Genomic DNA, 72089 nt, shown 5'->3' with positions numbered 1-72089 from the left:
AATGGTGCTCAGCCCTCTGTTCTTAGCTGCTTGGCCCTGTGTTCTAATGGTGCTCAGCCCTCTGTTCGTATGGTGCCCGGCCCTGTGTTCTAATGGTGCTCGGCCCTCTGTTCTAATGATGCTAGGCCCTCTGTTCTTATGGTGCTAGGCCCTCTCTTCTTATGGTCTTAGGCCCTCGGTTCTAATGGTGCTCGGCCCTGTGTTCTTATGGTGCTTGACCCTCTGTTCTTATGGTGCTAGGCCCTCTGTTCTAATTTTGCTAGGCCCTGTGTTCGTATGGTGCTCGGCCCTCGTTTCTTATGGTGCGAGGCCCTTTCTTGTAATGGTGGTAGTCCCTGTGTTCTTATGCTGCTAGGCCCTCTGTTCTTATGGTGCTAGACCCAGTATTCTTATGGTCCTAGGCCCTCTGTTCTTATGGTGCTCGGCCCTCTGTTCTTATGGGGCTAGGCCCTGTGTTCTTATGGTGGTAGGCCCTCTGTTCTTATGGTGCTTGGCCCTCTGTTCTAATGGGGCTAGGCCCTGTGTTCTTATGGTGCTCGGCCCTCTGTTCTTATGGTGCTAGGCCCTGTGTTCTTATGGTGGTCGGCCCTGTGTTCTTATGGTGCTCCGCCCTCTGGTCTGATGGTCCTAGGACCTCTGTTCTAATGGTGCTTGGCCCTCTGTTCTTATGATGCTAGGCCCTCTGTTCTTATGGTGCTAGGCCCTCTGTTCTTATGGTGCTCAGCGCTGTGTTCTTATGGTGCTCGGCCCTCTGTTCTTATGGTGCTAGGCACTTTCTTGTAATGGTGGTAGGCCCTGTGTTCTTATGCTGCCAGGCCCTCTGTTCTTATGGTGCTCAGCCCTGTGTTCTTATGGTGCTAGGCCCTCTGTTCTTATGGTGCTAGGCCCTGTGTTCTTATGGTGCTCTGCCCTCTGTTCTTATGGTGCTAGGCCGTGTGTTCTAATGGTGCTCGGCCTGCTGTTCTTATGGTGCTACGCCCTATGTTCTAATGGTGCTCAGCCTCTGTTCTTATGGTGCTAGCCCCTGTGTTCTTATGGTGCTCGACCTCTGTTCTTATGGTGCTCGGCCTTGTGTTCTAATGGTGCTCGGCCCTCTGTTCTAGTTGTGCTCGGCCCTCTGTTCTTAAGGTGCTCGGCCCTGTGTTCTAATGGTGCTCAGCCCTCTGTTCTTATGGTGCTTGGCCCTCTGTTCTAATGGGGCTAGGCCCTGTGTTCTTATGGTGCTCGGCCCTCTGTTCTAATGGTGCTCGACCCTCTCTTCTTATGGTTCTCGGCCCTCGGTTCTAATGGTGTTAGGCCCTCTGTTCCTATGGTGCTAGGCCCTGTTCTAATGGTGCTCGGCCCTATGTTCTTATGTTGCTCGACCCTCTGTTGTTCTGGTGCTCGGCCCTCTGTTCTAATGGTGCTCGGCCCTATGTTCTTATGGTGCTTATCCTCTGTTCTTAAGGTGCTAGGCCCTGTGCTCTAATGGTGCTAGCCCCTCTGTTCTTATGGTGCTCGGCCCTCTCTTCTAATGGTGCTTGGCCCTCTTTTCTTATGGTGATAGGCAGTGTGTTCTTACGGTGGTAGGCCCTATGTTCTTGTGGTGCTAGGCCCTCTGCTCTTATGGTGCTCTGCCCTCTGTTCTTATGGTGCTAGGCCTTGTGATCTTATGGTGCTAGGCCCTCTGTTCTTATGATGCTCGTACCTCTGTTCTCATGTTGTTTGGCCCTCTGTTCTTATGGTGCTCTGCCCTCTGTTCTTATGGTGCTAGGCCGTGTGTTCTAATGGTGCTCGGGCTGCTGTTCTTATGGTGCTACGCCCTATGTTCTAATGGTGCTCAGCCTCTGTTCTTATGGTGCTAGGCCCTGTGTTCTAATGGTGCTAGGCCCTCTGTTCTTATGGTGATAGACCGTCTGTTCTAATGGTGCTCGGCCCTATGTTTTTATGCTGCAAGGTCCTCTGATCTTATGATGGTAGGCCCTGTGTTCTAATGGTCCTCAGCCCTCTGTTCGTATGGTGCTAGGCCCTGTGTTATAATGGTGCTCGGCCCTCTGTTCTTATGGTGCTAGGCACTATCTTGTAATGGTGGTGGGCCCTGTGTTCTTATGCTGCTTGGCCCTCTGTTCTTATGGTGCTCGGCCCTGTGTACTTATGGTGCTAGGCTCTCTGTTCTAATGTTGCTAGGCCCTGTGTTCTTATGGTGCTCGGCCCTCTGTTCTTATGGTGCTAGGCACTTTCTTGTAATGGTGGTAGGCCCTGTGTTCCTATGCTGCCAGGCCCTCTGTTCTTATGGTGCTCAGCCCTGTGTTCTTATGGTGCTAGGCCCTCTGTTCTTATGGTGCTAGGCCCTGTGTTCTTATGGTGCTCGGCCCTCTGTTCTGATGGTGGTCGGCCCTCTGGTCTGATGGTGCTAGGACCTCTTTTCTAATGGTGCTTAGCCCTGTGTTCTTTTGGTGCTAGGCCCTCTGTTCTTATGGTGCCAGGCCCTCTGTTCTTATGGTGCTAGGCCCTCTGTTCTTATGGTGCTCGGACCTCTGTTCTCATGTTGTTCGGCCCTCTGTTCTTATGGTGCTCTGCCCTCTGTTCTTATGGTGCTAGGCCGTGTGTTCTAATGGTGCTCGGCCTGCTGTTCTTATGGTGCTACGCCCTATGTTCTAATGGTGCTCAGCCTCTGTTCTTATGGTGCTAGGCCCTGTGTTCTAATGGTGCTATGCCCTCTCTTCTAATGGTGCTAGCCCCTCTGTTCTTATGGTGCTCGGCCTTGTGTTCTTATGGTGCTCGACCTCTGTTCTTATGGTGCTCGGCCCTGGGTTCTTATGGTGCTCGGCCCTCTGTTCTTATGGTGCTCGGCACTGTGTTCTAATGGTGCTCGGCCCTCTGTTCTAGTGGTGCTCGGCCCTCTCTTCTTAAGGTGCTGGGCCCTGTGTTCTAATGGTGCTCAGCCCTCTGTTCTTATGGTGCTAGGCCCTGTGTTCTAATGGTGCTCGGCCCTCTGTTCTTATGGTTCTCGGTCCTGTGTTATAATGGTGCTCGGCCCTCTGTTCTTGTGGTGCTAGGACCTCTGTTCTAATAGTGCTCAGCCCTATGTTCTTATGGTGCTCGGCCCTCTGTTCTAATGGCGCTAGGCCCACTGTTCTTACGGTGCTAGGGCCTATGTTCTTGTGTTGCTAGGCCCTCTGTTCTTATGTTGCTCTCCCCCCTCTTCTTATGGTGCTAGGCCGTGTGTTCTAATGGTGCTCGGCCCTCTGTTCTTATGGTGCTAGGCCCTGTGTTCTAATGGTGCTCGGCCCTGTGTTCTTATGGTGCGAGGCCCTCTGTTCTAATGGTGCTTGGCCCTCTGTTCTTATGGTGCTAGGCCCTCTGTTCAATGGTGCTCGGCCCTCTCCTCTTATGGTGCTCGACCCTCTGTTCTTATGGTCTTAGGCCCTCGGTTCTAATGGGCTCGGCCCTGTGTTCTTATGGTGCTCGACCCTCTGTTCTTATGGTGCTGGGCCCTCTGTTCCAATGTTGCTAGGCCCTGTGTTCTTATGGTGTTCGGCCCTCTGTTCTTATGGTGCTAGGCCCTTTCTTGTAATGGTGGTAGGCCCTGTGTTCTTATGCTGCTAGGCCATCTCTTCTTATTGTGCTCGGCCCTGTGTTCTTATGGTTCTAGGCCCTCTGTTCTTATGGTGCTAGGCCCTTTCTTGTAATGGTGGTAGGCCCTGTGTTCTTATGCTGCTAGGCCCTCTGTTCTTATGGTGCTAGGCCCTTTATTCTTATGGTGCTAGGCCCTCTGTTCTTATGGTGCTTGGCCCTCTGTTCTTATGGTGCTAGGCCCTGTGTTCTTATGGTGCTAGGCCCTTTATTCTTATGGTGCTAGGCCCTCTGTTCTTATGGTGCTTGGCCCTCTGTTCTTATGGTGCTAGGCCCTCTGTTCTTTTCGTGCTCGGCCCTCTGTTCTTATCGTGCTAGGCCCTGTGTTCTTATGGTTCTAGGCCCTCTGTTCTTATGGTGCTAGGCCCTCTGTTCTAATGGTGCTCGGCCTTATGTTCTTATGGTGCTCGACCCTCTGTTTTTATGGTGCTCGGCCCTATGTTCTTATGGTGCTCGACCCTCTGTTGTTATGGTCCTCGGCCCTATGTTCTTATGGTCCTCGACCCTCTGTTCTTATGGTGCTAGGCCCTCTGTTCTAATGGTGCTCGGCCCTATGTTCTTATGGTGCTCGACCCTCTGTTCTTAAGGTGCTAGGCCCTTGTTCTAATGGTGCTAGCCCCTCTGTTCTTATGGCGCTCGGCCGACTCTTCCAATGTTGCTCTGCCCTGTGTTCTTATGGTGCTCGGCCGTCTCTTCTAATGGTGCTCGGCCCTATGTTCTTATGGTGCTCGACCATCTGTTGTTATGGTGTTCGGCCCTATGTTCTTATGGTGCTCGACCCTCTGTTCTTATGGTGCTAGACCCTCTGTTCTAATGGTGTTCGGCCCTATGTTCTTATGGTGCTCGACCCTCTGTTCTTAAGGTGCTAGGCCCTTGTTCTAATGGTGCTAGCCCCTCTGTTCCTATGGCGTTCGGCCGACTCTTCCAATGTTGCTCGGCCCTCTGTTCTTATGGTGCTCGGCCGTCTCTTCTAATTGTGCTCGGCCCTCTGTTCTTATGGTGCTCGGCCCTCACTTCTAATGGTGCTCGGCCCTGTGTTCTTATGGTGCTAGGCAGTGTGTTCTTATTGTGCTCGGCCCTCTGTTCTTATGGTGCTAGGTCCTCTGTTCCTATGGTGCTCGGCCCTCTGTTCTTATGCTGCCAGGCCCTGTGTTCTAATGGTGCTTGGTCCTCTGTTGTTATTGTGCTATGCCCTCTGTTCTAATGTTGCTCAGCCCTATGTTCTTATGGTGCTCGACCCCCTGTTCTTAAGGTGCTAGGCACTTTGTTCTATGGTGCTCAGCCCTTTGTTCTTATGGTGCTAGGCCCTGTGTTCTAATGGTGCTTGGCCCTCTGTTCTTATGGTGCTAGGCCCTCTCTTCTAATGGTGCTAGGCCCTATGTTCTTACGGTGCTCGGCCCTCTGTTCTTTTGTTGCTCGACCCTCTGTTCTTATGGTGCTCGGCCCTATGTTCTTTGGTGCTAGGCCCTATGTTCTTACGGTGCTAGGCTCTATGTTCTTTCCAGATGTCAACCTGCCTGAATATCTCAGGATTCTGCTGATTTATCATATTTAGAGTCTTCCTTTAAAACCAACATTCCTCTGGAAATGATTGCAGGAAAGAGAAATTTCGTTGTTTTAGCAGAATGAACATAACCTGAAGAAGATGGTTTTAATGAAATTAATGTATTCTGTGTCTACATCACACATTCATAAAAAGTTTAAAAAAATTGCAAGAGGGTTATACTTCCACTGGGAGTAAAATTTAGTACAGTCACTTTGGAAAACTGCTTGTCAGTATTGACTTAAGGTGAGCAAATGCACACTCTGTGGCCAAGAAGTTCTATTTCTAGTCATACACCACCAAAGGTGCACTCACATGTTCACCAAGTGACAGGAACAAGAATGTCCAGGGCAGCGTGATCTGAAAAACCTTGAGTTAATTGTCCACTGTGGCAAGGGGTCTCTGTCCTTCTGTTAGCTCCTCCACCTTAGGCCAATGTGGGTTTTATTCAAATAAATTTATTTTCATCTATTTTCTGGAATAATTAAGACATAAATTTTCCCTAGAAGAAATATAAGAATCTCTAAAGTAGAATTTTGTATTCTTATTTTCTGTTTTTCAGAAAAGTTTACATAGCTGGTAATAAGTCTCAATAGGCATGATAATATTCATAGGAAATCTGGCAAATGCTGAGGATAAACTTAAAAGTTCCACTTAAGCATCAAGCATAGTAATGAAACATTAACATGGAACAACAGTTTAAAACTTAATTGGGTTTAACTGGTATTTTCTTTTATGTTTACGTGTATTCTGGCTCTAAACATAATCAGTAGTTACCTTAGTTACTGAACCAGGGGAAGGAAGAACTCCAAGCATGCCCTTCCAAGGCCTAATCTGGCCTCGAGGACACAGGGGCCATCTGCCTGGCATGCAAAGGATTTACTTATCTATATACCACCTTCCAGATAGAGGAAGGGCAGGCGGTGTGTCTGAATATTGATACCAACACTGATATCACTTTCCCCACACTAAACCCAGCATATATGGGGTTAAAACCAAAACACTCATTCCCTGCTTACTCACTGGCTTCCTGGCTCCAGAATCCCCTATCCTCTATGAAGACAGACACCGTCAAGCACCTGGACTATCTCCTCCCACAAAGAGATACTGGCTGGTGGGAAAGCTGCTGACCAGCAAGGTCATGAGCTCCCTCCTCTCTGCAAGTGTCTCAAGGCCAAAGACAGGCTGGTGGGAAAGCTCTGACCAGCAAGGCCATATGCTCCCCCTCCCCTACCTAAAACCCCAAATAAAAACCCTTCCTTTTAGCTTTTTGGGGAGTTTGGGATTTGGGCGTTAGCTGCCCTCTCTCCTTGCTCAGCGCTGTGCAAAAAATAAAATTCCTACTTTCTTCCACCACACCTGGTGTCAGAGATTGGCTTGCTGCGCAACGGGTGAGCGAACTCACTTCAGGTTCGGTAACAATATCAGCCTCCCCTGCAAGGCTGCAAGGCTCCCGCTGTCCTCTCCTCCCTCCCCGCTGCCCCATCTTGCCTGCTATTCTCCTTCCCACAGGAGAATTTTCAGTCTTCCCCAGACCCTACCCCCCTGAGAAGCTTCTCCTGAAATTCTGGACTCAAAAATCCAGCAACCCTGCTTCCTTCCCAGTTTCCAGATTTGTTAAACCACACTCAAATATACTCCAACCACTACGGACATTAGTCTATCGTGCTAAATAACTTCTACCCATCCATACATTACTTGATATTGTGTAACAATAGCTGAACAGGGACAAGGAGTCAGTAATAGCTCTTGATGATAGAAAATGATGCAGAAATTTCTTATCATTTATGCACACTTGATACTGACCTGAGAGTTTCTGAATAGATGCCAGTTAGAAAAGAGGTTGGGGTAGAGAATAAGCCCTATTCTGATCAAAAACTGCTGACTACCTCTTGCCAAGCCTAGTTTATCTATACTTCTTTGTTTTTCCAGTTTCTTCATACAGATTATAGTTGCCTAATACAGTCTGTAAAATTGGGACAAGTCAAAATTATGACAGGAGTGCAATGTCTTGGCAGCTGCTGGAAGTCTGCTCAAGCAGAGCAGGATTGATTTTAAGGTATTTTGTTTCCATTAAAAAAAATCATTTTGAAAGTTAAGGCAAAAAGCAGGAACTTCTGCTCTGGCCTTAATTCTAGGAGGAAAGAATTTTTGGCAGCATGGGAGTGATGGGCACTCGTGAGAAATTCCTTGCCGTGTCAGAGTGAATTATAGGCAAGGAAAAAGAGGCTGGCATCATCTGGCGTGTGCCTTAAATCTTAAAAAGACGTACGTCATAATTTCCAGAGAAAATATCATCACGAATTCATGATGGAACTTTATAAAACAAAGAAGACTCAAAGACATGAATTTCTGGGAATGCGTTGTTAATTGAGGTCACAGTGGTGGTGGCACTTGGGGGTTGGCTCAGATTGTCTCCAACCTCACAGGATGTCGTGTAGACTCTGGTTTTCACTCTGAGTGAGCTGGGGTGCTACTGGAGAGTTTTAAGCAGAGAACTGACGTGACATGACTTATGTTTGAAAATGTTCACACTGGCTGCTATGTTAACCTAGTATAGGTTCTTATATCACCTCAATAATAATGCAAGAAACTCATAACAATATATTTCCATTCTCCACCTCACCTTTTATGCTGTTATGTCCTAGATTTTGTCCTGAAAAAAATTCATTTTGCCTTTATTTTTGAAAACTAACATTTTTTTTTTGGAAGATTAGCCCTGAGCTAACATCTGCCACCAATCCTCCTCTTTCTTTTGCTGCAGAAGACTGGCCCTGAGCTATCATCCATGCCCATCTTCCTCTACTTTATATGTGGGATGCCTACCACAGCATGGCTTGCCAAGCAGCACCATCTCCACCCTCGGGCCGCCAAAGTGGAACATGTACGCTTAACCGCTGTACCACTGGGCCAAGCCTGAAAACTACTTTTGAGGAGCACAGAATTCTAAATCGAAAGGTACTTTCTGTCAGCAGTTTAAAGCTGTCCTTCCATTGTTCTAGCTTGCATAGTTTCTGATAAGATGTCTGTGATTATTCTTATCTTTGTTCCCCTTTAGGTAATACGTCTTTTTGTCTTCTGATTGCTCTTAAGATTTTCTCTTTATTACTGTTTTCAGGAATTTGATGAGTCTTAATGTGGTCTTCTTGGTGTTTATACTTCTTATGGCTCATTAAGCTTGTTAGACTTGTGGGTATATAATGTAAATAAAATTTGGGAACTTTGGGGTCATTATTCTTTCAAATATATATTTCTGTCCTCCCATTTCTCCTTCTGGTACTCTTATTAGGTGGATGCAAGATCACTTGACATTGTCTCATAGGTCACTGAGGCTCTCTTCTTTTATTTTCAGTCTTTTGTCTCTCCATGTTTCATTTTGGATAATCTCTATTGCTATCTATTGCCACATCTTCAAATTCACTAATCTTTTCTTCCACAGGATCTAATCTGCAGATTTTTTCCTAGTCAGTCAAGTTTTAAATTTTCAGAGTTGTTTTTAATCTCTAGAAATTCCATTTGGTTCTTTTATATATCTTCCACTTCTCTCCTCACTATATTAATATTTTCCTTTAAACAAACATAATTATAATTGTTTTAATGTCCTTTTCTGCCAATCCCATCATTTCTATCATTTCTAGATCTGTTGCTATTATCTGATTTTTCTACTACTTATGGCTCACATTTGTATGCTTCTCGGCATATCTAGTAATTTCTAACTGGATGCTGAAAATTATGGATTTTATTTTGATGAGCATATTTTGTTTGCTTGTTTTTTAAATGTCTAGGGCAGTTTTCTGGTAGCAGGAAAGTTGTTTGCAGTTCCTGTTGAGGCTTCTTTTCGACTTTGTTTGGTGGACACAGAGTTGTCTTTATTTTAGGGGTAGAGTAGCCCCACTTCTAAGATGTGGCTCTTTTTGGGGTTTCTATTGAATGCCCTGAAGGGTTAAGGAGGATTCTTTACTCTGGCTAGAAGTAAACTTGCATAATTTCTATGAGCTTTCTGTGTGAGCTCTGGGAGCCATTTGGTTCATTACTCTCTGATCTCTCTTTGTCCTACCTCAAGGAGTTTCATCCTATACGTGCACATCTTATCGTTCAGGAAAGACTAAAGGGGGTCCCCATGCAAATTTCTGTAGCTCATTCTCTCTTTTCTTCTGTTGCATTTCCACTCCTGTACTCTGCCTCATAACTTTCAGTTGCCTTTACTCTAATCTCTGTCTCCTAATCTCAATAAGAATCCTCTTCTCTGTTTGGGATTCCCTCCCTGTTCCATGGTCCAGAATGTCCCTCCAGCCAGAAAGGATAGTGGGAGTGGAGAGTTGGAGTATCATGGGGATAAATATATATAATTTTTGAATGCATGGAATGATTGAGAATAAACTATCCCACATACACAATATTCACTACTGAAATAAAATCAATCCCGCCCCTGTCTTAGGATCAGCTTAAACTTCATATGGGTAATAAGTGAAGTAAACGTATAGAAGAAATCTACTAAAGCAAGTAGCTTTTCTCTCCCCAGGCATTTCATAAGAAAGGAAACTGGGCTTTAAGTTTCCCCTCAGGATCTTCACTCAGCAAAACTAACTTAATACTATTCCAGTGCACTGCAGTGAATGCTAAGAGCAGTGGACAATCCATGCAACATGATGGAAAGATGACTGACCTGAGTATAAAGAAATATAGATTCCAGTCTCGATTGTAACTGTTTCTGTGTAATTTGGGGCTTAATTTCCTCAGCCATAAATGAGGCAATGACCAGTGTTCTACTCAACCTCTAGAGTTATTTTTAAGATATAATTGGGGGCCAGCCCGGTGGCGCAGCGATTGGGTTTGCACGTTCCGCTTCGGCTGCCGGTTTGGATCCTGAGTGTGGACACGGCACTGCTCGTCAGGCCATGCTGTGGCAGGCATCCCAAGTATGGGGTGGAGGAGGGTGAGCACAGATGTTGGTTCAAGGCTGATCTTCCGCAAACAAAAAAAAGAAAAAGATCAAATGAGGTAGTGTACATGCAAGTGCTATATAAAGTGAAAGGGCCAGACAGGAGGGTTATCATTAATAGAGTGACTGTAGGGCCTTGGCCTTGCTTGCTCAGCAGAAACCCCCAGGCCCATTGCAACCATGTGTCCTTCTGGCTCCCTTCTGGGCAGGCAGCCCAGCTACCGGGATTTGTAACAATCTGGGCCTGGCCAGCCTGGATCCCTCCTTATCTCACATGAATAACATTGCATCTTACAGGGACACAGAGCCCCTCCATGTGAGCTACTGTTCCTGGGAATGCTGGTCGTACCAAGGACAGCCCTTTGGCGAGCATGCAGCCTTTGCTCCTCTGCCTATTTAAGAAACTTCTCTTAGGGGGCAGTCGCGGGTGTACACTTCCGTCCAGCCAGCTGCCACTTGACACTCTCCCTGTAAGGAGGACCCAATAAACCTGTATGTCTCATTCACAGTCTCCGGGTCGTTTCTTTGGTCTCTTGGCATGATACCCTGCCACCCTAACCTAGTTGGGCTTGTGGCCTTACAGTGACCAAGATTAGATCATGTTTGGGAGTAATTTAAGGCACGCAGAGTACATGCTTCCAATTAGGAGAGGTCAGTCAGATTACACATCGTGAACATAGCAGGGGTCAGAGGGCTTGACGCCTCCACACACAGAGACTGGGCAGAGCTGTGGGTGAGCACCCCAGAGCCACATTGCAGGAGTCCCTATTTGTTCTGATGGTGCCACTCAGGAACCCACCTCCAGGGGTCACTCTATTGAGTGCTATCACCTCTGCACTTGTTTTGGGGTCACATGGTGTAGATTAATTATTGTTGAGGCTCAGCAGGAACTCAGCTGAAGCTCTGTCCTTCCTGGTTAGGGCTCCTGGTCAGTCCCAGCTCCCTCCCAGAGCATCCTGGGCTGGCTGAGCTTCAGGTGTCTCCCTGTTGTCTCTCCCCCACGGAGATCTGCAATTCACTGGGCTGTCCACCCACCCAGGTGGCTTTCTTCTTCTGGACTGTAATAGTCAGAAATCCATTCTAATTAACTGCTGCCTATTTATCACCCTAATTAAGGGCCCCTGCTGTGGAGATCGGTTCCTCTGATCCAGGTTGCTGCTGTACCTGTCACAGTTAATTTGTTCCTGGATAATCAAGGGTTGACTGTGGTCAACCATGATGTTTGGTTATCTGCAAGTTGGCTTCCACTTGGTCACCTGGATAATTGGGGGTAGCCTGTGATGTGGGATGGGTCAGGGCATGGCTCCCCAGATCTTGCTGCTCCAAGGGTGGTCTGCCAACTAGAGGCACTGGCCTCACTTGGAACTGGCTGGAAATGAAATATCTCAGGCCCTGCCTCAGAACTGTTGAACTGGAATATACGTCAACCAGAACTGCAAGTGATTCGAGGTCGAGAAGCAGTGCTCTAAACTAGCCATACCGCTCAGAAAGCAGTGGGGATTTGCCAGAGGCACCTGTGAACATCCAGGGACAGCATCTCCTCTGGTGTGAAAAGGAGACCAAATGAGCAACGACCAAATTGGAGGAATGAAGGGGGATATAGTCACCACCTGCATGGAGGGGAAGGCATAGGATTACTCTCGAGGTTAGATGGTTCTGACTCTCTGCTGGGCAAGACCCTCTTATCAGCAGTGGGGCAGCCCACCTAACTCAGCTAAAGTCATATTAAATAGGCATAAACTCTGTTCTCTGGATAATTCTAATTTCAAAACAGCAACATTCTTCTGAGCACACCTAACAAGGTCAAATGAACAAGAATGTACAGAGTGAACCAAGGATTTATACTCAAAAAAACCCCACAACATCCCAGGCAAAACCTGGGGACAATAGCAAACTAAAATAAATAACACATATAACTTATATAGCTATATAAATAATTATATGGTTACCTGTCCTCTTGGTACCAGGGATAATGGACAAGAGGATGCTATCACAGGGGAATCATGAAGAGGTTAAGACAAGAAATTACAAGACCCAAATTTGAATGCTGGTTCCACCTTAAAACTTAAAACAGTTTCAAACCTTTCACTTTGTTGACAATCTTTGATAAAATGAGGCTCATACTATGTGTCTCAAGGGACTTGTGAGAATCAGCCAGGATGGCTGGAAAATGTCTATTTTCTCTGGCACCTGAGTCAGTGCACAGTGTATTACTCATTCCTTCATTCCTCAGCCCAAGATGACGTTGTTCTTAGCAGGGCCTGGAGTTGGCTGCATCTGGGACTAAGGGGCTGCACTCCTGGGCTCGGGTAGGCTGCAGGACAAACTTTCCCCTCTGGCGGAACCAAACATTCTCTTTTGGAGAGAACTCATTTTCAGGTCTTTGGGTGGAATTCTGGTGCACGGGCCCAGGACTAAGAACCCATCCTGGTCCTTGGACTGGCCAGAAAGATCCAAGACAAAAGTGAGAATCATCTCTCCCAGCCAGTTTTGAAATCCATGAAACTCCCTCAGTCTTCTCCAAGTATTTATACGTTTTCTGCAATTTTGCATAATATGCAGACCTTGCCTTCCCCCAGCCCAAAGAGGCCTAGATATCCTCCTCTCAATTATATTTTACAGCTAGCCTGACTATATGAAAGGAAGTCAGGATATCCTGATATATACCAAGCCCCAGCAGAAAACAGAGAGGAAAAGAAAAAAATCAGGTATATGCGGTGGATGGAGAAATTATATTTATTATTTTCAGTCTTGAGGGAATTGGAAAGGAGAAAGGATCAACTAGGAAAAATGAGGTGAATAAAATAACTGAGAGAAGTTTTGATTATAAAATAAGACTTTTAGATAGCAGCTTTTATAAACCTACAGGCTGAGCCAAATGAATATTCAGTCATGCAGCACATAATGCAACAGCGGTGAGAGTAAGGAACGTACAAGGCACACAGGAATGGGGCGTTAATAAAACATGAAAAGCCTCTTCTCACTGGATAGTCAGTACAAGATGTGCGGGAGCACAAAGATGTGCAATTTAATAAATACTATGTCTAAACAAATGGGTGGCAAAAGCATTCAAATTCATAGAAATCATGAAACGATCTTATGAAATGCCTTCGGAAAACATATGCTCATCTACTCCCAGATGCTGGTGGGCAATTTTGTACTCCTTCATAGTTTTAAATTAGTTTTCCTTGTCTAAAGCTTTCATTTTATTGTTCAGAAATGGTTGGGGGAGAAATGCTCAGTAAAAACAGTAACAAGCATTGGAGAACACAGTGAAGGACAGCACACAAAAAAGGGAGGAAGAGGAGGAGGAGGAAGACAAACTGCAAATTCCGACTAGGAATTTCCTTGTATTTGAGATAAACAGAGAAAAGGATACAAGGGTCATAGTGAACCACAAACAAAACTCAAGGCAGCATTGTGGTGTACTTAGATAAAAGGTAAGTATATTTGTTGCTATGGCTAAGAGAAGGAGTAGAGTGTGTTCTAGAAAGAATATTAGACTGGGATTAGAAGCTTCCAGAAGTAACTGCCATGCACATTGTGTTCACAAGAATTCTGTGGCTCTGTTCAGGCTCCATAGGAAATAATGTAAAATTGATTTTTGCCAGAGGCTACTGGTGTATATTAGGTTAGCCAGTAAGTTAGTTCATATTGCTATGAAAAGACTCTGGGACTTTGGAGATTTTTCCTAATTTATTTAGACCTAAATTTCCTCATCTCTAAAACAAGGAGGATAGACAAAATGATCTCTAATGGTTGAATTCTCTTCCATGAGGCTCAGAGGGAAGTTGGAAGGGTAGCTGGACCAGGATAGGATGGCCATTGTCACTGTTGGGTGCCATGGGTAATTGAAGTATCCAGAACAAGGAGAAAATCAAATCTATCTACTTGGAAAGGCCACATTCAGACTCTGGAAAGGCCAATATAAACACCATATCTGAAGAACTATAGTTAGGATGAAGGTTTGAATCTCAGAGTCCAGAACTCCAACTGAAGACTAAGTTCAGGAATAATGTGGTTAGAAGAAAAAATATAAGGAAGGATTTCTAGTTGGGGCAAAATCATGGTGGCATCATAATTTTTTAACTCTCCTTTAAATCCCCTCCTAAAAATGGACAGAAAAATCAAGGCAGAAAAAGAAAAACCCATGGACCACATCTTCAATAAGACTAAGTGACCAGATATCCCGCAAGACTCAACATACGTACAAGTAGGCAAAACCATCTGCCAACAATAGGACCTTCACAGGTGCCACATGAGATATGCAGCTGTATGGAGGGGAGAGAAAAGCCCAACAATGGGCCCCAACTTTTGCAGAAACCTCTGCAATGAATTTGAAAACAACTGGCAAAATAGGAGAAGTCTGTACAGGTTCCTATCTGGGTTTGAGTGAAGAAAGACCACAGGAACCACTGCGTGCAGTGGGAAGATCAGAGAGTGGCCTACACCTTTAACAAAATCTCCCTTCTAGAAGGACAATGATGCAACTGCTAGTAGCAAATCCAGATTGAGCTGGGTAAGAACTGGGGCACCACTACTGAAAAATGGAGGGCCGGAAGAGCGAGATTTCAAAGGGAGGCCATTTTTCATTACTTCCTGGTAGCAACAGAGGAGGAAGCCTTTAAGCCATGAAGCTAGGAAAACTATGTGGTCCATCCCCACCCTGTCCACTGGAATCTGTTCTTAAAAGCACAGGAAAATGCTCCTTATTTAAATATCATCAACAACAAAAAGAATTGTAATTTAATTCTATATGAACACTTATGAACAAAAACAGAACATAAAATAATATGACAACTGAAATAAAAAAGGGCTTGTGTAGTTTAAAATATATGTCTAATTAAAATATATGATAACAATAAGAAAAAAGGAGAGAAGGTAGTAAATAAACTAAAATATTGTAATGCTGTTCCATTGTAAGGGAAGCAATAAAAGATGTAACTGAAAATATACTATCTCCTTGCAGTCCAGACAAGATGGTGTAGACTCATCTCTCCCCACTCCCACCCGCTAAGCACAACTATGAACCCTGAAAATAACACAAGAGGCAACCAAAGAAGATATCTCAAATGTGGTAAGAAGAAAACAAACCAGTTTGGGAAGCCAGGGCTGGAGAAACAGCTCTGTAGCAGGGTGTCTTAGATCCCCCTACCCAACAGAAGAAGGTGACCTGGACCTCATATTTTTTGACCCCTGACCTAGCAACAGAAGGCAGCTCAGGAAGGCTAATTCTTCCCCACATTTAATGGGGGTCCATCTGACAACATCAGGTGAGCCCAACACCACCAGCAAGGGGATTGATCAGAAGCCCAGCCAATAAACAACCAAGGGGAATGCGCTACTTTCCTGCTAGGCTTGAGACTCCCCTCCCCCACCAGAGAGACAGAAGGAGGGTGGGCTGGAGAACTCCTTGCGCCCCCTTAGGCAGCAGCAGCACCAACTCAGGTTCAGAAAATTACATCAAAAAGTTCTGAAAATTAAATTGTCATTGGAACAACAGCCCACAAAAGTAAACAGGGTGAATTCCTAATAAAATAAAATGTTTAATAGGACCCAGGATCTCCCAACATAACAGACAAAATGCTGAGGATACAATAAAAAAATCACCTGTCACAGAAAGAACAAAGAAAATCTCAACTTGAATCTCAATTGACTGACACCAACACTGAGATGATTTATAAGGTGGAATTATCTGACAAGGATTTTCAAGCAGACTTCATAAAAGGCCTCCAACAATTAATTACAAATTGTCTTGAAACAAATTTTAAAAATGAGAAATTTCATCCATGGAATAGAAGTTATTGAAAAGAACCAAATGGACACTAGAGAAATGAAAAATACAACAGAAATTTTTAAAACTTCCTAGATGGGCTCAATAGTGTAGATGACAGAGGATAGAATCAGTGAATTTGAGGATAGATCAATAGAATTCTCTCAATCCAAACAACAGAGAGAAAAGAGATTTTAAAAAATGGACAGAGCCTCATAGAATTGTGATAAGTAATAAAAGATGCAACATTTGTATCATTGCAGCCCCAAAAAAGAGACAAGAAAGAAAGTGGGACTGAAAAAGTATTCAAATAAATAATGGCTGAAAACTCACACATTTGGTGAAAGACATAACCTACAGATTTAAGAAGCAGAATGAATCCCAAACAAAATAAACCCAAAGAAAATGACACCAAGAAACAGTGCATTAGTTTTCTATAGCTGTCATAACAGATTACCACAAACTTAAAACAATACAAATTTATTATCTTATAGTTCTGTAAGTCAGAAGTCCAATATAGGTCTCACCAAGCTCATGTCAGGTGTCAGCAGGAGTGCATTCCTTTCTTGAGGCTCTGGGGGAGAATTGTTGCCTTGCCTTTTCCAGATTCTAGAGGCTGTTCATGTTTCTTGGCTCATGGTCCCTTCCTCCATCTTCAAAGCCAGCAATGTCCCATTTCTCTGACCCTTCTTCAGTTGTCACATCTCTCTCTCACCACAGCTGAGAAAATTTGGTTGTGCCCACCCAGGTAAACCAGGATAATCTTCCAATCACGGAGACTTTAACCTAATCACATCTACAAAGTCCCTTTGCCATGTATGGTAATATATTCACAGGTACTGGGGATTAGAGCCTGGACATCTTTGGGGGCCATTATTCTGCCTACGATACACATCATAATTAAACTTCTGAACACTAAAAGCAAAGGAAAAAATCTTGAAAGCAGCCAGAGATAAATTAATCATATCTATAGGGAAACACCAATTAAAATGACAGTAGATCTCATCAGACGCCATGGTGACCAGAAGGAAGTGGCACATTTTTCAAGTGCTGAAAGACAAATAAAAGTTCATTTCAAATTCAATATCTACTGAGACTATCCTTGAGGAATAAAGGGGAAATAAAGACCTTCTCAAATGAAGGAAAACTGAAAGAATCTGTCATTAGCAGACCTACTATTAAAGATTGGCTAAATAAAGTTCTTCAAACAGAAAGGACAGCTAAAAGAAGGAATCGTGGAGCATCAGGAAAGAAGATGAAACAACAAAAAGAGAAGAAATATGGGCATATAAAATAGACTATCCTTTTCCTAGTGAATTTTTAGAATCATAAATTTTAATTATTGAAATCATATTTGATAGTTGAAACAAAATTATAACATTGTCTGAAACTCAAGACAATCACATTTACAAGTCAGAAAGGTGACGAGAACTAAATGGAAGTGAGGTTTTCATATTTCACTTGAAGTGATAAAATGTTGATACCAGATGGTCAAAAGTAGATAGACAGATAGATAGATAATAGATAGATGTATCTATACATACGTATATATATCTATAGTTTATATATATATATACTCTTTATATCTATACATATATAAACATAGATATGTATAGTTTTTGTAGTAATTGCTTTGGGTATGATTCTCTATGTACAGAAAACATATATTCTCTCTCTCTCTCTCTCTCTCTCTCTCTCTCTATATATATATATGTGTATACATATAACTCTCTCTACATAAATTAATACCCAGGGCAACCACCATAAACACTATACAAACAGAAACACTCAAAAACACTATAAATAAATCAAAATGGAGTTCTAACAATGTTCAGATAATCCATAGGAGACAAGAAAAGAGAAAACGAGTAAGAAACATAGGAAACAAAGAAAAAACAAATAATAATTGGCAGACTTAAGCACAAATATATCAATAATTACCTTAAAAGTAAATGGCCTAAATAAATCAATCAAAAGACAGAGACTGACAGAATGTATGAAAAAAAAGACCAACTATATGCTGTTTAAAAGAAATTTACTTCAAATTCAATAACATTAGTCAGGTTGAAAGTAAAAAGATGGAAGATATATCATGTGAACATTAATTTAAAAATTAAAAATTTAATGATTAAAATTATTAAAAATTATTTATAGTGATAGCTCCTATTTCATTCCTAATATTAAATTAAAATTATTTGAATTTATTTGATTTTTTAATTTAAAATTTTAATTTTTTAGAAAGCAGACTTTATTAATAAGTGATAAAGTAGACTTAGAGCAAAGAAAATTACTAGATAAAAAGAGTGGCATTACATAATGAAAAAGGATCAATTCACCAAAAAGAGATATTATCCTAAATGCGTATCAGCCAAACAACAGAGCCTTAAAATACATGAAGCAAAAACTTATTGAGCTACAAGGAGAAAGTGACAAATCCACCCTTATAGTTGAGGATTTCAACATCTCCCCTCAACAATCGATAGATTTATTAGACTTAAAATTAGCAAGCATATAGAAGATCTGAACAAGACAATCAACCAATGAATCTAATAGACATATTGAATACTCCACCCAATACCAGCAGAATACATACTTTTTTCTCAACAATCATGAACATTCACAAAGATAGACCATAACTTGAATCATAAAACAAACTTCAACAAATTAAAATAAATTGAGTCATACAGAGTATGTTCTTCAACCATAATGGAATCAAACTACAAACTAGTAATAGAAAGGCAACAGAAAAAATTCTAAACACGTGCAAATTAAACAATACACTTCTAAATAATCAATATGTCAAAGAGGAGGTCTCAAAGAAAATTTAAAATACATACACAGAACTGAAAATTTAAAATACATACATAGAACAGAACATAAATTAAAATACATATCAAAATATGTAGGATGCCATGAAAGCAGTGCTGAGAGGAAATTTTATAGTACTAAATGCTTACATTAGAAAAATGGAAAGGTCTCAAATCAGTTATCTAAATTCTTATCTCAAGAAAAGAAAATAACTCTGAAGAAAAAGAAAAGCAAAATAACTCCAAAGAAAGCAGAAAGAAGGCAAAAACAAAGATCAGAGCAGAATGCAATGAAATTGAAAACAGGAAAACAATAGAGAAAAATCAATGAAACAAAAGCTGTGTCTTTGAAAAAAATAATTTACTCTAGCTGATAAAGCTCTAGCAAAACCGACAACAGTAAGGGGCTGGTCCCATGGCTGAGTGGTTAAGTTCGCACGCTCTGCTGCAGGTGGCCCAGTGTTTCATTGGTTCGAATCCTGGGTGTGGACATAGCACTGCTCGTCAAACCACGCTGAGGCAGCGTCCCACATGCCACAACTAGAAGGACCCACAACACAGAATATACAACTATGTACCAGAGGGCTTTGGGGAGAAAAAGGAAAAAAATAAAATCTTAAAAAAAAAAAAATGACAACAATAAAAAAAGAGATGACACAAACCGTCAATATCAGGAATTAAATAGGGACTGCCATTACAGATTCTACAGCCATTAAACAGATAACAAGAGGGTGATGTTGGAGAAAATATCACAGTAAGAACCCTCAGAAATTATCTCCTCCAAAAAAGCAATGAGAAAATTGGCAAAAATGGTGAGAATCAAATTTTTTAGAATTCTGGGAATACCAAGGTTTTGCAGCAATCCAGGGTGCATTTATCAAGAAAAATGTTGGGATCTCTGAAAGAACAATCCTTTCGGGGCGTTTTAACTTGCTCTATTTCCATTTCCTCCTTGCCAGTTCCACAAGAACCTTGAAAACCAAGAGCCCACGTCATGGTGAAACCCAGGGCCTGGCAGCCATTGGTGAAGGCAGAATGGGGCTGACGCTCCTTCAAAGCCTTATTCCCAGAGAATTGTCATTATTTTATAGGTCTAGTGGTTCTCTAGAAGACGCCAGTTGCAAGTCTGTCTTTATTTGACCTGACTTGTAGCTCACCCAGTGCAGAAAACCCTGTCCTCTGGGAGTAGTCGTGGAAAAAATTTAGAAGCAATTGTTCAGCTTCACAGCTGCCTGAGGAGATGGGCAACAGCTGGAGCAAACAACAGACTAACCATAAAGCTTAAAAGGAAAAGATGGTGAATGAGATGTCCACAAGGGCTCTAAAAACCTCCTGTATATTCCTGGAAATCAAAAAGTCTACACACATGCACAGGGCTGTGCACGTAGTCAGTGTCTTAGTCTCTTCAGGCTGCTATAACAAAATACTACTGACTGAGTAGCTTATAAACAACAAAAATTTATTGGCCATAGTTCTGCAGGTTGGGAAGTTCAAGATGAAGGAGCCAAAATGGTGGCCTTCTGGTGAGGGCGCTCTTCCTGGTTTGTAGCTGGCACCTTCTAGCTGTGTTCTCATAGGGTTGAAGGGCAAGGGATCTCTCTGGAGTCTCTTTTACAAGGCACTAGTCCCATTCATGATGGTTCTACCCTCATGACTTAAGCACCTCCCAAAGGCTCTACCTACTAATACCATTACATTGGACATTAGGATTTCAACACATCGGTTTTGGGTGGACACAAACATTCAGACCATAGCACTCAGCAAAGACCTGAGAAAACCCTAAGCTCTCACTGTTGGCTGACCTTGAGGCTCTGTGAAAATAGGAAGGGGAAGCTAAGGTAGAATTGTGAATTGCCTATCTGTGTGTTGAAGGCATGCACCAACATACACACAGAGCACCTTGGAAAAGATTAAAAGACTGGTTCTAGGCATTTAAGGAAATCTCTATCTAACTGATCATTAAGCTAGCTAAGTAGAGAGTTCAGTGGCTACACATGACAAAAAGTGCAGTCTTTACAGAATTATTTCAGAAAAGTCACTAAACAAACAAACAAAAATAACAGGAAAAATCCTAGGGAGGGAGGAATCCAATTTCCAGAATTGCAACATTATATTATCTAAAATGTCCAATTGTCAAGAAAAAATTATGAGACATGCAAAGAAATAAGAAAGTTAGGCCCATACACAAGGGAAAAAAGTGATCAATAGAAAATGTCCTTGAGCTGGCTGGGTAGCGCAGCAGTTAAGTGTGCACATTCCGCTCTGGCAGCCCAGGGTTCGCCAGTTTGGATCCTGAGTGTGGACATGGCACTGCTTGGCACACCATGCTGTGGTAGGCATCCCACATATAAAGTAGAGGAAGATTGGCATGGATGTTAGCTCAGAGCCAGTCTTCCTCAGCAAAAAGAGGAGGATTGGCAGCAGATGTTAGCTCAGGGCTAATCTTCCTCAAAAAAAAAAAAAAGAAAATGTCCTTGAGGAATCCCAGATTTTGGATTTACTAGACAAAGATCAGCTATGTTAAATATGTTAAAAAAAAACAAAAAAAAACTAAAGGAAAACATGTCTAAAAAATGAAAGGAAAATATGAGACCAATGTTTCACCAAACAATATCAGTCATGAGATAGAAAGTATAAAAAAAGAACTAAACTGAAATTCTGGAACAGAAAAGTATACTAAGTTAAATGAAAAATTTACTAGAAGGTCTCACCAGTGTATTTGAGCAGGCAGAAGAAAAGAGTCAGCAAACTTGAAGATAGGTCAAAGGGATTATATAGTCTGAGGAATAGAAAGAAAAAAGAATGAAGAAAATGGACACAACCTCAGAGACCTCTGGGATACCATCAAGCATACCAACATATGTATAACGGGAGGCCCAAAAGGAGAGGAGAGAGAGAAAGGAGAAGAAAGAAATATTTGAAAAAATTATGGCCCAAAACTTCCCAAATTTTATGAAAAATATTAATTTAGATATCCAAGAACCTTTAAAAAATCCAAGTAGGATAAACTCAAAGAGACCTACACTTAGACGATTCATAATTAAACCGTCTTAAGACAAAGGCAGAGAGAGAGTTTTGAAAGCATTAAGAGAGAAGTGACTCATCACATACAAGGAATCCTCAACAGATTAACAGCTGATTCCCCATCAGAAACCCTGGAGACTAGAAAGCAGTGGTACGAAATGTTCAAAGTGCTAAAAGAAAAGAGACTTTCAACTAAGAATTCTGTATCCAGCAAATGGTCCTTCAAAATTAGTAGAGTAATTGACATTCCAAGATACTCCAAAACGGAGAGACTGTTGTTATCAAGCTTACCCTACAATAAATAATAAAGGAAGTCCTTCAGAGTGAAATGAAAGGGCACTAGACAATAATTCAAATTCACATGAATAAATAAAGAGTATTAGTAAAGTCAGTTATATAGGTAAACAAAGACAATGTAAACATAAAAGACAATGCAAATTGTTTGCAACTTTTTTCTCCTATATGAATTAAAAGATAACTGTACAAAGCAAAAAATTATAAATCTGTGTTGATGGGCACAAAATGCACAGCCTTGAATGCATATGTTAAAAGAGAAGAGGGGCTGGAAAATCAATGATTTAAGATGTCTTCTCAAGAAGCTACAAAAAATGGAGGACATAGTAAGGACTAAAGAAGTCAATGAAATAGAAACTAGTTATACAATAAAGCAAAATCAATAAAGCTAAAAATTGTTTCCTTGTAAAGAATAATAAAATTGATAAGCTCCTAGAGCAAGATCAATTAAAAAAAAAGAAAATCTAAATCGCTAGTAGTAAGAATAAAAACAGGGGCATTGCTATAGATCCTTAAGTCAAAGAAAAGAATATAAGAAGATAGTATGAACAATTTTGTACCAGTAAGTTAGGCAACTTGAATGAAATGAACAAATTCCTTGGAAAATGCAACTTATCAAAAATTACAGAGGAGAAAATAGAAAAATATTAAAAGTTTATACTTATTATATAATTTAAAGTCATTTATGAAACCTTTCCCACAAAGTAAACCCCAAGCCAAGGGGACTTCACCAATGAATTCTTCCAAATATTTAAGGCAGAAATAATACAAATATTATATAAACTCTTAGAAAAATATAACAGAAGTGAATACTTTCCAATTTTTCTATAAAGCTAGCATAATTTCTACACCTGAACCTGAAGAAGACTTCACAAGAAAGAAAATATTGATTTAATATTAATATTTAATACTAATTTCAATCTCTTTGATGAATATATACATAAAAATCCTAATGAAAATATTAGCAAATTAAATCCAGTGAAGTGTATTTGTAGGTATGAGTATGTGATTAGGAATATACTTTGTCTGATAATGCACCAACACTAAATGGGGTTTTACTCCAGAATTGCAAGGCTGGTTCAACATTCAAAAATTAATCAGGGGTTCCACTTCCTGAATGACAGCATAGGGAGTTCCATGAACCTGCTCTCCAGCAAAACTAGTAAAAAGCATGGAAAGAAAACAATAGAATTTTAAGTCTCTGAAATGGCCCTATGGACATGCAGCAAATGAAGAAATATTTATTTTTAAAAATGTACTAAATCTCAGTAAGAAGTGCAAGAGTCTCTGGTATAGAAATCAATACCTTCACGCTCTCTCCTCCCAGCTTAGTGAGATGGAACTCCACTCCAGACTGGCACAGCCAAGAATTCAGGGCAACTTCTTTGCCCTTCCCCCAGCTCCTACTCAGGGGACTATCTTCCCTTTCAGGGCAAGGCATCAGATTTCCCATTCTGCTACTAGCTACCTGTTGCTGAGGCCAAGTTCCAGGCTAGTGCAGTAGAGAGGTGAGGAGTCCCTTAACTCCACCCAGTCTACAATCATGGGATGGAGGCTCTTCCTTATGCAGAGCAATAATGAGAATACTGGGGCACCAAGTGCCTTTGCCCTGGCTTTTGTGTCAGGGAATCAATGCCAAGAGAGGCAAGCTGAGGAGACCTGGGACTGCTGCCCCCAATCCACTGAGTGCTCAGTTCCCAAAGCAGGGATGTCACTCAGAGGGAAGCGTGCCATTGTCCTCACCCCCAGTACCAGAGCAGTGGCTCAGAGATTTTGCTTGAGGGGATAAGCAAGCCATATAGCAGAGAGCTCCAAATTCCTCTGGAAGGGAACTGACTTCATCCACAATAGAGTGTGGAGAAGTTCAAGCTTAAGGGCTTTCTCAAAAACAGTGCAAGTTGCAGTACAAAGCAATTGGGAGGAGACTGATAGATTCATTGGAGATATCAGCGAAACTGTAGGCCAGCTATTTTCATGAGAGAAATAGGGAAAGAAAAACCTGGAAAGAACCTTCTTTGAGTCAGAACAAATTTCAAACAGTGGCCTAGGGTACTATTCTTTCAAAGCAGCCCAAAGTTGACTAGATTAGTCTATGAAACAATTCACATCCCAGGCATTGTTGAAAATAATAGGGCAAGCAACCAGAAATTGGTGGAATTTAACAGCTGAGCGTAGTCAAAGAAATAGACAAAGAGAGCCCAGTCAAAGCCACTGTTATCCCAAGGTGACTGTTGGCATACCCAAGGCTGTGCTGTCTGAAGAGCAACATCAGAGGCTTCATATTTGGAGTGGGAGTTTGGGGCAGAAGTAGACTTCACAAAAATCACCCAGCCAGTCACTAAACAAATAAACAAGCAAATAACAATAACAAGCCCTGGGGGGGGGGGGTGACCAGTACCCAGAGTTGCTATAATATATTGTATAAAACGACCAGTTTCCAACAACAAAATCTTGTGATACATTCAAAGAAACAGGACAGTAGGATCCATACACCAAAAAGTTCTAAAAGAGCAGGCAACAAAATTTGGCTATGAAAACAATTAGAGATGGAATTAAAAGAGAAAAACTTCAAAGCAGCCATTACAAACATGTTTAAAGAACTAAAGGGACTCATGATTAAAGAAGTAAAGGAAGGTATAATGACAATGTCACATGAAATATATGATACTGATAAAGAGATGGAAATTAAATTATATATACATATAAAATTTAATTTCTATCTAATATATATATTAAGAACCCACATACTGAATAGTGTATATTCATATATATATATATATGAAAATTCTGGAGTTGAAAAGTACAATAAATGAAATAAAAAATTCACAAGAGGGTCTCAACAGTAGATTTCATCTGGCAGAAGAAAGAATTAGTGAATTTAAGGATAACTCAATAGAGATTATGCAATCCAAAGAATGAAGGAAAAAAGAGTGAAGGAAAATGAAGAGAGTCTCGGAGAAAGCTGGGACATCACTAAGTGTAACAACATATGTGTAACAGAAATACTAGAAGGAGATAAGAGAGTAAAGGGAACAGAAAAAATATTTGAAGAAATAATGGCTGAAAACTTCCCCAATTTGATGAAAAACATTAATCTACACACCCAAGAAGCTCAATGAATCCCAAGTAGGATAAACTCAAAGATATCCACAAATGGACACATGGCAGTAAAAATGCTGAAAGCCAAATACAATGAGAAAATCTTGAAAGCAAGCAGAGTAAAACAAGTGTCACTTATGAGGGAACCCCAGTGAGATTAACAGCTGACTTTTCAGCACAAACAGTGGAGGCCAGAGGGCAGTAGGATAGCATTGTCAAAGTGCTCAGGGGAAAAAACTGTCAACCAAGAGTTCTATGTTAGCAAAGTGATCTTTCAAAAATTCAGGCAAAATAAAGATATTCACAGATAAACAAAAACTGAAAGAATTTGTTGCTAGTACAGCTGCCTTTCAAAAAATACTAAACAAAGTTCTTCAGGCTGAAAGCAAGTGACGTCAGACAGTAACCTGAACCCACACAATAAAACAAAGAGCACCAGGAACTATAATCATGTACTTATAAAACACAATATAAATGCATATTTCTTCTCCTTTATTCTAACTGGCTTAAAAAACAACTGTATACAATATGTATAGGATGTATTACTGCATCTATAACATATAGAAATGTAACATATTTGGCAATAAGAGCACAAAGGAAGTGGCTGAGAGAAAAGCTGTGTTGAGCTGGGAAAATTACTCTAGATAACTGAAATTCACAGAGAAAAAAAAAAAAAACGAAGAGAACCAGAAACAATAAATAAGAAGACTAATATAACAAAAGCTATAAATGTATACCTGCTCTCCTTTCTTTCCTTAGCTTCTCTATTAGTTTTCTAGAGCTGCCAAACTAAATCACAAAGTAGGTGGCTTAGAACAACAGAAATTTACATATATTTACATATATGATATTACACATCATATACAATCATATACACATCATATAGTTGTGGAGGCTACAAGCCTGAAATCAAGGTGCCAGTAAAGTTAGTTCCTTTTAGGGGTCTCTGAGGGAGGCTCAGTCCCATGATTCTCTTAGTTTCTGGTGGTTGCTGGCAATCCTTGGTCCTCCCTGCCTTGTAGATGAGTCCTTCCAATCTATGTCTCCATTGTCACGTGGCTCTCTTCTCCATGTGCATCGTTGTATCTTCACGTGGCATTCTCCTCTCTCTCCTCTTCTTATAAGGACATCAGTTATATCAGGTTAAGGGCGCACTCTACTCCAAAATGATTTTCTCTTAACTAATTATATCTGCAATCACACTATTTCCAAAAAAGACCATATTCTGAGGTATTGGGGCTTAGAACACAGTTTTTTGGAGGACACAACAACATAGCTTCTTTAAGACACAAAATTATTAAAATAATAATTCTAATGATATAGTGTTGTGTTTCTAACATTAATAGATGTAATAAATCACAAAAAGTGGGAAAGTGAAGAGAGCTATATAGAAGTAATATTTTTGTTTTTTTGAAGGTACGCTTTTTGGTGAAGAAGATTGGCCCTGAGCTAACATCTGTTGCCAACGTTCCTCTATTTTTTTTTCTGCCCAAAGCCCCAGTACATAGTTGTATATCCTAGTTGTAAGTCCTTCTAGTTTGTGTATGTGAGATGCTGCCCCAGTACGGCTTGATAATGTAGGTCTGCACCAAGGATCTGAACTGGTCAACCCTGGGCTGCTGAAGCAGAGCATGCAAACTTAACCACTATGCTGCCAGGCCAGCCCTAGAAGTAATATTTCTATATCTCACTGGAATTAAGTTAGTATGAATAAAATTGACAAAGCTTTAGCTGGATTGAGGGAAAAAAAAGGAAAAACACAAATTAATAGAAATGAAATAGGGGACATCACAGGAATAAAAACGACTGTAAATGAATATAAGCAATTGTATGCCAATAAATTAAGTAACTTATGTGAAATAGACAAATTCCCATAAACTTAAAAATTACCAAAACTCACTCAAAAACAAATAGATAATCTACATAGACCTATAGCAAGAAAAGAGATTGAGTTAGTAATTAAAAACTATCCACAAAGGTAAACACAGGCCTAGATGGGTTCACTGATGAATTCTACCAAACATTTAAAGAAGAATTAATACAAATTTTTAACAAACTCTTCCAAAAAATAGAAAAGGAGCAAACACTTCGCAACTCATACTACTCACGTTATTATTACCCTGATACCAAAACCAGACAAGGAAAAGAATGGACCACTATCTCTTATGAATATAGAATGCAAAAATCTTCAACAAAATACTAAGAAATGGAATCCGGCAACATATAAAAAGGATTATGTACCATGACCAACTAGGGTTTTCCCCAGGAATACAAAATTGGTTTAACATCTGAAAATCAGTTAATGTAATATGCCATATCAATAGAACAAAGGAAAAACTATATGATCATCTCAATTGATGCAAAGAAATCATTTGATAAAATCCAACACCTTTTCATGATAAAACGAAAAGAACACTCAACAAACTAGAAATACAAGAGAACTTCCTCAACCTGATAAAGAGCATCTGTGAAAAGTCTGTAATTAACATCATGCTTAATGGTGAAAGACTGGATGTTTTTCCCCTAAAATCAGGAACAAGACAAGAATGCTGGTTCTTACCACTTCTATTCAACATTATAAGTGGGGGATCTAGCCAGGGCAATTAGGCAAGCTAATTAAATAAAATACATTCAGATTGGAAAGAAAGAAGTAAAACTATATCTATTTGGAGATAGCATAATCTTGTATAAAGAAAATTCTAAAGAGTCCACTAAAAAACCAACAAATGAGTTCAGGAAAGTTGCAGGATTTAAGATTAATGTACAAATCTGTTGCAATTGTATATACTCGTGATGAGTTACCCAAAAATAAATTTAAGAAAACAATTCCATTGACAATAACATAAAAAAATATTTAGGAAGAAATGTAACACAAAATGCAAAATTATACTCAAAATTATAAAATATTTTTCAAACTAAAGAAGATCTGAACAAATGGAAAAACATCCCATGTTCTTGGATCAGAAAACGTAATATTGTTAAGATGACTATACTCCCTGGCAATACTCTCAATTATCTACAGATTCAATGCAGTCCCTATGAGAAACCCAGCTGGTTTCTTTGTAGAAATTGGCAGACTAATCCTAAAATTAAAATGGATTTGCAAAGGACTTAGAATAGCCAAAACAATCTTGAAAAAGAAGAAAAAAGTCAGAGAACATAATTTTGTTTTCAAAGTGTACTATAAAACAACAGTAATCAAGAGTGTGGTACTGGCACAAAGACAGAGGTATAGACCAACAGGATACAATCGAGATTTCAGACGTGAATCATGTCTCTATGGTGAATTGATTTTTGACAAGGAGGCCATGACGATTCAAGGAGGAAAGAATTGTCTTTTCAAGCAGTGGTGCTGGTACAACTGGATAGCCACATGTGAAAGACTGAAATTGAACCCTTACCTCACATCATATACAAAAATTAACTCAAAATGAATCAAAGATCTAAATATAAGAGGTAAAACGATACAACTCTTAGTAGAAAACACATGGGTAAACCTGCATGACCTCAGATTTGGCAACGAATTCTTAGATACGACACCAAAAGTACAAGCATCAAAAGAAAAACAAAGATAAATTGGACCTCATAAAAAATTTAAAATTCTGTGCTACAAAGAACATTATCAAGAAAGTAAAACTACAACCCACAGAATGGGAGAAGATATTTGCAAATCATATATCTGAAAAGGTGCTTTTATATAAAATATATAAAGAACACTTACTATTCAATAATAAAAGACAAATAACCCAATTAAAAATTAGGGCAAAGGATCTGACCAGACATTTCTCCAAAGATATATAAATGGCCAATGAGAACACAATTGACATCATTAGTCATCAGGGAAATGAAAATCAAAACCATAATGAGATACCACTTCACATCTACTAGGATAGCTAGAATCAGAAAGTCAGATAATTACAAACATTGACAAGAACGTGGAGAAATTTGAACCTTCATACCCTGCTTATGGGAATATAAAATGATGCAACCAATTTGAAAACGGTCTGGCTGTTCCTCAAAAGGCTAAGCATAGAATTACCTTTTGACTCAGCATCTCCTCACCTAGATACCCAAAAGAAATGCAAACATATGTCCACACAGAGACTTGTACACAAATGTTCATAGCAGCATTATTCACAATAGCCATAAGGTGAAAACAACACAAATGCCCATCAACTAATGAATGGACAAACCAAATGTGATATATCCATATAATGGACTATTATTCAGTCATACAAAGGAACAAAGTATTGACACATGCTACAGCACAGATGAACCTTGAAAAATTATACTTAGTGTAAAAAGCTAATCACAAAAGACTACATAGTGTATAATTTCACTTATATTAAACGTCCAGAATAAGCAAATCCACAGAGACAGAAAGTAGACAAGTGGTTGCTTAGGGCTGGGGGGATGGAGGAATAGCAGTGACAGCTAAAGGGTATGGTGATGCCTTTTAACATGATAAAAATATTCTAAAATTGATTATGGGATGGTTGCGCATATCTGTGAATAACTAAAAACCATTGAATTAGATACTTTAAATGGGTGAATTTTATGGTATGTGAAATATATGCTAATAAACTGGTAACAAAAATAATTCTTTTCACAAAACAAACACATACTTTTCAAAGTTGCTTATAAGCCCCACATCACTCTATGCTCAAGTGAGACAAAGGATGAGAAAATTATCTTTCTTGCTTTCAAACATTGATTTCAAAATATCTTGTTATGATGTTGTCATCTTCTGTTTGCTCTCTTCATTCTGTTTCCTCCTGTGCAGCTTTCTCCCTTGGTGGGGCTTGTGCTTCTGCTCCATTGTGCTGTTTTTTCCCCAAGTGTCTGGTGCTTCTTGATTTTGTGCTGACTCACTGGTAGCTTTGAGGTTCCAGGCTCCCACATCATTAGCTGTTGTCCTTATTTGGGATACCATGCCTCCAGTGTTTGAGGGGAAGGAGGCGGTAGACAGCAGCTCATTTCCTAGGTGTGAAGCTCCCTGTTCCTCCTGGGTGTCTCCAGGCCCAAGAGTTGAGTAGAATCCCCAGCCCAAGGGCACACCCACTCATGGCTCCAAGCTGGGAGCCAACACCTCTGTTGTAGCTGCTAGATACAAGCTAGGCAAAGGATCAACCCTAGCAGGCTGCTCCTAATGTAGTTCCCCAACCAGCGACTTTTCAGGTTGCCCAGGTCCCCTTGCTGCACCTTGTGTCTGCTGCCCCTAAGCCTAGAGCAGCTCCAGGATAGCAGCCGCCCTTTTGCCACAGCCCTCTCTTTGTGTGCTTTGGGGCTATTATTTTCTCCATTAATCTTATTCCATCTGTTTTCTGTTTTTCAGAGATAACCCAAAATTTATGTTCAAGTTATGATATTCTTTGTTTTTCTGGCATTGCTGTTGATTTGTCCTTCTATAAATATATTTTTTATGTTATTGCTATGGAATTTTGTTCCTGCTTCATTGTGCTGTTTTCCCCCCAAGTGTTTGATGCTTCTTGATGGTGTGCTCATTCGTCATTAGCTTCCCTGTTCACATGTCGGTGGCTGCTCTTCCTGTTTACTGTAACCTGCCTCCAGTATGTTAGACGAAGGAGGAAAACTTGCTCCCTGGGGAGGTGGGCAAGAAAGAAGTTGGAAAGCAATAAAGACAGAAGTGGGAAGGAGAGGTGACTGTTTGTGCTTAGCCCTCTTAAACTGTCTTTATATTTAGTCTAACTTCAACTACCTTGACCTCATCCCGCCAGGGGTCTACGGTGCTTTACTAATGAACTATATGTCCTGGCATTCAAAGTCACCCCGAGCTTACTTCCTACAAGAGGTTCAAGTTCTCCAAAAATATATTTGTTTAAATTTCTATGTTTCTCATTTACCCAAGGACATACTAAATTATTAGTTGATTTTAGAGTGCACATTCTCTGGAGACAGAGAGCCCTATCGCTAGATTATAAGCTCTTTGTGCGTCATATCTGAGCACTCCAAAGTGGTTGTCATTTGATGGTGATGATGACGAGGATGATGGCGATGCTCTCTATTCAATGCATCCTTTTGTTTCTGACAGGATCACTGAGCGATGGTATTTTGGAAAGGCTGACGGTGTCCATTGATCAACCTCAAAGTGAAGAATAAAACCAAAATATTCTACTTTCATTATTGAATTCTGTAGCATTATTATTTACTAAAGCTTGTAAAATCCTGATCTTAAGTACATTTTTTAGCCTGTATCACATCTTAAACCTCAAAATTTGAGGAATATCATTAGGTTTTGTAGCACAACATCTCAACGTGGTAGCTGGTATTACCATTCCTACTGAGAAAGACTAAGGAACACATGGGGTGAAGTAATTAATCATATGCCAAGACAGGAAAACAACCAAAATGAGACATTTTAAAAATTTTTTTAAATAAACAGTTTTTTGTTGCAGTAACATTGGATTATAACATTATATAACTTTCAGGCGTATATTGTAATATATTTCGAATTCTGTGTAGATTACATCATGTTCACCATAATGAGATGTTTTATATGTGGAAAGCCTACACTATCCAATAAACTCTGATGCCAGCCCTTGATGGGCCTGAGTATGTTTGTTCCTTATTTTCACAATTATACTTACACTACAATTATATTGAGAAAACATGCTGATGCCCAAATGACTAGGACTCTCTAAGGATGAAAGCTGAATGATGGATGAGGATTTCCTACAGGATGGTGAGGTGAAAGCCACTCAGCACAGTTAACCGCACCGACCACTGCATTTTTATACTGGCCCTTGGCAGACGGTTTTTTTACATCAGGCACAGACTTACAGGATTCATAGAGTATAAAAATAAACTATGGGAAACATTCCAACCATCTGTGAGACAGATGCACAGGGAACAGGAAATGGTATGGATTTCCATAGAAAGTGACCCTCAGTCATTCTTCAAGCTCGGAACTTGCTGCCAAAAGTAGAAACAAGCCATCATTAGAGTTAGTGGAGTTACTGGCTGAGTGGTAATGAGGCTATTGATCAGACAAAAGCTATGTGGCCCTTTTTCCCCCTTGGAACTCCCTGAACCTGCGTATGTATAGGATCACAATGGAAATTTCTCTTGACAAATCCTTTCCACAATGTGCTGGTGAATCTTCTTCACAAAGTAGTCCTTAAATGTATAACTTGGTTTCTTGTACTGCCTAACGATTGGTTTACATTCTCCGGAATCATCTGGTAAGCAAGTAGGCTAAAAAAAAAAATTAAAGACATAAAAGCATCCTACCTATTCTGCATTGTCTTCATTCACAGCTCTTTCTGGGCTAGCACCCCTTCCTCAGACTCCCTCACTGTCCACATTGCTGCTCTTTACTCCCGGCACTAAAGGACTACACCCACCGAGGCCTCCCAGGTGACTGCATTCACACGTGGGTTCCCACCTACAGCTCTTGAGCCATCTTCCATTAATAACGCGAAGGCAGAATCAACAGGATACTGTGGTTTCCCTACACAGGGGACAACCACCTCAGTGATACAGGTTGTCAGAGAAGTGTGCACATGACAACAGGGCAAGCAGACACCAGGCAATGTATACAGCATAAAACTTTTAAAGAAGGAAAACTACAGTGAGTCACATAAAAATTAAGCGAACATTTTATATCTATTTGCCAAGAATGGAAGCTGTGGGCTTACTGAAATCAACCTAAATTATATACAGATGTACAGATATGTGTGTATGTGTACAGATAGACACACATGCACAGAGACACACAAAGCTTTTTCTGCATATTTTGATTTTACTATATTTGCAGGGCTCTTATTAAACAGGAAAACCTTTCTGTAGAATAATTAATCTGCAAGTTTGAGTGGTTGTTGAACAGAAAAATTGCTCATGAATGCTCCATGCCTAAGCTTTGTTTGGTTTTAGTTAGCTGGGTTTTGTTGATGCTGATGGGTGTGCAATTCTTGACAGGCCTGGGGAAAGATTTCTTTTTCTGAAACTTCCGCCAAAGCCCTGGGAGTGTCTGTTCAGGCCGAGCAGGCCGAGCCCTCGTGCGACACGTGCTTTCTTCACTGCAGGGGAAGACCGCCCTTCACAAACAGAAGAGCTGCTCTGGGCCCACAGGAGGTCTCCACTCCTTTCAGAACCAGATGTAGAGAGTTAGCTTGATTTGCTCCAACGATCACTGGGACAAGTTCCAGTAGGAGTAAAATAACGGTGGAATCATACAGGGACCAAAGCAAGGGGTTCCAGATTTAACACTAACGACCACCACCACCGACAAAAAGCCTGCAGGCTTTAGCAGCCCCTTGCTAAGAATTACCTCCTGCGAAGGGACGCTTTCGACAGTTTAGTTAGCACTTGTGATTCAGTAAATTAGACAACATTTCTATATCCATGGCTCAGAGATTTTTGGCAATCCTTCTGTAGACTTAGTCTGATTTCCTGTTCTCTACCTGCTCTTCAGCAGAGAAAATCTGACCATGTGTGTCCTGGGCCTAATCTCAGTACAGTAGTGTTTTGTACTGCCATCACTGGAGCTTCCCGGAATATCTTACTGAGCTCACCTGCTCACATAAAGGGAACCTGGGCTTAGCGGGTGCTAGAATAGGAGACAGCGCTCCCTGGAGGAATGTGGTGAAACAAAGCTGGTGGAGAAACTGCCACCGCAGGACAGCCAGTAAGGGGTGGCCTGGGACCCCCTTAACTTGTGCAGTTCCTGTACTTTGATACCCCAACTGTAAAATGGGCTTTCTCACTTCTTCCCTCCTATTCATCTTCTTATCCTTGGAAGTGTATATAATACTCTGCAAGTCAGAGGTCCTTGACATTTTCCTCCTAAAGAACCACTTTTGATTTATCCAAAATTTTAGGCGTTTCCATATTTGGCTATTTTTTTTTTTTTTAAAGATTTTATTTTTTCCTTTTTCTCCCCAAAGCCCCCCGGTACATAGTTGTGTATTCTTCGTTGTGGGTCCTTCTAGTTGTGGCATGTGGGACGCTGCCTCAGCGTGGTCTGATGAGCAGTGCCATGTCCGCGCCCAGGATTCGAACCAACGAAACACTGGGCCGCCTGCAGCGGAGCGCGCGAACTTAACCACTCGGCCACGGGGCCAGCCCCATATTTGGCTATTTTTAAGATCACTGAGAGATGCCATCGATGGGAATGCCGAAACCGTGAAACATCAGGAAGTTAATTAAAATTAACCATGAGGTTTCAATCAGGTATTCTGGGGGAGAAGGAAATGGGTTGTCACTTCTTTCTACTTTCCAGATCAGATGTCCCCGGGTTTCCCGCCCTCCTGGCCTGGGAAGGGGGACTACGCCCTTCTATGGGGTGGTCCCTGGTCCAGAAGTTGGCTGCTTTTGGTCATATTTATCTAAGATCCACCAACAATCTGAAGACTAGGGAATACATCACTGCTATTTTTACTATTATCCATCTAGTTTCCAGACAATTTCTTGGTGCAATTTGCTCATAGCTAATTCCTTAGTTTTATTCTCCATGTAACATGGACATTGGTTCTATTTTGTCTTGCCCTTTAGTAACTTCCTTCTAGCCATAGCACTGGTTTTTCTTTTAAGAATAATTTTTCTATGACCCAGCAATTCCATGCTTAGGTATCTACCCAAGAGAAATGAAAACATACATCTACCCAAACTTTTGTATGCAGATGTTCATATCAGCATGATTAATAAGAGCCAAACACTGGAAACCATCCAAATATCCATCAAATGGTGAATCAACACAATGTGTTATTTCCACAGGATGGAATACCACTCAGCAGAAAAAGGAAGTAAATATTGATACATGTGACAATGTGGATGAACCTCAAAGACTATATACTAAAGGAAAGAAGCCATACTCGAGAGTTTACCCGTTGTACAATTCCATTTATGTGAAGTTTCTGGTAAAGGCAAAACTATAGAGATGGAAAGAGGATTGGTGGTAGCCTATGGCTGAATGTGGGCACTGGGATTGACCTCAAAGGGGCACGCAGGGATGTTTTTGGGTGATGGACGTGTTCTAAACCTAGATTGTGATAATAGTTGCACAACTATATCCATTTGCTAAAAATCACCGAACTATAGACTTAAAATAGGTAATGTTTATGGCTTGTAAATTATCTCAATCAAAATGAAAAAAAACATAAAATTTTCAAAGTGTATCACCTTCAGCTTCATGAAGTTCGTATACTTAAAAAAACGTTATTTTGATAATTGAACTTCATGGTTATTGAGTTGACTTATTGACTTTAGAAATGTATTAGATTTATTTATTTTTGAGGAAGATTAGTCCTGAGCTAGCGTCTGTGCCCACCTTCCTCTACTTTCTATGTGGGACGATTGCCACAGCATGGCTTGATAAGCAGTGCATAGATCCACATCTGGGATCCAAACCAGTGAACCCTGGGCCGCTGAAGCAGAGCATGCAAACTGCTACACCACGGGGCCAGCCCCTAGGAATTTTTGGCATGCTAGTTAAATAAATCACACCAAAACTTGGGCAGCAAAACAATATCGTTGTTCAGGGTCTATCAGATGGGACTCTGCCTAAAGGGGAGGGAGTAGCAGAGAGTGGCAGGTGCTACAAAGCTCCAGGGAAAACAGCAATGTCCAGAGTGGAAGAAGGCCAGGGCCCAGGAAACGTGGAAAATGCTGGCTCAGTATTCTCACCCATAACCCAGGTCTGGGGGCTGAGAATAAATCTTTTTTTTTTAATTTTTAAAGTTTTTAAAAAATTTATTTTATTTTATTTTAGAGGAAGATTAGCCCTGAGCTAACTGCTGCCAATCCTCCTCTTTTTTCCGAGGAAGACTGGTCCTGTGCTAACATCCATGCCCATCTTCCTCTACTTTATATGTGGGACGCCTACCACTGTGGCTTGCCAAGCGATGCCATGTCTGCACCCGGGATCTGAACTGGTGAACCCCGGGCCGCCGAAGCGGAATGTGCGCACTGAACCGCCACCAGGCCGGCCCCTGAGGATAAATCTTCAGGTCTGGAGTTCTGAAAAATGCAGGGTCCAGAGCGCAGGTCAGTGTTCGAGTAACAAGAAGCCAGGGGCTCACACGAAGCTGCCTGAGGACTGGCTGGAACAGCAAGAAAAGAGAATTCCAGCCTTATGTTGACTTTGTATCCCAATGTTCACATTATGGCCTATCCTGAGATATGAGTGTACTTACTCATGTAGGGACATGGGTCATAATTATGAAATTAGAAAACATAGCTCTTGTATTGATACAGAATCAAAAGGTCTGTGAGCCAGATGCTTCAAATTTTTGTATAGGGGAGGTAGGAGGAAGGAAAAAGGAATACTCTTTTTCTCAGCACCTGGATTTTCAGCGAGTTTTCTGTGAAGACTTTGAAGCAAGGTTATTAAAGGGTATTCTCCTCCAGCCACAAAGCACTGCTCTAACCTACGCTAACCTCTCTGCTGTAGCCAGGAACAGTGCCCGAACAGGCTGCCCTGCTTCCTTCTTCTGCCCTGCTTGTGGCCACTCCCTCCGCTTCAGCTCGGAGGTGTATCTGCCTCTCTTCCTTAAAGCCTCTGGCCTTGGAGGAGCTCCTCTGGGCCTCCAGATCTTAAGGTGGAGCAGAGCCACCTTGGCTGGCTCAAGATGAGATTCTCACGTTCTTATTTCCGAAGCAGTGTGACCTGACATCAGTTGAACTGCCAAATGTTCACAGATCATTTTGCTATCATGCACAAAAGGTTCTAAAGTATACCTTACACTCAGGTCACTTTAAGGCATGAAGGAATTGCAAATTGTCACTGTTCTTCGACATACGGCACTCTGCTAAGGAAAAAGGCAACAGATAGCCAACAAGAAGAGCATGCATTTAGAAACTGGCAGCATTTTTGTGTCTGGGTTTGCTCCTTTATTTAGCAGCCCCATCCTCAAGTTATGGGATGGGGAGAGTGGGAAGTAGAACAGCCGCTCCTGAGTCTTTGGCATGGGGTGGGGTGGAGGCAGCTTCAGCGCATAACTTACTGCTCAGTCGAATGCTGGCAGCTGGGGAGGAGGGCGGATCCAATGGTTGCTGCAGCTGTGCCAGGCTGTGCACTAGATGGGCAATCCAGGGAGTTGATGAGCGCCCCTTGGAAAACACTCCACTCAGAATGACTGCACCAAGTCAATTCAGCATTCAGGGAGCACCTACTACATTGAGGCTCGGGAGCCACGATGATAAATGGAAACAGTCCTTGTCCTTGAGGGTCGCACAGTTTTGGGTGGGAGGAGGAGAAGTGGGTAGTTTGGGGTGAAGGAGAGCAGGAAATGTGAGAAGATATATCTATTTAAAAAATTCTTTCCTCTAACAGGTAACTGACCAGAGGCTTCCTTGCAGGGTGAGCAGGAGTTAGGCTCACTTAATCCAATATTCTGTTCGCAATTACAGCAAGCCCTCAAGGACTTGCAGAATGATGGCCTAATTTATCCACCTTGATGTAAATGTCAGAGGCATGGTAAAGCTCTGCTTTTCCTAGAAACTGTACTTGGCTTTGTAATTCATCGGCAGTGTGTGCCGGAGAAGAGGATAAGTGGACTGAAGTTAAAGAATGTGGGTTTTCTTAGTTCTGCTACTATTTGTATGATCTTTGTAAGCGGGTGGGTTGTACACAACATATATAGTGAGGTCTTGCTTTTCATCCACTCTATAATCTCTGTTTTTTAGTTAGGGTATTTTGACCATTTACATTTAAAGTTATTATTGATATAATTAGATTAAGATCACATTTATAACTTCTATTCACTGTTCTGTTTCTTTTGCTTTTGCTTTTTCTGGTTTTGAACACTTTATATGATTCCATCTTCTCTCTTCTCTTGGAATATCAATTGTATTTCCTTTTTACGTTGTTTAGTGGTTGCCCTCAAGTTTGCATATATATGTACACTTCATCTAAGCCCACCTTCAAGTAACCCCAAACTGCTTCACGTGTAGTATCCCCACTACTGATAAGCCTGTCACAGGCATTCTTAATTTGTGTTAAGTTGCTGTGGGTTTCTAGTATTTCCTTCCGATTTTTCTTAGTTTCCATCTCTCTGCTTACATTACTCATCTGTTCTTTCACAGTGTCTACTTTTTCCATGACAGCCCTCAATGTACTAATTGCTTATTTAAAATTCCTTGTCTGATAATTCTGACACTTGGGTCATATCTGTCTAGTTCTGACGCTCTTCAGATTATGTTTTTTCCTTGACTTTTAGCATGACCTGCAACTTTTTGTTAAAATCCAGACAAAATGTATCAGATAATAGGAACTGAGGTGAAGTCCTTTAGTGTGAGGATTCATGCTAATCTGGCTGGGAGCAGGGCTGTTGAACGTTTCTGTAACTGTGGGTGCCAGAGGCTTCCGCCCCCTCTGGTGTGCTGTTGTCGCCTCCTCTGTCGCCTCTGGGCTGCCCTGAGAACCCCTCCTTAAACAGTCTGCACCTTGCAGCTCTTTCAGCAGTAACTCACTGTTACTATACTCAATTCCTGTTGATGTGGAGGTGAGGTGTCAGGGAGGGGAAGCATCCTATAATTTTAATGATTAAATCTCAGTCTTTTACTGGGCCTGTGTCTCTGGGCTGTCACCTTCACAAAGGATTCTTAGCACGTTTTTCACTCCTGAGGTGAGACGGGAAGGCTTGAGAGGGCTGGAATTGGGTAAATGCCCTTTTCTCATGGGGGATAAAGCTCTGGTAAAGTCTTTTCCCCTAGAGAGGAGGCCTTTGTTATGGAGAATGTTCTGGGCATATCTCAAAATGGTTACCTTTCTCTTCCACCTGCCAGAGCCAGCAGGGGATTTTTCTTGACTCTTCACCATAACAAACTGGTGGGGTTCCTGGAGGTAACTGGAGAACCCCCTAAGACTGTGGCTTCCAGGAGTTTCTCCCTGTCAAGCTAGAGCACACTCAGCCCCCAGCAATGTCAAAATTACCATAGAAGGGATCCTACCAGTTTATGGCTCCAGCAGCTCTAGGCAAGCTGATCTCAGCTGTGAATCTCTGCATTCACCCATCTCTCCAGATATCAGGTGAGCAGTTTGCCCCACAACCTCAGTTCTCTGATGAGTACAAGAAAAGGCGATGATTTTCAGTTTTTTCAGCTTTTTTCTTGTTCTAAGGACAAGAGTGACAACCTCCAAGCTCTTTACACATTGGATCCGAAACCAGAAGTCTAGCTGTATAATCTCGAGCAAGTTAACTCCCCTGAATCCATTTCTCCCTTTATGATATGGAGATAAGTCTTTTAGGCCTACTTCACGTCATTATTTACATAGTAAACTACTATCCTTACATAAAGGGTTATTATTTATTTGTCAGTGTCCACCACAAATTTGCGTAGTTTCACCAGGAAATATTAAGCCAGGAATTAGATTTCCCAACTCCCTGGAAATTGCTCTGTGCCAAAAGAATGAAGTAGAACACATGCGTCCCAATCCCACAACTGATGCATAATAACGTCCCCTGTGGCTCTCCAAGCTCTTAACCCTTCTCCTGGAAGCAGAGGACCATGAGACCCTTGGACATGATGGGCCCATAAGATGGAAAAATCCCAGCCTACAAGGAACAGACCACTGGATTGTTAGGTGTGTGAGAAATCATCATTTTACTGTCTTAAGTCACTGAAATCTTGATGTTTGTTACAATAGCTAATGCTATCCTAGCTAATAAAGAAATCGATGTCTTGATATTGGGGCTGCAAGTACAGAAACCTAAAATAAGTGACGATAGGGGTTAGGAGCTGTGTGGCAAAAATACAGATATTGTAGGCTGGAAAGATTGGGACTCATGCTGTGGTGAAATACTGAGTGTAACTGTCACCTGTGGTAATATGGACGACAACGAGAAAACAGAGACTGTTAGAGAAAACGGTGGGAAAGACGCTAATGCTGATGTGTACTGACTGTTCCTCTCTCTCTATTAGGCAAGTGGACAGAAAGAGAGAACTGGCTAAATTGGCAAGCACGCACAAAAAGAAAAAAAAAGTCCAGAAATTTAAGTCCTTGCAGTGTTACAAAAATTGACTGTTTAAAGATTCCCGACCATAGGAAATAAGAGTGAAAGCAGCTTTGAGCAAAGGCCCATTAAGACTTCTCAACAAAGCAACCAGCCTTGAGGAAAATACAGGTTATGGATGTGATAGTCCCTTCCGAGGCTTATTTTAGACGGCTTCAACGTTAACTTCTACGAAGTCCATGGGGGAATGGGTTGGGGTGAGGAAGCGAAAAGAATTCCTGCTCTCTACACCTTCCCTAATCCTCCCAGTGCCCCTGCCACTTCTGCCAGAAACTGTCCCCACTCACCCCGGGCCTGTGCAGCCCTGTCCAGCACGTCCTGCACCTCTCCTCTCCTCTGAGCCTGCTCTTCTGCTCCGCTCTGGAACCATAACCCTGGTGCAGGGCTTGGCATGTCCGAGGGCCTTGGAAACTGTCCCGTGAACAACTTAAATTTCATCAAATAGGAGAAGGGGCCTCTCTCCTCTCACGTTTAGCTGCCACCTTGATTATTTCCCCCATCCTGATCCAGGTTTTTGCTGTTCCCTGCTTCTGGGAGATTCCAGTTGAGCAGGCTACACTGGGATTTAGAGTGGGGATGTGGGGGTGGGGGTAGGATGAGGGGTAGAGTGTGGGGGGATGGGGACCAACATCCTTGAGTAACCCTCTGAGACCCCTCCCTCAGAGGCTCTCCCTCCCAGGAACCTCTTAGGGGAGGCCGCCTGGGTCCCTTGCACGTAATGATCTGCCACATCTCTGTGTACAGTCAGCCACTATGAAAATCAAATCTCATTTCAGCTCTGGACGTTTCACTGCAATGGTTTTCAACATAAGATCAATAAAACTAAAGTGCACGTGAAGGAGAGAAATCCAATAAGAAAACTGAAATTTAAGACACAAGCCTATTAAGTCCATCTAATATTATTAAACTTTTATATTCAGGAACTGCCTTCCCTGCCTTAAGACCACTTCTTGAAGACAGAGTTGCTTCTTATATTTCTTTCAAACCCAGGCTTACTGTTACTTCTGAGTTCTGAGGTCTGACCTCCCTTGGGGCCACCCTCTCAGGCTGCCCACAGCCTCCTTATGCGCAGGTGTCTCCTCCTGGGAATCAGCTGTGCTCCCTGCTCAGTGGCAGCCCCGTTTCTTGGCCTTCCCCGCTGCCCTCCTTCCTCCCCCCCCCGCCCCCGTAGTGGCACTCCGCCCCTCCCCAGCCCCACCTCTCGGTGACACACCCCTCAACCCCACCCCGTGGTGGCACCCCACCCCCAAGGCCCTGCCCCATGGTGGCACTCCACACCCCTCCCCGGCCTTGCCCCGTGGCAGTGCCCTGGCTCAGCCGAGAGGGCCCAGCACTGAGGGCAGATGGCTCCCGGGAGCATGGCTGGGTGCAGACGATGCCTGCTAGGTGAGCAGGGTTCTATCAAAGGCAGGGCGCTGCCAGGAAGGGTCTGGCCAGGTTTGCTCCAGGCTGCGTCTGTAAAGCTCTGTCTGGGGAACAGAGGGGTTAAAACAGCCCTCAGGTGACAGGAGAACGGGCACCTGCTCTAAAGGCCTGGAAGGGGATTCTGAAGATGGCCATTTGACGACCTCAGGAGGGTGAGGGGCTGCACGCTTCCAGGGGGCTGGCTGTGCGGGACAGGAGCGGCACTGAGCAGGGGTGGTGGGGTGTGCCCCTTTGGACCTACTGTGAAATGTCCAGGAGATGTTCTGGTGGCGAGCTCCACTTGTTTGGCAAAATGTTAGGAAAATGACCCAAATGCTAGAGAAAAATGACCTAAATCTAAATGCCAGAGGCCCCGGGGAGGATGGGCATCCAGGTGTGCAACCTTTTGTTGTTGAGAGAAAACGACTTTTTAAAAAAATTACAACTAACTTTAAGGCCTTAAATTCAGATACATTATTCACACTATCACAGTTCAAGTAGGAAAGAGGTAATCAATTGGCTCATTAGGAGTGAAGTGATTTTAACAAGGCTTTGCTAAAACTTTATAGAAAAATAACTTGGGTTGCATCCTTTGCATGTCAGTGGAGGATGAGAGACCACTACACTGACTGCCCCTCGTCAACGTCGTGGTCAGCCGCACCCGAGCAGCCTCACTTCCCTTCCACGGTCCTGTCACCATACGCCGTCCGCGCAGACCCGTGTGGCCCATCACTGGCAGCAGGCCTCAGGACTGTGAGTGGGCAGGGAGCCCCTTGCCTGGAAGTGCAGCACGTGTCAGGTTTGGCACATATTTTTAATTTTATTTTACTTTCACATTTACAAACTAAGGAAGGCATTTTGAGGAAGGGAAGGCTGAGGCTGCCTGGAGGAAAGGCTGGGCTCGGGGCGCTGTGCAGAGTCAAGCACTTGGGACTGTTACCAGGGAAGCTGTCCCATATCTCGAGGGCCCTCACTGTCAGACAGCATGAGATGGGAGCCGTGGCGTGCTCTCAGGGCCTGGAAGATGAGTTCCTGGAGGCTGCCGGGGCCCAGGATTTTATTGCTGGTGAACTTGATTATCCAACTTATAGTCCGGGATGATGGCATTATCAGAAATGGGTTCAGTGGTGAGCATTTTGCTGAGATGAAAGGAAACTGAAATGTGTAAACTGCACTGATTCTGCGATGCTGGCATGTTGCCCTGCTTGCCTTCGGCCCCAGGGGTGGGCCCTGGAGAAGACAGGGAGAGAACCCCGCATCCAGACAGGACAGTCAAAGACAAGAGGCAGGCAATAATCAGGATGGACGTGACCAAATCCACAGCAGCCTGAGCTCCGGACCCAGCCAGCGCTTCCTGTTCCTTCTAAGTTGCCCAAAGATGGTCCCTTTCTCAGGTAGAAAGATCATACATTCCCCTCACTTCAAAATACATCTCTTGGGCTAAATGAGATAGTCAGTTGGGAGGCGGAGGTTCAGACACAGGGACGAGCAGCACGCAGACACGTACCCTGAAAAGACGGATTATTGAAAAGGGCCCTCGGGCATCCTGAAGTTCACAGGAACAAAACAGTCACAGAAAGAATGGTTTGCCTCTGCGATGACAGCAGCACCAAGGTGAGGGCCAGAGATGCCATGTTATTACTCAGATTTCACCGTGTGAGCCCCTGTGACTTCTGCAGACCAGAAGCTTCTCCATCCCTTGTGAAAGTGCTGGGTGCCATTCCTGCAACCCACTGGCGGCAGGCAGCACCGCCCCACCATCCACAGGAGCCGGCAGTGTGTCCGCCTCTTTGACAACTGAGGGAAATGACTCCTGACGCCGTGTAATGTTCCCTCCCGGTCTGTAAAACTGCGATGTTTAGTCCTTTTCCCCTGCTGAGGACAGCAAAGGCCCAATGGCACTGGTAGGGGTGGGGAGGGGCCAAGGGCCCTCAGCGCACCTTATGCCCAAAGTGAGTCGTAACGGTCAGGGTCCAGCTTTATCAGCCGAGGCACGCACAGGTCCATGGAGACTGCGGGAGTCTTCAGGAGCAGCGCGATGATGGAAGTGTCATTTCTGTGCTCAGATCTCCACTTGGTTAGCCTCTGGTCTAACAAAGATACTTGAATTCACAATCCTACGCATTAGTTCAGCAAAAAATCTGGCTTCTGGTACCCAAAGAGCTTAAAGTCCCCTTCGAAACGTGCATACAGGCGCCGGATGTCTCGTTTGCTGATGCCCAGGAAGTAGTGCTGCACCTTGGTTTTATTATACATGGTAATGCCTGGAGGGATGGTGGGGTACGACACCAGGTGGTCTATGCCCGCTTCTTTTAAGATGTACGGGGCGTCATCCTCCAGGGTCTCGTGGTGACCAATCACGCTGTACTTGATCTCGCAGGGTGCGCACAGTTCCACGTACGTCACCCAGTGAATGATGTGGTCCCCAAACTGAAGGTCCAGCCACCTGTGGTTTGGATCGCCCAGGTAGCGCACAAAATCTTCAAACTGGATGCCCCTGGTCTCTGTCCGGTTCCTCCTGTACTTCCTGATGATGCCGGGGGCGATCTCATGCCTGTACCAAGGTTCGAAGCGGGGGTTGTGAACAAACTTATCCTTAAAGGCAGAAATCAGTCTCTCGAAGGGGTCTCTTACAATAAAAAACTTGAAGTATGTTTTCAAACTAAGGAAAAAAGGAAGATAAAGAAGAGGTTAACCCGATGTTGTTGGTTGTCACAGTTGGGGGCGGAGAGTGAAGACCACCAATTGGGGCAGCCACGGCCCCCGTTCCCTGAACCCTCACCCCGGCCGAGCCTGTGACGGGTGCATTACGTGCAGCTCTTATGTAAACTGCTCAGGCACCTTGGAAGCAGACCCTGTGACTACCCCGCCTTACAGGTGAGGAAACGGAGGCTCGGAACCTGCACTGGTCTAAGGCCACAGCACTCAGCATCCTTCGGGGCCACCGTAGAGATATCTACTTAACCTACGTTTGGTGTATCTGAATAGTTCAGAACTTCAAGAACATTTAAAGGTTTTCTTCCTGGGCAGACAATCATAAGGGCAGGAACCGTGAGTGAGTGAGGAACAGTGGAGGCCAGAGAAAAGTTACTTTAAGGGCATGTCTTTAAAAATTCAATTCCAAACTGCCAAGGAAGGAAAAACGAGGGAGGAGCAGTAAGAGGAAATAGAGAGCGAGGCTCCAGTTGGCAGGAAAGGTGGTCTGGGGAGTGGCACAGTGGTGCCAGTGTGAAGGGCCTGTGATGAGGGTGACCACAGAGTGACAACATGGACACGGCTGTGATTACGGTGTGTGTCCTCCACGCCAGAACCTGCTCTCAGGGCTCTGAGCATCTTAACTCACTCACTCTCACACAAGCCCAGGAGATCAGTGCTTGGGGGTAGCAGGACCCCTCCCCAGGAGAATCTCTGACCGGGCATTTAACACCTGCGTTCAAAAGGTTCTGCACAAGTTGGGAAGACCAAATAAGCCACGCCAGAAGCAATGACAATGAAGTAGCTGACAAGCAAGGGAAGTCAAAGGGCATTTGGTGCCCTGACATTTATCTGCTGCTTATGCATTCCTATTCCTCTGAAACCTTGCTCTACGGGGCTGTTTCACAGCTAACAAAGAGAACTTTTCAACGACTAGCTAAGTAGTTTCTTCATTGCCAGTCTCCATCCTTGCCATGATCAGTGAGGGCAGTCTCTCCCTGCCTGTGCCAGGTCCAGTACACGCCACCACTCCTGGGGGCAGCTCCTGGAGAAGCAGGCCTGACGTCTTTGGAAAAAGGAAAACCTAAGGGGGTTTCCCTGCAACCCAAACCCCTTTTGTATGAAATAAAGATCACATTCAGTAAAGAATCCATAAAACTTAACAGAACCAAAGCAGAACACAAACAGCCACTCATTTCCATTATGTAACCTTCACTTTCATGGCCTGCATACAGCCAAGGGTGGAGACGTTCTGAAGTTCTCAGGAAGACGTGTGAATTTAAGTGTGCTGAGTGCTGGCGTATGCCTGGCTGCCTCCACCAGCGCAAAGCCACGGCCCCCAGTATTCCCGGAGCAATCTGGGATACACGGCCAGCAGGGAACTGAGCCTCAGCGTTCATCAGAATCGCTCCCCCCAGCCCCCCCAGGTACTCGCTCCTACCGCTTCTGAATTTCTGCTTCGCTGAAGGAAGAGAGTCGAGGCAGGCCGTTCTTCTCGTGGTCATGAACCACGTTTTCGGGGATCTCTTCGATGGAAGGGAAGGCTCCTGTGAAGGAAAGAGGGAGAGGCCTGGGTTGGCTGCCTGCCTCGGTGCCATCCTTAGAGCAAGATGCTCATCTCTTGACTCAGGCCCCAGGTCCCCCACAAGCCCACCCTAGTATCCAAGTATAGGTTACTGAATTCCAAAACTGCTTCTGCCAGCAGGATGAGAGATGAAAGTGAGGAAAGCTGCTGGTAATCCATAAGCCAACTAGAGGAAACAGACGAGCTAGGAGGAGTGGGGGGCAATACCTACCCCTGGCAACACACCTAAACTGGGTTAAATCTGACATTTGAAAAAGATCACTGCATGCAAACAATTGCTAAAACCAGCAACACTTATTCTGCTCTGAAGCTGGGGGAAAACGCTGGAGGAGCAGACCATGACACAGTGATTTACACCCACAGCACCGTCGTGGGCCCATCGCTCTCAACAGACCAGGCTTTCCCAGCACCACAGCCCCCGGGGCTCAAGGTGGCTCCTAGGGAACCTCACAGCACCCCAGGCTGGCAAGTGGCAAAGATGTTTGGTGCTGGAAACGTGGCTAATGCTGTGGGAGTGACGTGATCTATTTGAATCAGGGGTGAAGGAGGACAGGGAGTGTCTGAGGCGGCGGCAGGGCAGGATGGAGAGGCCAGGGCCTGGGGCCACTGCTGAACAGAGGCTGCGTGCAGCCCATCGGCGGGGTGGGGGGTTGGGCAGGTTTTTCACTCTTTTCTCCACTTAGATAAATGGAAATAAAGCGTCACTGAGAAGATCTTAGCCAGGCCTCTGCAAACCTTCACACCCGTCTTTATGTTAATCCTCTCTCGTTAAACTTAGAGTCTGGCAGGGAAGAATCTGTTTCTGACCATCTAAGCAGTAGCCACGGCCTCACCTGCTTTATTCATTCCTTCCCCAAATGTGTAAGCACCGTCTGGATCTCTGCGCTAAGTGCTGTGGAGGCTGTAAAACCAGCAAGAGGAACACCCGCCCTCAATGTGCATTTGCCCCTGGGCCTGCGCAGGCACCTGTCCCCGTGCAGGTGTGTCTGGAGACGACTGACGACAGCCATAAGGACCATCCTTTTTCTATTATACGGCCTGGCAAACCACTCCCATTTTTATCCCGCCCTTGTAAATGGGTGTTTACTTCTTTAAAGTCTGACGCTTCACACCGTGCTAGCAGATTTGTAAGACTTTTATATATTTATTGTTTTAAACTTGATTTGTAACCTCATTCTTTGATATCAAAAATCCAACATACTGTCAGATTACTCAAGAAGCACATTAATTATACAGACGATGAGGCCAGTGTCTCCCTTTCCCTACCAACCAACCAGTGAAAAGGCCAAACGACAGCAAACTCTGAGAACAGCAGCAGGAGTGGTGGGTGGAGGACGGAGGCCCCAGGGCCACCTCCCACTCTGCTCCAAGGCCTGATTCCAGGTGCAGGAAGTCACAATGCAGGTGACTGGAATCAAGTTCCTTCTGAAGCTGAATTTAACAGATGGAACCCATACTTATCTTGGATCAGTTCAGAGTAATTGGAGTTTAAACAAATAAACATGGTGTCTGAAAAGAGTGGTGAGTAATCAAAAACTGCAGTGTGTGAGGCCACTTCTCAATGGTCTGATCTGTTCCCAAATTTCCTGAAGTCAATTAAACCCTCTGAATATCGATGCTCAGTGTAAAATGGGGACAATTCCTTTCCACCCAAGCGGCACAGAATACTGGGTCTGTGGGTGAAGAGGCTCCCAGGCCACCTGGCCAGGCTCCCCTCCCAGGCACGGGGTGTGGGGGGCCCTTCTCACCACACAAAGGGCAGCTGTGAGGGCAGCTTCCTGGGCTCAGGGAACGTGACGCGTTGACCTACCAGGCCAGAGCGAGTAGGGATCAGTGCACTGCGTCTGAGAAGAAAAGGGATCCACCCGGGTGGGCAGGCTGCCCGGGATGGGGAGCCCGCTGTGGACAGCCAGGAGATCCTGACCTTAGGTGTGGCCCTGAGAAAGCGATCAGTACCGAAATTAACCCACCAACTTTTAAAGTCCCACACTAACAGGAAAAACACGACAGAGAACTGCCTTTTCAGGAGAACCGTGCCTTCCTCTGCTCCTCTCTCCACCCTCCTCTGCCTCCCTACCCAGGCCGCAGTGACCTCCCTGGGCAAACCCAGCTGTCCCCCGCCCACCACAGTCACCGGGCGCTGCACGCACCATTTAACACGATCAGCACTTTCTTCCACTGCGTGTTGCCCACTTTGGGAGTCTGGCAGAAAAGAATCTTGTGCTTGTCACAGACAAATATTCGGTCCAGGACAAACTTAGAGACGGCAGTGTGCGAGAGATTCCTCAGGGCTTCATCCCTGCAGACATTGCGGATGAGTTCCAGGCGCTCCAGATAGACCAGGGGTTGAGCAAGCTGGCTGTCTGGGAGCATTGCCCCAGTGGGCTGCAAGCAAGGAGGAGGCACAGGCTTCGTTAGCAGCAGACAGGGCAGAGCCCTGCACGAGCCCCTGGGGGCCATGCAGGAACACTCGGGCGCGAGAACCTCGGAGCCACCCTCGCAAACAGCAGGGCTCTGGGGTGTGACCCACCCACAGGGGCTGGGGCTTCAGGCCACGCGGCTACGCAGGACCACGGCTTAATCAGAGAGCGGGCCTTCTTCTCCATCCTCAGCTGGGACAGACCGAGGCGGCAGGTGGGCTGCCTGCCTGTCGCTTTGCTGATGGCATTATGGCCCATGGTTTCCCAGAAACAGCGGGTACTTCTCATTCAGGGATTTTAGTGCTGGCCAGGTTCCCCCTTCGTTCTCCCTAGCAGGTCCCTCCGGGTAATTCTGAGTGTCTGTGTGACGGTACCTAAGGACCAGCTGTCTACACACATGGTGACTGTTTTGAAGATACTCTGGTCTACTGGTATATCTGGTTTATTAATTAAAAAAATACCTTAGGTCATTCAGCATGGGTTTTAAAAATGCAGAAACCATTTGTTTCCTTCGTGAAAAGCACCTGATTGCGTTTCTCTGTGAGGTAGTTTCAGGAGAGGGGAGGGTTTGGCTTGGTCGTCACGGCTGTTGTCCCAGAAGTTTAGCCACCGTGAGCAAATGCTGGAGCTCGGCGGCGGTGGAGTCATCAAACCAGGAGAGGAAACCCGAGCGAACTGTGGGGTGAAGACTTTGATGCCAGACACCCATGCCCGTGAGGACAGTGAGTCTAGAACCAAGCAGGGGCGGGTGAGCTGGAAGCGCACCTCAGCCCCTAGACCATGGGACTTGCTAGGAGCCCCACCTCCGGCGGGGTTTCTGAGGCCAGGGTCCAAACTGCACAAGGGAAACTGCTGCTGCTTTTATTTTGTGATGTCTTTTTTTTTTTTTTCTTGTGGTAAGGAAGATTGTCCCTGAGCTAACATCTGTGCCAATCCTCCTCCATTTTGCATGTGGGATGCCACCACAGCCTGGCTTGACGAGCGGTGTGTAGGTCCATGCTAAGGATCCGAACCTGTGAACTCCAGGCTGCTGAAGCAGAGAGCACAAACTCAACCACTATGCCACCTGGCTGGCCCCATGTATCAATTTTTGATCATCTCTGAGTTATCTGGAATAGGTCCCTGAATAACTTTTTTCCCCTCAAAAAATCAGCATATGGGAGGTATAATTTCCAGCCCGTGTGCAGCTAAGGCAGTTCCTCCGCTGCCTACACACAGAGAATACAACTCGAGTGAAAACACCGAGTCACAACTCTCCCCATGAAATTCTTGAGCTGAGGCTTCGTCACGTTCTGGGACTGACCAGTGCAGAGAAGTCCGTGCCCCTGCCACTGTCATTTCTTTATAGGCAACCGACTTTTCATACCTGGGTGCTTGCAGGACTTTTTGGTCATGATTCCAGCACATTAAAAGTTCTGCCAGGAAATGCGAGCGTGAGTGTCCTCGTTGATTCTGCCTGGAATGTGGTGAGCCCGTGTGCCAGCGTCCCAGGAAAGGTCCTTTCCTCGGGACACCTGGGCGGGGGGTGGAGCTCACGTGAGACAGGAGGAAAGTCATTTTACCTTAGGAGGCGGGCAGGGGTGTCCAGTCGGAGCCTCAGCCCCCGGTTCACGCAGGTTTCCTCTCCTGGTTTGATGACCCCTTAGAGCAGAAACCAGTGCCAATGCGCTCCAGCATTTGCTCACAGTGGCTGAACTTCCGGCACAACTGACATGACGACCAAGCAAAACCCTCCCCTCTCCCTAAAGTGCATTCCAGAGAGGCACAATCGGGTGCTTACCACCAAGGAAACAGTCATGCGCCACGTATGTCACACTGCAATGAATGCTTTCTAAAAAGGAAATACACAAAAGTCCTAACAGCTCTCAAAGAGAGTTACGGCTTACAACAGTAGTTGATGTTTTCTCCTTTCAATTCTGGGTATTTCTTTAAAATACAGAGCGAGTACATATTACTTCATAAAAAGTCTGATTTAAAAATAATGGCTGGTGGAGGGAGCACCTATAAAGACTTCTGGGAAGTTCTGGAAAACCGTTCAAGTCCTCCACGGACTACTTCTACCACATTTGGGTACTTTCTGTATCCAAAGGCAGCCCTGCCAAGACAGCACGTCATTTTCTCTCTTCCTTCAGCAGGACTTCCACCAAGTAAAAGCCACAACTCTCTCCCAGAGTCCCCTCTGAACGTCCTTCCAGGGCTGGCCTGTCCCTTTCTTACCTTCCACGGGCCCCCTCTTTTCTTTCCTTCCTCCCTTTTCTACTGAGTGACACACTATTTCCAGGCACTTCCTGAAGTGGCCTCAGGGCCTTTCCACTGCCCAATAAATCAGAGATGAATCAGGATAGCTGGCAAGGAAAACGGATGCAAAATGGGTTCATTTAACTTTCCTTCTTGAGTGAAGGTTGACTTAAAAAATCAAGAAAGATGAAAAAGCTCAGTTCGAAATTATGACACACATTCCTTGGGTCTGCTTTAGAACCTAACCGACTATCTGTAACACAAGAGGCCTTTTGTTAATGCTCGAGCCAAAATTTTACAGCTTTGTTAGGAGGCAGAATTGATCGTTTGACAAATATTTGCTGAGTCTTTACTCTGTGCTTGGATGCAGTTGTAGAGTTTTCTAGAGATACTGGGAAGGCCTCAGCTGAGAGAGAACATGCGTGACACTGTGTGTGTACATGTATGTGCACATGCATGTGTGCATACTTGTGTGTGTGTGTGCACGTGTGTGTTGGGGGTAGGAGGTGAGGGGGCTGGAGGGGGTAAATGGAGATGCACCAACACAGGCAGAAGTTGTTCAGTGCCCCCCATCCTTGACTTTTTATCCCCTCATTGTTCACATCCTGGTGGAATGTCTGCCCACAGACGTCTCCTGGTTTTCCAAGAAGCATCTGGAAAGGCAGTTCTGAATAGGGAGGCTGTTTCTTCCAACCCTACTCCTTTGGCCACCTCTAGTTGTGGCCTTGTTTCTCAGCATTTTGAAATGTTTCTGCTGTTAGATCTATTTATGCCCTTAAAGTTACACAGAACTTCTTCCCAAGATTTTAAAGCAGATAGTCCCTCCAATTTAACTTTATCGAGTGGACTAAAATGCCCTGGGCTTTCCAGGCAGTCCACTTATGTGGCAGTTGTAGGAACCTGTCCTCCCCGAGGGACAGGATCAGTTACAAAGTGGGGAGGACATAAGCCTCTGGAACACTCTGGAACAGGGACACTGGGAATATGGGACACAGAGGATTCCACCCCACCGCCCTGGCTCCCTGCTCTTTCTCCAAGGCTCTACCATAACCAACTCCCTGACACACATAACCTTTTACAGGACACTTCGTCTCTTGTGTGTCTCACTCGATTTCCTGGGTTTCCCTGGAGGAGGAAGGATGTCTCGGGGATCCCTAATGGCTCCTTCCCGAGGTGAAGACATTCTACAAGTGAGAGCGGGCACCTGCAGACTCACCACCTCCGCTCCTTCACAGAGTGACCTCCGCTCCTCTCCAAGGAGCAGGAGCACCACGCTGCTGCCCCGGCCCACGCACGTCTCCAAGACCGCGCCAGGCACTCGCCTTCCTGCTTTGATAAACGGAGTCTAGTTTTACCTCGTTCCCTCATTGCTCTCAACTCTTGCTCACTCAGAGTCTCTCTCTCTTCTCCGCACTCTATTCCAAGTTTTGTAAACCTCAGATCTAACCTGGATCACGGCCGACACTCAAGAGCAGCACAAGCCAGCACCTCCAAACAAGTTCTCTCCAGAAACTGCAGAAAAATCGCCATCATTTTCAAATTTGCTTTTCTTAAGCATTATATATATATATAAAAAAAATTTTTGTTCAATTGCGTTTACCAATTGGCGTTTTCTATTTTTTCCCTTTGCAAATATACTAAATCAATTTTAATGACTGAGATTATTTTTCACTCTTTTCCACTCAAGTATTCAGCTACGTTATGCACAGAATAAACTTTTAAAGGTGGGCCATGCAACCTGATCACCTTTCTAAATCACCTTTCTTTTGGGAAAAACTATGCTGAGTTCAACTTCTACCAATTCTTGGCCTTAGAGGATGATGTCCGACCACTGCTCCCCAGCTCCTTCAGCCCACTCCTGAGTGCTCTGAGGATCAGCGGGACAGGGCAGGAGGGGAAGGGGACAGAGGACACTGAGTTGAAAGCCCAGGCCCACTACTTGCTGCCCCTGACACACTGGGTCAGCTCCTCGAGCCTCACATTTCCCAACTGCACATGAGAACAGAAATACTTACACCTCCGAGGGCTGCTCTTGATCACCAGTAGGATTAAAGCCCAGTAAAGTGCTTTATAAACGGTAAGCACATTCAGGTGCAGTATTTTCAACCACAGTTACTCCTGAAGGCCAGCAGCCTTCACAGGAGGAGCACCCCTCCGTCCGCTGGGAGTGACCCCAGGATGAGCGGTCTCCTTCCTCACAGCTGCGCAGCGCCAGCCCCGCCAGTCTCAAGCTGTGCTCCTCCTGCAAAACCCTTACGCTACCTTCGCGTCATCATTGATCCAAGTAACGAAACAGTTCTCTCCTTAACTTTTTCTATTAAAGCCACCCTCCTATTTCCTATTGGGATTTCTGGTTTCCTGTCTCTGTGGTCCATCCACGCTCCCTCCTTGCCCTGGAATGCTCATCCTAAAAGCAACATTCCCAGTCAAAGAGACCTGCAGACTTGATCTCTAGTCCATCAATGTCCTGCAGAAAGTAACCCCCAGCAGCATTTTAGTCTGAGCTGGTACATGCTTTCTAGACTTTGCTGGCTTCTAATCTGTTGCCCTTATACTGCAAATCCTGGACAGGAACTGTCCCCTTCTCTATGGTTTAATTCCGGGCTGAAGAGCCTTCTGGCACAATTGCAACCTGAACCTTCCAGACTCAGAATGGGGGTTAGGAAGGGAGAGGGGATCTCAAAGAGTGTCCCCACCTTGGCTGGGAAATGATTAGCACTGTACGTGCAGAAGGCACCTGAGGAGAGAGACCTGGAGTCTGAGTGTAAGGAAGGTGCGCCGGGCGAGAGCCACAGTCGCGCGCTCCGCCGCCAACGCCCACACGATTTGGGATGATCGGCCGTTCTCCAGAACTCAGTTCTCTCAGCCATATTGTTCAGAGGCTGGATTAGCTGCTCTTCTGTCCAGGACCCCTTCTAACTCTAAGATTCCATGATTCGAGGCCAGAAAGCTTTTCCCACTCCCTTGGTTTTCTCCTGCCCTTGCCTACCACCCTCCATCCCCCTGGCAAGGATCGTTCTCAGCTGCTCAGGAATTTAACTCAGTCAACATGTACAGAGCACCCATGATATACACAGCACTGTGAGGAACATAAAAACAGATGTGACCATGCCTCCCCCAAAGAGAAGTAAAAAGATGAGCAGAAACGTGCAGAAGCAGCAACTTTAAAGCAGAACGTGATGGCAAGTGGAAACCAGCTGATGAGATGACAGCACGGACAGAGGGAGGCCAGTTCCCACACAAAGGGGGACCCACTGGGGCAGGAGCGGGGAGCAGGTGGGAGGGAGACACCACAGGTAACAACCAGGAGAGGCTGCCCTGCTCCTCTGCTGACCAGGTCAGAGGGGACAGTGCCCTCGGTCTTGCTGTGCCCACCTTCAGTTCCTCAGGAAAGTGCTTCTCTCCTGGCAACTTCCCCGCGTCTGGCACGGCTGTCAGGAACAGAAGCTCCTGTCTGGCGCTGTATGCTAGGAGACAGAGAGGTTAAAACGTCTTCTCATGGAGCAGCAGACACACAGATCAGCAGGATGGAACAGAGGCCCCAGAGGGAGACCCGCACGAATACGCCCGACCGACATCCGACAAAGGTGCAAAAGCAGTTCAGGGGGAGAGTCCTTCCAACAAACGGTGCTCAACTGCACCTCTACAGACCCCAAACGGAGCCTTGACCCAAACCTCACACTTTATTCAGGATCGAACTCAAAGTGGACCAGCACTTAAATGTAAAACATAAAGCTATAAAAAACAGGAGAAAATCTTTGGAAAAATTGGTAAACCCAATCTCATCAAAATTTAAAACTTTTGCTCTGCAAAAGACCCTGTGAAGAGGATGGAAAGACAAGCCACAGATGGGAGAAAGTATTTGCAGACGACACATCTGACAAAGGACTAGTATCGAGAATATGCAAAGAACTCTCAAAACTCAACAGTAAAAAAAAAAATAGACAATTTAATTAGAAAATGGGCAAAAGACATGAACAGATATTTCACTGAAAAGGATCTACAGGTGGTAAATAACCACACGAAGGCTGTGCAGCATCATTAGCCATCAGGCAAACGAAAATTAAAACCACAGATGAGAAACCACTACACATCTATCAAAATGGCTAAAATAAAAAATAGCAAAAACTCCAAATGCTAGCAAGGATGCAGAGAAACTGAATCACTCATCCATAGCTGCTGATAATGTAAAAAGGTGCAGCAACTCTGGAAAACGGTTTGGTAGTTTCTTAAAAAACTAAGCGTGCAACTACCAAGCAACCCAGCAATTACACTCCTGGGCAGAGAAATGACAACTTCTGTTCACACAAAAATCTGCACACAGATTTTGTGGCAGCTTCATTCGTAATAGCCTCAAACTAAAAACAACCCAGCTGTCCTCCAACAGGGGCAGGTTAAACAAATGGTGGTACATCCATACAATGGAATACTACTCAGCAATAAAAAGGAACAAACTACTGATACACACAGTAAATCGGATGAAGCTCCAGGGGACTACAGTGAATAAAAAAAGCCAGTCCCAAAAGGTCACGTACTGTATATAAGATTATTGAAATGACAAAATTACGGAAAGGAGAACAGATCAGTGGTTGCCCAGGGAGGAGGGGCAGGTGTGGAGGATGGGAAGAAGGAGGTAGGTGTGGCCATAAAAGGGCAACACAGGGATCCTGGTGGTGATGGAGAAGTTCTGCATCCTGACTGCATCAACGTCAACATCCTGGTTGTGATTCTGAGCTGTGGTTTTGCCACATGTTACCTGTTGGGTTAAACTGAGTAAAAGGTACACAGAACTCTCTGTGTTATTTCTTACAATTGCATATGACTCTATCTCAAAATTAAAAGCTTAATTAAAAACAAAGCCAAGTTAGCAGTCAAGTTAGTGATTACACATTACCTAGAAATTCATGGGAATTGAAGTAAGACTAGAGAGGGGCTGGCCCAGGGGCACAGTGGTTAAGTTCACACGCTCTGCTTCGGCAGCCCAGGGTTCACTGGTTCGGATCCTGGGTGCAGACCTACACACCGCTCATCAAGCCATGCTGAGGTGGCATCCGACAAAGAAGAATTAGAAGGACGTACAACTAGGATATACAACTATGTACTGGGGCTTTGGGGAGAAAAACAAAAAAGAGGAAGACTGGCAACAGATGTTAGCTCAGCAACAATCTTCCTCAAGCGAAAAAAGGAAGATTGGCAACAGATGTTTGCTCAGGGCCAATCTTCCTCACCCCAGGGGGGAAAAAAATGCTAGTCCAGGGTAATAATTTACAACAAAGTGATTTGGGGGAAAACTTTGGGGTAGAACTTGAAGTTAATGTTCAGATCTTCACAACCAAAGAAACATTTGCTTTCAGAATTTTGCAAAGCCTAATAAATAATTAGAAAGAAAAAGCAAATATCAAATAAAAGCATAAAAATCAGCATAAGAAAACATAAACAAAGGCACACTTTGCTTTAAAAAAAAATCAAAACCCACTCCTCCTGGGTTATTAACACCAACACTTTCCACACTCTACTGCAGCCCTGTCCTGCCCCCGTCTGGCTGTTAAACATCCCCCAGAACCGACCCGCCGAGCGCGGCACTGCCTAGCAAGCTCCTGTGGCGTGAGGCCCTCCTGCAGGGGGAGGACAAAAACCCCTCACAAGTGCTCTGACAAGAATGACAATCCCACCTCCCCATCTCTGAAACCTCTCAGTTATCGGACTCCAACAGAAATCTCCCCGCCACACACCTTTATGAATGCCACTAAAATCTTTTTTCCTTTTCTATGTTTGAGTTTAAATGCAATCCTGACCAGAGCTGTGCACAGGAGCTGTTCTGTACCTGCAATGAGGACAAAGAATATTACATAAGGTGTAAAAATAGAGAAAAGCGCCAGTGCCCTCAGCTCCCAAAGCTCCTGCACGCACTCGAGGGCTGAGAGACCCGGGCCCAGCCCTCTGCCTCCTGCGCGTCCTCGTCATCTTTGAGCACTGACACAGTAATCAATTCACACTCCCCTTCGTTGGGTCACTTTGTGCTCCAAAAACAACGACAACTGTAGTAGCACTGTGGCGCTCAGCTCTGCCACAGGCTGAATGGGTTTCGCAGAACCCTAAGCTTCCTTGACATTTTACAGAGCACAATGTATTCTGAATTCTAAACAATTGACTTAATCAATGAATTTTTGAAAAGCAACCTCTCTCACACACTCTGCAGCACACAGAACAGGCTGTGGAAGCTGTGGAACATCTCACACTCCAATGCCACACACACCAGTCGATCATCCACAATTTTTAACATTTTTATGATTTTAGACTTCCTGGTATTTGCTCCTCTACTCCCCTCTGTCCTGATTCAACTAGAGTCAAACAAAACTGATAACACAATTTACATCTGGTTTTGTATTAGCTCACTTTTGTTATAGGCATCATTCCATTGTTTTACAACATGTCTTTAAGTTTGCCAAGGATGTACTGCCTTGTTTTTCCAGAAGTGATCACACCCACGCATCTGCCTCTTCATGCTGTGCGTCAGCGGCCCAGCATCACCCTCACCACACGCTGGGCAGAGGGTGTGCAGAGACATTCGAGTCAGGGGCTCTGCCCTTAAGGATTTACAGCCAAGGTGAGGGGCTGAGTCGAGGCAAAAGGCTGGAAAAGGAGTCAAAGAGAAGTAAGAAGAAAACCAGTGTCTCCACACACACACCAGATTCACAAGGACGCCATTTTTTATTTCAAGTCTTAACATTCCATGCCACGGAATTCCAATTACTGAACGGGATTTATTTCCCTATGATAACACCTGATTCTAGTTCAATATAACGCTGACATTTGTCAACCAAGGATGTGTCATTGCCACAAATATCACTGTGACTTCAATGCTGAGCTGAGTGACCAGAAAACCATTTTTAAGAACAAGGTAAGCACCGCTTTAAACAGCAGCTCAAGACAAGACTGCTCTTCCCATCAGCTCAAGTGGTGGGCAAAGCATTGAGAACAGGAAGGTGAAAAGCAAATGCGCGTGTCCACTGAGTGGGATTCTGGAACGGAGCCCCATTTCCCCGGAGACAGAGCCAGAAGGAGCAGCCCCACAGACACCCAGTTACAACCAGCTCCCCGAACACTGAGAGCGAGGATTTGCTATCCGCTTTCCAGGAAATGCAATTCATCGCATAGGACACCACTGTGTTGTCACTTATTTCCTCATGATGATACTTTACAATGGGCTTTTGGTTCAAAAGCAAAAACACTGCGAACACGAGTGAAACAAATTCCAACACCTGAGAACAGCTCTTATGGCCACGCGTTTACAAACCTCTTTCGCTTTCCTGTACAGCTCCAGGATCCATGGGGGAGGCACTGACTGCCTCCCCTAAGCCTACATGACCGTACCCACCAAACCACAGCCCTGGAGGGGCAGCGACGCCTGAGCCACCCGGCCCAGGCCCTCTCTGACGGCCTCCAGGGAGGCTGTGTTTAACTTCTTGTGGGTGCCAGACGCCTGCTTGTCATCCAGACCAGCAGGACACCCTGCGAGCAAGCTCACCTCCTTCATTCAGAACTCAGCCAACGGACATCCATCTTTGTGATGCTAACCAGGTACTTAGGGACAGGTAGATAAGATCCTGTGTGGTCAAGATGCGCTGGGTTATGTTTTGGGCCCGAAACAAAGGGTTCTCACTCTAAGTTCACCACACTCTGTGGTGCCAACACCACCGCCACGGTGACCCACCCTGGGGAGCTCTCCATGTTTCCCGCAGGTGGCAAAAGAGGAGTGGGGTCACGTGTCCACCAGCACCAACGCTCCCGACAAAGTGGCCCTACCACCGCGCTCCCATCCACCGACTACAGCGACCACAGCGAACATCAAAGGGCGCGAGGAATTGCCACTTGCGGAAAGGGCCGGGCACGTGGGGAGCAGCACCCAGGACGGCCACAGGGCTTTCCTCCAGGTATAAACTCCTACAGCCCGGCATCCTCCTCTGCAGGTTTACCTCCTGTCCCTTTAAGTTTTTGCTCCCTTCACAAAACTCTCTAGAGCTTCTACACTTTTCTGAAAAGGTTCAGCATGAAACTGGCCACATTACAGCAGAAGGGCCCCTCACTGATCAGAGCCACCGAGGAACGAGGCGTCCTTTAGAACCTATTCTGCCAGAGGACATTACAAGGCAAAGGCACACTTATTTCATTATTTTTAGTGGAAGTCTCATAAAATGTATTACATATACTACTACTTTTTTAAACAAAATAAACCATAATTTAACCTCATGACTTGCCTTTAAGTGCCCTCCCCACCAGGGGTGACATTTGAGGGAATCAGGAGTAAAACGTGTGGGCTCCTGGTAATATCGACTTCAGGCTCTCAGCAGCCCGCTTCTCCTTCAGTTTCCCAGCTGCGCTCTACGTCTGTGCTTCTCACTGGGACCCACTGCTAGAGACCCTAATGCACTTGGTCTCCAGTTGGGCCCAAGCAGCAGAAGGTTTACAAAGCCCCCCAGTGATTCCCAAGTGTCACAGGGGTGAGAACCACTGCTCTAATGCTTAACAGGGATCTCCATCACAGGTAGCATGTAACTGTGCCGGAGCAGCTGGAGAAATGTCCAAACTGTCAAGCTGAGATCTTCGTCTCAACTCAACAACCCTCCAACATTCGGCCCTTGAGTATCTGTGATGCTCCCCGATTGCTCTGTAATGCTCCTGGTACCCCAGACACCTGCACGTCTAACACTACCTTCCGGAGGCTGTGAAAACCTCTCAGTTCTCAGGAGGGTTCCTGGAAGATGAGGGTGGGACTTGTGATGACAGCCAGTTGGGGCCTGAGAACTTACTGAAACGAAGCAAGCTGAGAACCAGCCCCTGGGGCTAATTTCAGGGCTTCCCTCTTTGGCCTGCAGATCTGCCTTCCAACCTTGCTGTTCCTCTACAGACAGGGCAGGAGACAGAGAGGATGGGGCAGGGGTGAGGCATCAGGGACCACCAGCACAGCAGGGACACCCAGGAACTCTCTGGGGTGCAGCGGAGCCTGTAGCCTGCTGGTCACACGGGTGGCACAGGTTGTGCAGCTGCCAGGAGTAAATCAGGAAACTGCTGGAATGGATACTTTCTAATCTCCCTTTCTGAAAGGCTGCACCTGCAGGAGAAAGTGCAGAGTGCTATGCAGACTAAAGTGCTGTGCACACCCACATTCACAGGCATCGTCCCTATCAGGCAGGTGGTGTCAGGCAAATCTAAAGCTGTTCATGAGCCTTTTTTTGCTTAGGAAGATTTGCCCTGAGCTAACATCTGCTGCCGATCTTCCTCTATGTATGTGAGCTGCCGCCACAGCATGACCACTGACAGACGAGTGGTGCAGGCTCATGCCTGGGAATCAAACCCGGACCACCCAAACGGAGTGTGCCCAACTTAACCACTAGGCCACTAGGGCTGGCCCAAGCTGCTCATGAGCCTTTTCAACATCTCCTATGTACCTTGCCTCACTACACCACTGAAAGGAGTGGCCTTGCAGTTCAAGATGACCATCCCTGCACCTCCTTAGGTGTACCCCACACTTCACAGTACTCAGATGCCCGTTCTGCAGAAACAACACTACGGTCCAGGGAAGCGAAGGTCAGAGGCATGAACTAGAACCAGCTCTTCGGAAGCCGGGCTTGGTGCTCTTTATACGCCCTCATCTGAACGCCGACACCAAGTCAAGGAGAGTTAAAAAATCTTCAGAGACAACCTGACATACAGATATTTAAATCACCTTTCTTCCGGTGGAAGTCACTGAAGGTCACTTCCAAACAGGTGGCCGCCAGTGTACAGCACCTGCTGGCACCGGGTACGCTAATCAATCATGGCAGCATCTCACGATGACACCGAGCAGGCGAATTCCCAGACTCAGAGCCTGTGAGCCGCCTTGATGCCTGATTCTGCTGGGAGGCCACCAAAGAAGCCCACAAGGAAAGCACGTTCCGCCCACCCCAGGGGAGGTGCTGGGGAAGAGCCTTCCGTCCCCTTCCACCTCGCCTCTCACACCTCTGTTACGTGAGGGATTTGCACACCATGACCTCTGAGGTCACTTCCAGCATTAAAGTCCTTTGCCTTCTGTGACAAAGGCCACGTGTGGATATACCTAGGAACAATATCACAGCAAGGTCTAGATTAGCCAAAATCCATTCCACGAGGAAGCATACCCACCTTCGGGGTCTTTAAAGGTCAACGTGATGAATTTGCTAGCCACCATGAACATGAAAATCACCCAAAAGCATGCGGCCAACAGAAGCCACTGGTGGTGCATGTTGTCAAAGGTCAGCCATTCAGTGATTCTTCCTGGAAAACAAGCAAAATGCCTCTGCTGCTTACAGATGAACCAATTAAACAAAAGGCAGTCAAAAGAACAGGGGATTTCAGTTAAGAGAAGCAATATGAATATTTCAAATTTTTTTTTTTTGCTGATTCAACGTGTATTTTGACCCGGTATTTAACTTAACATTTTATTTTTAATTAGTAATATTAATTTATGGATTTGACAATTAAATCAAATTTAAAGCAGCCATTTCTACTTGTTTTTGGAATACGTGATAAGATTTTACTTCCTCAGATCTGTCCTCCTGGCTCCTTTCTGGCCCAGGCTAACATCAGAACGTGTTCCTAGTAGCCGGCACCCAGCAGGACCTGGAAGCAGGTGGGCAGGGGGCGGCCTGCCAAAGGCTAGACCTTTGCTGCGCAGAATTCACAGGGCGCAGACACCGTTCTGAGGCAACGACGAGCAGGCTGCGTTTAAAATCCTGATTCGCTGGGATGTGGCCACACCTAGAGAATCTCTAAAGCAGTAAAGGAACGAACACGGGAGCTTCTGCGTCTCCATTCACTTGCCTGCAAGGGCCTGGGTGGAACCTTGGGGGTGGCTGTGTTTCATGCTATCACTGCCCGGAGTGATGCAGAGCACGTCAGTCCTCAGTGGATCACAGAAGTCACACTCTGCTGCAGGGGACACACAAAGAACCGGGGAGTCGCACTCAATTCTTGGCAGGAGACACAAAAAAGTGTGTTTCATTTCACCTTTAACACAGTGCTTCTTCAAGCCAAACCAAACCACTTCAAGAGACCCTGCCGGGCGGGGCTGGCTTCCACCAGCTGACTGGGGCATCCGTCACTCCTGGGCTGCAGGGAGGGCCAGTCCTCTAAGCACAGTGCTGACGGCAAAGGATTTCAGAGAGCTTCTGAACGCTGGAAGGGACAGAGCTCAGCGACGACCCAGGTCATCAACTCTCCTCCTTGTCTCAACAATCTCACTGGGACCAGGCATCTGAAACCCGAGCTCCCTCCACCAGGTGGTTATCCAGCCTACACCTGAATACACACTGCCATGGGGAGCTCACCACCTGCCATGCGGCCTGTACCTTTACAGGGTGGTTCATGAGCCACCTTCTGTCATCCTCGTGGCCCACACATTAGCCCCAGTGTGTTTCCTGGGGTTCCCAAGTAGGGTTGTCAAATTAAATAAAAATACAGGACACCCAGTTAAGTTTGAATTGCAGATAAATAATAAACAATTTTTTAGTATAAGTATGTCCCAATACTACATGGGGTATACATTTACTAAAAGAAGCTATTTGTTGTCTCTCTGAATTCCAGACTTAACTGGTGTCCTGCATTTGATTTGGCGACACGACCCAACAAGGAGAACAACAATCCCGCTTTAACCGCCAGACGCCAGCGGGCTGCCCCAGCCGAGCCTCCCTTTCTGCTCCTGCCCTTCCTCACCTGAGGCAGCTGCACAAAGCAGAGAGCCCTGGGTGGCTCCACCACACACCAGCTCCGTGACTTAGCAAGTCACTTAACCCCTCGAAGCCTTGACTTCCCAGCCCTAATACCAGGCCCTCCTCCCGGGGTGGCCATGAGGATTAAATGAGAGAATGCACATAAAAGGACCAGTACCCACCCGGCCTGGGGCAGATCCCCTATAAACACAGATCAACCCATGCCTCAGCATCCTTTGTGACTTTCCAATTTAATCCACGTGTACCTTTCTAAGTGAAGTGGCCAGAAATTAACACGACAGCCTGGTCTGCCCCAAGAGGAGAGGAAAAGGCGGTACTGCCATCGCAGGCGACTCCAGCAACTAACCCTTCTCTTCTAGAGACAAGCAAGGCACAGACTGTGCCAGAGGGTGCAGGGCTCCCCAGACCTGACCCTCCAAGACGGCAACACTCGGAGGGGTCCCTGTGGGTCACAGTGGGGCGCTGCACTGAGAAACCCCAGCTGCAGGCCTTTTCTAACAGAGGGCGGAGGGGCCAGTGTGGGTTGGGCAGCAAGCAGAGAGAAAGAAGACAGTACCAGGAGGGTGGCCTGCTTCCAGACAGATGGGCCTTGGTTCCTGGGCACCAGTTCTCAGGAAGATTAGAGACCGAGGTTCTGAGCGGCCTGGGGCCTGCAAGCCACAGTTAGCTCAGACAAGTGAACGTAGACGAGGGGTCTGCTCCCTCATGCACGCAGGCATGCTCACTCTGCAGGGCCGGGAGCAGAACCCTCTGGTACGGCCACTCTCGGCGGCCTGCTCTGCTCAAGCCTGCTGGGCTTCTGGCCCAGGAGCCCCCTCCCTGGCATCAGGCCAGCACTCAGAAGGTGCTTATGGTTCAAGGATCTCCTCTTTCCCATGGGAACTAGTCTGCTGAAGGGATCTGAGTCTGCCCACCGAGCTCACCTCTAGATAAAAGTGGAAGATAATCAATCAATAGCCTTTCATGAAAATGAGGATCACGTCACCTGCTCTCCAGAAAGCCAGGTGGCTCCCAGGTAGGATTTCTCCATCTGGGCTAATTGAAAAGTGAGAAGCCTTGCCTGCGTGCCTAAGTCTTGGATTTTCATTTAAAGTCAGGAGCCCTTCACTTCTTCCCTGCAGGCCGGGGTGGGCGCTGTCTATTCTCTTCCTTTCCCAGCTGGGGAGCTCTCACCTATAAGAATACAACAGCCACCTGCATACCCATCAGTGTGCTGTGAGGGCCCGATGAGACAGAGTCTGCCAAAGTACCTCGTCCACAACTTACTATACGTCACCCACTGTCTTCTTTCAAATGGGAATTTTATTTTAGAAAAGCTCAACTTCTGAAGTGACTTCTGCCAAACTCCTAGTAAACTAAGATGCCTAGAGAACCTGACCCCTTCCAAGCCCAGCCACTGCAGCGGGGTCGGGAGAAGGGAGGTCTGCCAGGTTCCCACCTGCCCCTCCTCTCCTCCACGGCCCACCTGGACTGGGCAGGGGTGGCGCGCAGGACACATGGGCACTCTGATGGGGGCTGCAGATTTGGAAAGCTGGGGAGCATAAACCCTAGCCCCTGCCAAATATGTTCTTTTAAAGCAGAGTATAAAGCCACAGGCCCTCGCCAGTATCTTGAGTACAGCCACCAAGACCAGACTGAGGCCTGCTGATGCCCCCCGTGCCACAGAGCCTGCAGGGCTGAGGGTGAAGGCCCGCGCTCAGGGAGCCTGGGAGGGATCTCTCTCCTGGCCACTGGGCTTCTGTAAATGCCAGGTCGGCACAGCAAGGGAACACTGGGCTCTCCCTGATCCACACCCTGTCGGCGCCCCCAAAGTTGCTCTCCGTTACCGCATCTCATTTCACTTCCTCCAGTGCTCCCACCGCAGCCTGAATGCTTTGGGCGTTTACTGTCTGCCTCCCCGAGAAGGTGAGCTCCTGTGAGTACACCAAGGACCCAATGGTCACACAGTAAGGCTGCAATTGTTATGTCCTGAAGGATTATGTCAACCAAGGAACTTAGGAGAACTCAGGGGAGCTGAAAGGTACTTCAGAAGACACCTTGCCCAATCCTCTACCTGGGAGTTTCTAAACTCTTTAAGGTATGAGGCCCCATTTCAACCTCAAAATATTTCTCCAGTCTCCTATGAGAATAGATAAATGCTTAACATCTGATAACTGAGACTAGAAAACGACCAAAAGCTACTAGGACTTTAGTATTACTTGAAAACGCAATTATGTTTTATAAATCACGGCACTTACATGCATTTGAACAGACGTACAACATTAAACATACTGACTGGGGTTAAGAAATCATGGCAGAGTCCAAAATAATTTTTTTTAACTATAAATAAAACTCTCTGCTGAAAGGCAAACTAATTGCCTAGATCTAAAGCATTAAGATATATTAGTAAACAAAAAGGTAAGCTGCAGAACTGAATGTAGGATCTTACCTGTTAAAAATCATATACATGTGGTCCTATGTGATTACACACACACAAACACACATGGATGTAATGCACAGAATAAAATCTTCAGAGCATGAGTGGAGCCATTTTTTTACTTTGCACAATTTTGTATTTTAAAAAAACTTTTGCAATAAGCATGCATCCATTTTACAATAAAAACCAATAAAAAATAGAAAATGCCACCTACGTCTATGACCGTGATGTTTTTATTTCTGCTGTTTAGTTTTTTCTACCTGACTACCACCAACTGCAGTCTCCTGACCGCTTTGCACAGTGTGGGAAAGGACGGCAAATACCCCTCCAGCCAGGAAAAACGTGGTGAACGGACAAGGTCAATATGTATCTGAATATTTAGTAAATACATCTTTGTCTTCTTAGTTTTTATTTAGTTTAAAAAAACGATTTAATATTTACAACATAAAGTATAGTAAACACCTGTTTACAGACACTCGGCTCTATAGTTTTGCTGTACTTGAGTTTTCCAAGGAAAGAAAGTGTTACACACAAGGTTGGAGGCCCTCCCTCCGCAGAGGTCCCCTCCATCCAGGCTATTACACGTTTACATCAAATACGACTCCTCTGATAGGAGCGGGAGCATGGGTGTGGGAAGGTGTCCTCCGGCCCAGAGAAAGGCAGGGCAGACTGGGGAAGGCGGGGAGGCGTGCTCACCCAGGGCCGGCCAGGACACGCTGCCTTATGCACGGATGCTTTCCAGGGAGGCTCACGCTGGCAGTAAGGCCTGGGGTGAAGAGATGCACGGTTTTTAAGCACTTAATTTTTTTTTCTTGTGTTCGACAGCAAGAAAATTCACAAATTATACACAGACTCAAGTGAAAAAGCTGTCAAAGCAAGCAGGTTAAAAATCTAGATAAATGTGGACTTGTTCTCCAAGTGGCATGTATGTGAGCCACCCAGAGCCAGTAAGACAGAAGCCTGGTCCTCTCAGAACCCACCCCGACTCTGGTCCAATACCCCTACAGCTGACGACATATGACAATCAAACATGAGCAGATGTATACCTGCATGTACGTTTAAGGACAAAATAACCTAAAACTGATGATTTGCCAAGATCATCATGAAAAGGGGTACACATTCACCCAAAAAAATAGGTGCCAAGGATACAAGACTGAGTCTCAAACCAAACACAGATGCACACACAGTCCATGTCCTCCTGGAGCCTACAGTCTAACGGAGAGACACATACGCACCAAAGAATCTGTCCCAGAAGGGGGAGGAGGAGAGCGACACGGCGCTGCCAGAGGAAAATACAAGGGGACACGACCCGGGCGGAGGGGTCAGGGACAGCAGTTACCTAAGGAGGTGAAGGGTCAGGGTTCTGTGGCAGGGGTAGGTGGGAACAAGCCAGGGGCCCTGAGTAACTACAGGAAGACCCCTGCGGCTGCAGTCTCCAGAGCGCCATCAGAGACAAGCAAAGCAGATGCGGTCAGACAACGCGGGGCCTCAGAGAGCTGGTACGGAACCTGGCCTTTACCTTGTGGGCAACAGAAAGCCATCGACGGGAGTTTTACGTGAGAAGAGGGATGCCGGTGTCGTGATCGGATTTACATTTTGAAGCTATTTCTCTGGCAGCAGAGGCAAAGACATACAGCACACCGTCCACTGGGCAATTCCCCAGTCTCAAGGTCATTTCCATTGGTGGAGCAGGAGCGCTCAGCTCAATGCTCCACGTCACCAGCTCAGCATCCAGGTCTCCAAAACCAGCGAACGACCTAGTAAGATCCACACTGTCTGACAGGGTTGGGGGTTTTAGGACTCCTAAAGAGTAGGGTTGGCTGTGGCGTGTCTTTCTTTGAGGTTACATGCATTCTGAATCTAGATATCTGCCGAATGGTGGTTCCCAGCCCTGGGAACATTAGAATCACCTGGGGAGCTTTTAAAATATATAGCAATGCCCTGGGCCCCAAGAACACCAGAGGCAAGACAACACAAATCTCTGGAAATGGATCCGGGGCATGTTTTAAAAGCTCTGCCCAGGATTCTAATGAGCAGCCAGGACTGAGAACTGCTGGTCCACGCCTCTAGCCTTTCTCAACTTTTACCGCCCACAGGAATCCCTGGGGATCTTGTTAAAATGCAGATTCTAGGCATTCTAACATAATAGCCATTCTCTCACTACCTCCTTCCAGTATAAGAAGAAAAATTGGTAGCAAAAGAGAATCTGTCAACCAGAGTCTATTGATGCTCTGAAAAAACAGCTTAAAGAAGTTTAATTGGAATCAAAGACCTCCACTGCTGTTCCCTTTTACTCTCTTATCCAGTCCTCACATCTATAAGTAACTAGACCAAATTAGGATTTGGTCTGACCTTGGAAAAAGCATAATAATCTGTCTTATTTTTTTTAAACAAAAAGGAAGGCATTCCAAATTCGCTTAGCCCCAATTCCTCTAAGCCTGCCCCACTACCTGCATTGTTCCCTGAAACACACAAATTCTCCATGGGGTTTGTCTCCTGCCCAAGCATGACACCCCAGGGCTCACTATTTCTGTCTGCAGAGAGATTGGGGCCTGACATCAATAGTCCTTTCTTCCATGGCTCTGCCAAGGGCCACTGCTCTCCCTGTAGCCCAGTGACAAATGGCCTTTAAAAGGCCTGACATTTTCTGTAATTAACTCTCCTTTGTTCAAGGAGCCAAGACAACTCCCCAAGTGCCTCTTGTAGCTAATGGTAGCAAACCTGAGTGTGCCTCAGCTCCCTGTGGTCAGGGTGTGCTGCCCGGAACAGAGCCCCCCAGCCCCCAGGAGTCAGCACATTCGTCTTCAGAGCTTTCCCACCTCCGGTCATTAAGTGGGATTTTCACATGTCAGGATGGCGGGAACTGAAACCAGGCCAGGGTCAGGCTCCTTGAAAACCCATGAGGCAGAACTGCTGGTTAAGGAACGTAAGAACATGTGGGCAAAGCAGGGTCAGGGAAGCGAGACCTTAGCTGAACCTACAAGAAACCCCAATCAGTTTTTCTCTGTCTCTAATACAAAAGAAAGAGAGCACACATTTCACATGCTTGTAATTACTAGCAACAGGTTTGGTCCTATTACCATCTTTCGGTGCAAATTCTCCCTCCCCTGCATTTTCCAAAAGATGCCTGTAAATGCATTTTGCTCAGCTGCCAATAACACTGCTGCCTGAGCTCTTTCCCCCGTGTTTGAATTGTCATCCAAAAAGCACACAGCGTTTCTGAATTTGTGTGGAAAATCCTGACTCCCACCTCCTTGTTCTTTTACTAGGCACAGTCACCTCCAAAAGGTCCTGAAAAGTCCTGTAATAAGACCACTTAACTCTGTTTAAAACAGAGTTTAAATCAAAAAAAAGCAAGTGGTCTAGATGTGCACACAGCAACACGGTTAAATCTCAAAGCTGTGATGCAAAAGAAATAAAGTAAAAATAGAACGAGATTATGACACAGTGCCATTTCTGTAAATTAAAAATGCAGGCACTGAAACCAAAAATACATGTTCTACAAAAACATATAGGGAGAAAGAAAAGAATGACCTTTCCAGTGATTTATGAGGTGGGGGATGGGAGATGAGATTGAGGAAAGGGAATTAAAAAAGAATATGTAGGTAAACAAAATAAAAGAGGGGGCCTGCGGACATCAGTGATGGTAAGTGAGCAGTAATAGTCACTTATCTCCTTGAATGTGAAGGAGAAAGAAGGACAGACAACTAGATAGAGACAGAGAAAGGAGATGAGATGAAACAAAACAAAAACCCCAGCTTTTTTCCAAATGTCATTCATTCAGCAATGTTTACCAAGTGCCCACTCTGAGCCAGGAGCTCTTCTAGGCCCTGGGGACACAGTAACAGTCCCTGAGCTCCTGGTGCCTGGTCCTAATAGGGGCAGATAGGCCACAGGCAAACATAACGTCTACCATTCCACCAGGCAGGCGCTGAGCGCCAGGGTTAATAACGAAGGAGCGTCAGGGTTAGAGGGAAGGCCTCTGGAGGGGGTGGGGGCGGGTTGAGAAGACAGAGAATAGAGCGAGGGAATAAATCAAGCAGCCACCAGGGTGAAGAGCTTGGTCTGGGTCCCAGGATCCCAAGAGCAGCAAGGTGGCCAGTGTCCCTCTCACAGAGTGAGCAAGATGACACGGAAGTGCCCAGATAAGAGTCCCATCAGTGGCCCTTTACCGAGATGGAACCCCCTGGCTTCCCCCTCCCTCACACACACCGCCCAGGGAGCGGATCACACGTCCGGTGTTCAGTTTTTAAAACACTCTTTGAAAACACACCCTGATACTGAAGGAAACTTCACACAAAAAATCTGGTAAGGCACAAGGAACTGGTAACCCCAGGAGGACTAAGAGGGGGAAGACGGGAACCAGAGAGCAGGGCTGGGGCAGTGGGGACATTCCACAGTCAACCCTTCACACCTTGTGATTTTGATCTAAAATGTATTACCCAATCAATGAGACAATTAAATTACAGCTTAATAAAACAAACCATTGCATATCAATTTATACAATCTATAAAGTTCTATTATTGTCACTGCGATTTTTAAATTCACAGTAAGGGGTTCTCTCGATCGACACTCAGAAATTTCCTTTGTCTATTCTGCTGTAGTCTTAACTTGTAGTTACCATCTTAGAATGACTGATGATCTCAGTCAGCGGCATGAAAGCACATTCCTAACTGCTCAGGGAAGGCACGTCCCTGAGGTTAAGACAGAGGCTCCTGAGTGAGAATCAGAAAGAGCACACGCCTGGAAGGGGCTGGAAGGGGCTGCTGCGGGCCAGGCGCCGCTCTCAGCAGGCACTAAACTCTCCTAATTCTCAGCCTGTGCTCTGATTACGACATCTAAGAAAGCGTTTCTAAGTATATCTGCACGTACTCCTACTTAAGTTTTAAGTTTCCTAAAATCTCCATACAAGCAAGATAGGAGGTAGTGAGAATACTAATGACACAGACCTCAGGCAGCCAGTGAGCTGACGGTCTCCTTCACGGGCCTTCTGAGGCCTGGGGTGCACATGTCTTGCAGTATTCGCCTTGTCTGAGGTTCTCGGTTCCTCCTGTCACTGTACAGAACAACCAAAAAAACAAGAAGCACCATTAAAAGTTATCAAATCAACTTACTGAACGTGACTTGGTTTATACTTGAGAAACAGTTAACCACTCTGAGTATTCAAGTATATTTTGCACAATAGGTCTCTTATAGAAGTAGGTTATACTTAGATTTATTGGTAAAAGAATAAATACTCTAAATGTACCAAAAGAGCGAGCTGTTTAAAAGACTCTTCCCGGTAACTTAGTGTGAAAAATGAAATATTTTATGTAGCAAAAATAACCAAATCCTATTACACCTGTTTTCCATGTTTGATATTGGGTAAAGCATTTCTGTATAAGATGATCTTCCAGTGCAAGAGGTTCTCCGGGTTTTGCATTTCTTCAAGCCTTAACAACCTGGCAAATTCTAGCCCAATGTCGTACAGTGAATAAATAACTGGAAACAAGTCAAACTTACAGAACTGGCAAGACTACAGGTTTAAAAGAGTTAGCTGGCAAAATAAACATACAACTTATTTAACACACAATACAGCCCAAGCTGCCTGGGACGCACGTAGCACAGTTCAGCTGCGCTTCCCTTCACTCTTATTAACGCAATACTAAAATTAAAAGCAATTCCATGTTATGTAGATCAAAAGATTAAGCTTTACGTACTCACATCTAGATTGTTCCAGACCTGTGTCTTGGCTTCTGCAATCTCTAAGGTCCTGCATTCACCTCTCTCGTCTGTTTGCATTTCTGGCTTTCCCCCACCTTTTTATTATATGACCTCAAGCATTTGAAAAGTAATCTGAATATAACTGCAAATTGCCTAGGATATTTACTCATTCTTCCCTTTCTTTGCAAGGCACTCCAGTTTTCATTCCAGAGAAGGAAAGAATTTTTCTCTCAGGTATTTCTTTGAGATTCTCAAAGCAAAGATGGAAACATTTTTCTTTCCATCGTGAAATTCCAGCTTTGACCCACGATGGACTATGCCCTAATTACGATGGGAGAAAAGGGAGAAGACTGTTTCTCTCTGTGTCTTTTCTTTTAACCCAGTCGTTGAAAAGAGAGAATAAGTAGGTGTTGGAGACCAGCATGTGGGAGCTAAACTGAGCTGCCTGATTTTAAGAACGTCTGAGAAATTTCTCACTCTGGCAGCTAAAACTGACCAATACCCAACTCTCTATGGCCCAAAGCCCCAGACTTTGGGTGTTTCAAACAAAAAACCCTTTATGACAGTCCTCCCGTTTAGCTAACCAGAACCTGGCCGCACTGCTTTCTATTCACTGCCCAGCCCTTTCCTGCCTTTAGCAGGCCTGGAAAACAAAAACGACAGCTTTTGGAAAACCTAGTTCATCCTTCCAGCCAGAAGTGCAGAAATTTATGCCTCAACCTCCAACTTCTGACAGGCCTCTCATTGTGAGCATCAGAGCTGAGAGCACTCCGGAGCCGATCTGGCAGGAAACATGCATTTCCAACCACCCCTTCTCCTCTCATCCACCAAGGAAGACGTGCCTAACTGGGCGCTTAGGAAAGCCTGCACATGTTCCTTCTTCCCTGCCCTCTCTCTCTCTCTGCATGCCCCCTGCACCCCAGGGGAACATTTTCTTCCTCTTTCCGTCCCAATTAAAAACGCAAATTCTCAGCCAAGGATGAAAGAAGTAAATTATAGATCGCCGGGTAGCAATAATTCCACTGATCACAGCATCCCGCAGCCAGGACGCTGCCTCATTGCATAATTAACGTGATGAAGCTTCTTCCCATTAATCCCACGAACTAGGGAGGTCCTCAAGTCGCCAAAACACACTGGGACGTCGGTCGCAATGAAAACCGGTTCACCCCGTTTTCCCGTCCACCCAGGGTGGGGTGTGGGTGCGGGTCCCCATGAAACCCACCTCCCCTGCCCGTCCCCGAGCTCACCCTCGGCGGAGCCGGAGCTGGCTGGGCTCCTCGGGGCCCTCCGCGCGCGGCCCTGGGGCGAAGCTCGGCTGGGGCCTCGCGGGCCTCAGGGCGAAGCGCGCGGGGGCCCTCCGTCCCGGGAGCGCGGGAGGCTCGCCCCGCCCGACGGCCTCCGCGCCTGCCCGCGGCCCGCCCGGCCCGGGCTGTGGCGGCGGCGGCGCCGGAAGGAGGAAGCCGGCGCGCGAGGCCCGATCCGGGGGGCGAGGCCGCCGCCGCCCCACGCAGCCCCGCCGGCCCCTCCGTGCGCGCCGCCGCCCGGCTGTGCGCGGCCCCGCCACCGGCCCCGCCCGCGCGCGCCGCCAAGCCCGCAGAACCCCGTCTCCCCGGCGCGTCGCCGCCGCACGGTCCCGCGCCGGGTCCTCGCGCCTCCCTTCCTCCTCCTGAAACCGTATTACATCCCAGGATGTTAGAGACGCGTGCGGCCAAACCAAATTCCGCCAGGTCTCCAACCAGAGAACCGGTTTGGTGTTTGGGAACGAAAACCAGTCCCAAACTCGGAAAAAAGGGGGAAAAAAATCCGAACC

At 45.2% G+C, this 72089-nt stretch overlaps 1 protein-coding gene across 4 annotated transcripts; it reads right to left on the bottom strand.

Moving 5' to 3' along the window:
• Positions 1–42276: 42276 nt before the first annotated feature.
• Positions 42277–71828, bottom strand: CHST10 (carbohydrate sulfotransferase 10). Of its 4 annotated transcripts, none has more exons than XM_023618550.2 (8): positions 71527–71828; positions 69526–69632; positions 61253–61360; positions 60575–60706; positions 53789–53880; positions 47906–48140; positions 45612–45717; positions 42277–44138 (listed from the first exon to the last, which is right to left on the bottom strand). In XM_023618550.2, the coding sequence occupies exons 3-8, from the start codon at positions 61293–61295 to the stop codon at positions 43601–43603; spliced, it is 1146 nt and encodes a 381-aa protein (XP_023474318.1). In that variant the 5' UTR covers positions 61296–61360; positions 69526–69632; positions 71527–71828; the 3' UTR covers positions 42277–43600. The 4 variants fall into 4 exon arrangements, with proteins under 4 accessions (XP_023474318.1, XP_070092182.1, XP_070092183.1 ...); XM_070236081.1 differs by having other exon boundaries at positions 60575–60702; positions 61249–61360; positions 71527–71681; XM_070236082.1 differs by lacking the exon at positions 71527–71828 and adding an exon at positions 70280–71131.
• Between the last annotated feature and the right edge of the window lie 261 nt (positions 71829–72089).

The sequence above is a fragment of the Equus caballus genome, chromosome 15 (genome assembly GCF_041296265.1).
Source record: "Equus caballus isolate H_3958 breed thoroughbred chromosome 15, TB-T2T, whole genome shotgun sequence".
NCBI classification, from domain to species: Eukaryota; Metazoa; Chordata; class Mammalia; order Perissodactyla; family Equidae; genus Equus; species Equus caballus.
This window is presented reverse-complemented; position numbering and strand designations above follow the sequence as displayed.

Excerpts from the sequence above, each read along its gene's own strand:
- CHST10 (XM_023618550.2), bottom strand. The coding sequence starts at position 61,295 with ATGAAACACAGCCACCCCCAAGGTTCCACCCAGGCCCTTGCAG. Across the intron at positions 53,881-60,574 it reads GACCTTTAAAGACCCCGAAG|CATACAGCGCCAGACAGGAG; the intron begins GTGGGTATGCTT and ends TCTGTCTCCTAG. Across the intron at positions 48,141-53,788 it reads ACTTTCCTGAGGAACTGAAG|CCCACTGGGGCAATGCTCCC; the intron begins GTGGGCACAGCA and ends CCTTGCTTGCAG.